The following is a 65,538-nucleotide window of genomic DNA, read 5'->3' on the forward strand; positions in this document are numbered from 1 at the left end:
GGGTTTCAGTGTGTGGGGAAGGTATTTCAGTGTGTGGGGATGTGTTTCAGTGTTTGGGTAAGGGGTTTCAGTGTGTGGGGAAGGGGTTTCAGTGTGAGGGTGTGGGGTTTCAGTGTGTGGGGATGGGTTTCAGTGTGTGCGGAAGGGGTTTCAGTGTGTGGGGAAGGGTTTGAGTGTGTGTGGAAGGGGTTTCAGTGTGTGGGGAAGGAGTTTCAGTGTGCAGGGAAGGGGTTTCAGTGTGTGGGGAAGTGTTTCAGTGTGTGGGGTAGGATTACAGTGAGTGGGGATGGTGTTTCAGTGAGTGGGGAATGGGTTTCAGTGTGTGGGGAAGGGTTTCAGTGTTTGCGGAAGTGGTTTCACTGTGTGGGGAAGGGTTTCAGTGTGTGGGGATGGTGTTTCAGTGTGTGCGGAAGGGGTTTCAGTGTGTGGGGAAGGTGTTTCAGTGTATGGGGAAGGTGTTTCAGTGTGTGGGGAAGGGGTTTCAGTGTGTGGAGAACGTGTTTCAGTGTGTGGGGAACGGTTTCAGTGTGTGGGGAAAGGGTGTCAGTGTGTGAGGAAGGTGTTTCAGTGTCTGATGAAGGTATTTCAGTGTGTGGGGAAGGGATTTCAGTGTGTGGTGAAGTTGTTTCAGTGTGTGCGGGAGGTGTTTCAGTGTGTGGGGAAGGGGTTTCAGTGTGTGGGGAAGATGTTTCAGTGTGTGGGGAAGGTGTTTCAGTGTGTGGGGATGGGTTTCAGTGTGTGGGGATGGATTTCAGTGTGCGGGGATGGGTGTCAGTGTGTGCGGAAGAGGTATCAGTATGTGGGGAAGGTGTTTCTGTGTGTGGGGTGGAGTTTCAGTGTGTGGGGAAGGGGGTTCATTGTGTGGTGAAGGGGTTTCAGTGTGTCGGGATGGGTTTCAGTGTGTGGGGATGGACTTCAATGTGTGCGGAAGGGGTTTCAGTGTGTGCAGAATGGGTTTCAGTGTGTGGGGAAGGTATTTCAGTGTGTGGGGATGTGTTTCAGTGTTTGGGTAAGGGGTTTCAGTGTGTGGGGATGTGTTTCAGTGTTTGGGTAAGGGGTTTCTGTGTGTGCGGAAGGGGTTTCAGTGTGTGGGGAAGGGTTTGAGTGTGTGTGGAAAGGGTTTCAGTGTGTGGGGAAGGAGTTTCAGTGTGTGTGGAAGGTGTTTCAGCATGTGCGGAAGGGGTTTCAGTATGTGGGGAAGCGGTTTCAGAGTGTGGGGAAGGGTTTCAGTGTGTGGGGAAGGGTTTCAGTGTGTGGGGAAGGTGTTTCAGTGTGTGGGGAAGGGGTTTCAGTGTGTGGTGAAGGGTTTCAGTGTGTGGGGAAGGGGTTTCAGTGTGTGGGGAAGGGGATTCAGTGTGCAGGGAAGGGGTTTCATTGTTTGGGGAAGTGTTTCAGTGTGTGGGGAAGGGTTACAGTGTGTGGGGACGGTGTTTCAGTGAGTGGGGAATGGGTTTCAGTGTGTGGGGAAGGGTTTCAGTGTTTGCGGAAGGGGTTTCACTGTGTGGGGAAGGGTTTCAGTGTGTGGGGAAGGTGTTTCAGTGTGTGCGGAAGGGGTTTCAGTGTGTGGGGAAGGGGTTTCAGTGTGTGGGGATGGACTTCAATGTGTGCGGAAGGGGTTTCAGTGTGTGGGCAAGGTGTTTCAGTGTGTGGGGATGGGTTTCAGTGTGTGGGGAAGGTGTTTGAGTGTGTGGGGAAGGTGTTTCAGTGTGTGGGGAAGGGGTTTCAGAGTTTGCGTAATTGTTTCAGTGTGTGGGGAAGGGGTTTCAGTGAGTGGGGAATGTGTTTCAGAGTGTGGGGAAGGGTTTCAGTGTGTGGGGAAGGGTTTTGAGTGTGTGGGGAAGGGGTTTCAGTGTGTGGGGAAGAGGTTTCACTGTGTGGGGATGTGTTTCAGTGTGTGAGGAAGGGGTTTCAGTGTGTGGGGAAGGGTTTCACTGTGTGCGGAAGTGGCTTCAGTGTGTGGGGAAGGGGTTTCAGTGTGTTGGGAAGGTGTTTCAGTGTGTGCAGAAGGGGTTTCAGTGTGTGGGGAAGAGGTTTCAGTGTGTGGGGAAGGTGTTTCAGTGTATGCGGAAGAGGTTTCAGTGTGTGCGATAAGGGGTTCAGTGTGTGGGGAAGGGGTTTCAGTGTGTGGGGAAGGTGTATCAGTGTGTGCGGAAGAGGTTTCAGTGTGTGGGGAAGGGGTTTCAGTGTGTGGGGAAGGTGTATCAGTGTGTGCGGAAGAGGTTTCAGTGTGTGCGATAAGGGTTTCAGTGTGTGGGGAAGGGGTTTCAGTGTGTGGGGAAGGTGTTACAGTGTGTGCGGAAGGGTTTTCAGTGTGTGGGGAAGGGGTTTGAGTGTGTGGGGAAGGGTTTCACTGCGTGCAGAATGGGTTTCAGTGTGTGGGGAAGGAGTTTCAGTGTGTGGGGAAGGTGTTTCATTGTGTGGGGAAGGGGTTTCAGTGTGTGGGGATTTGTTTCAGTGTGTGCGGAAGGGCTTTCAGTGTGGGGGATGAGTTTCAGTGTGTGGGGAAGGTGTTTCTGTGTGTGGGGAAGGTGTTTCGGTATGTGCGGAAGGGGTTTCAGTGTTGTGGGGAAGGGGTTTCAGTGTGTGGGGAAGGGGTTTCAGTGTGTGGGGAAGGTGTTTCGGTATGTGCGGAAGGGGTTTCAGTGTTGTGGGGAAGGGGTTTCAGTGTGTGGGGAAGGTGTTTCAGTGTGTGCGGAATGTGCTTCAGTGTCTTTGGAAGGTTTTCAGTGTGTGGGCAATGTGTTTCAGTGTGAGGGGAAGGGGTTTCAGTGTGAGGGGAAGGGTTTCAGTTTTTGGTGAAGGGTTTCAGTGTGTGGGGAAGGGGTATCAGTGTGTGAGGAAGGGGATTCAGTGTCTGGGGAAGGGTTTCAGTGTGTGGGGATGGGGTTTCAGTGTGTGGGGAAGGGGTTTCAGTGTGTGGGGATGTGCTTCAGTGAGTGGGGAAGGGGTTTCAGTGTGTGGGGAAGGTGTTTCAGTGTGGAGGGAAGGGGTTTCAGTGTGTGGGGAAGGTGTTTCTGTGTGTGGGGATGAGTTTCAATGTGTGGGGATGTGTTTCATTTTGTGTGGAAAGATTTCAGTGTGTGCGGAAGTTTGTTCAGTGTGTGGGGATGGGTTTCAGTGTTTGGGGATGGGTTTCTGTTTGTGGGGCTGGGTTTCTGTGTGTGCGGAAGGGGTTTCAGCGTGTGGGGAAGGTGTTTCAGTGTGTGGGGATGTGTTGCAGTGTGTGTGGAAGTGGTTTCAGTGAGTCGGGAAGGGGTTTCAGTGTGTGGGGAGGGGTTTCAGTGTGTGGGGATGGGTTACAATGTGTGCGGAATGTGTTTCAGTGTGTGGGGAAGGTATTTCAGTGTGTGGGGATGTGTTTCAGTGTTTGGGTAAGGGGTTTCAGTGTGTGGGGAAGGGGTTTCAGTGTGAGGGTGTGGGGTTTCAGTGTGTGGGGATGGGTTTCAGTGTGTGCGAAAGGGGTTTCAGTGTGTGGGGAAGGGTTTGAGTGTGTGTGGAAGGGGTTTCAGTGTGTGGGGAAGGAGTTCCAGTGTGCAGGGAAGGGGTTTCAGTGTGTGGGGAAGTGTTTCAGTGTGTGGGGTAGGATTACAGTGAGTGGGGACGGTGTTTCAATGAGTGGGGAATGGGTTTCAGTGTGTGGGGAAGGGTTTCAGTGTTTGCGGAAGTGGTTTCACTGTGTGGGGAAGGGTTTCAGTGTGTGGGGATGGTGTTTCAGTGTGTGCGGAAGGGGTTTCAGTTTGTGGGGAAGGTGTTTCAGTGTATGGGGAAGGTGTTTCAGTGTGTGGGGAAGGGGTTTCAGTGTGTGGAGAACGTGTTTCTGTGTGTGGGGAACGGTTTCAGTGTGTGGGGAAGGGGTATCAGTGTGTGAGGAAGGTGTTTCAGTGTCTGATGAAGGTATTTCAGTGTGTGGGGAAGGGATTTCAGTGTGTGGTGAAGGTGTTTCAGTGTGTGCGGGAGGTGTTTCAGTGTGTGGGGAAGGGGTTTCAGTGTGTGGGGAAGATGTTTCAGTGTGTGGGGAAGGTGTTTCAGTGTGTGGGGATGGGTTTCAGTGTGTGGGGATGGATTTCAGTGTGTGGGGATGGGTGTCAGTGTGTGCGGAAGAGGTATCAGTATGTGGGGAAGGTGTTTCTGTGTGTGGGGTGGAGTTTCAGTGTGTGGGGAAGGGGGTTCATTGTGTGGTGAAGGGGTTTCAGTGTGTCGGGATGGGTTTCAGTGTGTGGGGATGGACTTCAATGTGTGCAGAAGGGGTTTCAGTGTGTGCAGAATGGGTTTCAGTGTGTGGGGAAGGTATTTCAGTGTGTGGGGATGTGTTTCAGTGTTTGGGTAAGGGGTTTCAGTGTGTGGGGAAGGGGTTTCAGTGTGAGGGTGTGGGGTTTCAGTGTGTGGGGATGGGTTTCTGTGTGTACGGAAGGGGTTTAAGTGTGTGGGGAAGGGTTTGATGTGTGTGTGGAAGGGGTTTCAGTGTGTGGGGAAGGAGTTTCAGTGTGTGTGGAAGGTGTTTCAGCATGTGCGGAAGGGGTTTCAGTATGTGGGGAAGCGGTTTCAGAGTGTGGGGAAGGGTTTCAGTGTGTGGGGAAGGGTTTCAGTGTGTGGGGAAGGTGTTTCAGTGTGTGGGGAAGGGGTTTCAGTGTGTGGTGAAGGGTTTCAGTGTGTGGGGAAGGGGTTTCAGTGTGTGGGGAAGGGGTTTCAGTGTGCAGGGAAGGGGTTTCATTGTTTGGGGAAGTGTTTCAGTGTGTGGGGAAGGGTTACTGTGTGTGGGGACGGTGTTTCAGTGAGTGGGGAATGGGTTTCAGTGTGTGGGGAAGGGTTTCAGTGTTTGCGGAAGGGGTTTCACTGTGTGGGGAAGGGTTTCAGTGTGTGGGGATGGTGTTTCAGTGTGTGCGGAAGGGGTTTCAGTGTGTGGGGAAGGGGTTTCAGTGTGTGGGGATGGACTTCAATGTGTGCGGAAGGGGTTTCAGTGTGTGGGCAAGGTGTTTCAGTGTGTGGGGATGGGTTTCAGTGTGTGGGGAAGGTGTTTGAGTGTGTGGGGAAGGTGTTTCAGTGTGTGGGGAAGGGGTTTCAGAGTTTGTGTAATTGTTTCAGTGTGTGGGGAAGGGGTTTCAGTGAGTGGGGAATGTGTTTCAGAGTGTGGGGAAGGGTTTCAGTGTGTGGGGAAGGGTTTCGAGTGTGTGGGGAAGGGGTTTCAGTGTGTGGGGAAGAGGTTTCACTGTGTGGGGATGTGTTTCAGTGTGTGAGGAAGGGGTTTCAGTGTGTGGGGAAGGGTTTCACTGTGTGCGGAAGTGGCTTCAGTGTGTGGGGAAGGGGTTTCAGTGTGTTGGGAAGGTGTTTCAGTGTGTGCGGAAGGGGTTTCAGTGTGTGGGGAAGAGGTTTCAGTGTGTGGGGAAGGTGTTTCAGTGTGTGCGGAAGAGGTTTCAGTGTGTGCGATAAGGGGTTCAGTGTGTGGGGAAGGGGTTTCAGTGTGTGGAGAAGGTGTTTCAGCGTGTGCGGAAGGGGTTTCAGTGTGTGGGGAAGGGGTTTCAGTGTGTGGGGAAGGTGTATCAGTGTGTGCGGAAGAGGTTTCAGTGTGTGCGATAAGGGTTTCAGTGTGTGGGGAAGGGGTTTCAGTGTGTGGGGAAGGTGTTACAGTGTGTGCGGAAGGGTTTTCAGTGTGTGGGGAAGGGGTTTGAGTGTGTGGGGAAGGGTTTCACTGCGTGCAGAATGGGTTTCAGTGTGTGGGGAAGGAGTTTCAGTGTGTGGGGAAGGTGTTTCATTGTGTGGGGAAGGGGTTTCAGTGTGTGGGGATTTGTTTCAGTGTGTGCGGAAGGGCTTTCAGTGTGGGGGATGAGTTTCAGTGTGTGGGGAAGGTGTTTCTGTGTGTGGGGAAGGTGTTTCGGTATGTGCGGAAGTGGTTTCAGTGTTGTGGGGAAGGGGTTTCAGTGTGTGGGGAAGGGGTTTCAGTGTGTGGGGAAGGTGTTTCGGTATGTGCGGAAGGGGTTTCAGTGTTGTGGGGAAGGGGTTTCAGTGTGTGGGGAAGGTGTTTCAGTGTGTGCGGAATGTGCTTCAGTGTCTTTGGAAGGTTTTCAGTGTGTGGGCAATGTGTTTCAGTGTGAGGGGAAGGTGTTTCAGTGTGAGGGGAAGGGTTTCAGTTTTTGGTGAAGGGTTTCAGTGTGTGGGGAAGGGGTTTCAGTGTGTGAGGAAGGGGATTCAGTGTCTGGGGAAGGGTTTCAGTGTGTGGGGATGGGGTTTCAGTGTGTGGGGAAGGGGTTTCAGTGTGTGGGGATGTGCATCAGTGAGTGAGGAAGTGATTTCAGTGTGTGGGGTTGGGTTTCAGTGTGTGGGGATGGGTTACAAATTGTGCAGAAGGGGCTTCAGTGTGTGGGGAAGGTGTTTCAGTGTATGGGGATGTGTTTCAGAGTGTGCAGAAGGGGTTTCAGTGTGTGGGGAAGGGGTTTCAGTGTGTGGGTGTGGGGTTTCAGTGTGTGGGGATGGGTTTCAGTGTGTGCAGAAGGGGTTTCAGTGTGTGGGGAAGGTGTTTCAGTATGTGGGGAAGTGGTTTCAGTGTGTGGGGAAGGGGTTTCAGTGTGTAGGGAAGGGGTTTCAGTGTGTGGGGAAGGTGTTTCTGTGTGTGGGAATGAGTTTCAATGTGTGGGGATGTGTTTCATTTTGTGGGGAAAGATTTCAGTGTGTGGGGAAGGTATTTCAGTGTGTGGGGAAGGTGTTTCAGTGTGTGCGCAAGGAGTTTCAGTGTGTGCGGAAGGTGTTTCAGTGTGTTGGGAAAGGGTTTCTGTATGTGGGGATTGTGTTTCAGTGTTTGCGGAAGGGGTTTCAGTCTGTGGGGAAGGTGTTTCAGTGTGTTTGGATGTGTTTCAGTGTGTGGGGAAAGGGTTTCAGTGTGAGGGGATGATTTTCAGTGTGTGGGGAAGGGTTTCAGAGTGAGAGGAAGTGATTTCAGTGTGTGGGGTTGGGTTTCAGTGTGTGGGGATGGGTTACAAAGTGTGCAGAAGGGGTTTCAGTGAGTGGGGAAGGTGTTTCAGTGTATGGGGATGTGTTTCAGTGTGTGGGGAAGGGGCTTCAGTGTGTGGGGAAGGGGTTTCAGTGTGTGGGTGTGGGGTTTCAGTGTGTGGGGATGGGTTTCAGTGTGTGCAGAAGGGGTTTCAGTGTGTGGGGAAGGTGCTTCAGTATGTGGGGAAGGGGTTTCAGTGTGTGGGGAAGGGGTTTCAGTGTGTGGGGTTGGGTTTCAGTGTGTGGGGATGGGTTACAACGTGTGCAGAAGGGGTTTCAGTGTGTGGGGAAGGTGTTTCAGTGTGTGGGGATGTGTTTCAGTGTGTGGGGAAGGGGTTTCAGTGTGTGGGGAAGGGGTTTCAGTGTGTGGGTGTGGGGTTTCAGTGTGTGGGGATGGGTTTCAGTGTGTGGGGAAGGTGTTTCTGTGTGTGGGGATGAGTTTCAATGTGTGGGGATGTGTTTCATTTTGTGGGGAAAGATTTCAGTGTGTGGTGAAGTTGGTTCAGTGTGTGGGGACGGGTTTCTGTGTTTGGGGATGTGTTTCTGTGTGTGGGGCTGGGTTTCAGTGTGTGGGGATGGGTTTCAGTGCGTGGGTATGGGTTACAATGTGTGCGGAATGGGTTTCAGTGTGTGGGGAAGGTATTTCAGTGTGTGGGGATGGGTTTCAGTGTTTGGGTAAGGGGTTTCAGTGTGTGGGGAAGGGTTTCAGTGTGAGGGTGTGGGGTTTCAGTGTGTGGGGATGGGTTTCAGTGTGTTCGGAAGGGGTTTCAGTGTGTGGGGAAGGGTTTGAGTGTGTGTGGAAGGGGTTTCAGTGTGTGGGGAAGGAGTTTCAGTGTGCAGGGAAGGGGTTTCAGTGAGTGGGGAATGGCTTTCAGTGTGTGGGGAAGGGTTTCAGTGTTTGCGGAAGTGGTTTCACTGTGTGGGGAAGGGTTTCAGTGTGTGGGGATGGTGTTTCAGTGTGTGCGGAAGGGGTTTCAGTGTGTGGGGAAGGTGTTTCAGTGTATGGGGAAGGTGTTTCAGTGTGTGGGGAAGGGGTTTCAGTGTGTGGAGAACGTGTTTCAGTGTGTGGGGAACGGTTTCAGTGTGTGGGGAAGGGGTATCAGTGTGTGAGGAAGGTGTTTCAGTGTCCGATGAAGGTATTTCAGTGTGTGGGGAAGGGATTTCAATGTGTGGGGAAGGTGTTTCAGTGTGTGCGGGAGGTGTTTCAGTGTGTGGGGAAGGGTTTTCAGTGTGTGGGGAAGATGTTTCAGTGTGTGGGGATGGGTTTCAGTGTGTGGGGATGGATTTCAGTGTGTGGGGATTGGTGTCAGTGTGTGCGGAAGGGGTATCAGTATGTGGGGAAGGTGTTTCTGTGTGTGGGGTAGAGTTTCAGTGTGTGGGGAAGGGGGTTCATTGTGTGGGGAAGGTGTTTCAGTATGTGGGGAAGTGGTTTCAGTGTGTGGGGAAGGGGTTTCAGTCTGTGGGGAAGGTGTTTCAGTGTGTAGGGAAGGGGTTTCAGTGTGTGGGGAAGGTGTTTCTGTGTGTGGGAATGAGTTTCAATGTGTGGGGATGTGTTTAATTTTGTGGGGAAAGATTTCAGTGTGTGCGCAAGGAGTTTCAGTGTGTGCGGAAGGTGTTTCAGTGTGTTGGGAAAGGGTTTCTGTGTGTGGGGATTGTGTTTCAGTGTTTGCGGAAGGGGTTTCAGTCTGTGGGGAAGGTGTTTCAGTGTGTTTGGATGTGTTTCAGTGTGTGGGGAAGGGTTTCAGTGTGTGGGGAAGGGTTTCGAGTGTGTGGGGAAGGGGTTTCAGTGTGTGGGGAAGAGGTTTCACTGTGTGGGGATGTGTTTCAGTGTGTGAGGAAGGGGTTTCAGTGTGTGGGGAAGGGTTTCACTGTGTGCGGAAGTGGCTTCAGTGTGTGGGGAAGGGGTTTCAGTGTGTTGGGAAGGTGTTTCAGTGTGTGCGGAAGGGGTTTCAGTGTGTGGGGAAGAGGTTTCAGTGTGTGGGGAAGGTGTTTCAGTGTGTGCGGAAGAGGTTTCAGTGTGTGCGATAAGGGGTTCAGTGTGTGGGGAAGGGGTTTCAGTGTGTGGAGAAGGTGTTTCAGCGTGTGCGGAAGGGGTTTCAGTGTGTGGGGAAGGGGTTTCAGTGTGTGGGGAAGGTGTATCAGTGTGTGCGGAAGAGGTTTCAGTGTGTGCGATAAGGGTTTCAGTGTGTGGGGAAGGGGTTTCAGTGTGTGGGGAAGGTGTTACAGTGTGTGCGGAAGGGTTTTCAGTGTGTGGGGAAGGGGTTTGAGTGTGTGGGGAAGGGTTTCACTGCGTGCAGAATGGGTTTCAGTGTGTGGGGAAGGAGTTTCAGTGTGTGGGGAAGGTGTTTCATTGTGTGGGGAAGGGGTTTCAGTGTGTGGGGATTTGTTTCAGTGTGTGCGGAAGGGCTTTCAGTGTGGGGGATGAGTTTCAGTGTGTGGGGAAGGTGTTTCTGTGTGTGGGGAAGGTGTTTCGGTATGTGCGGAAGTGGTTTCAGTGTTGTGGGGAAGGGGTTTCAGTGTGTGGGGAAGGGGTTTCAGTGTGTGGGGAAGGTGTTTCGGTATGTGCGGAAGGGGTTTCAGTGTTGTGGGGAAGGGGTTTCAGTGTGTGGGGAAGGTGTTTCAGTGTGTGCGGAATGTGCTTCAGTGTCTTTGGAAGGTTTTCAGTGTGTGGGCAATGTGTTTCAGTGTGAGGGGAAGGTGTTTCAGTGTGAGGGGAAGGGTTTCAGTTTTTGGTGAAGGGTTTCAGTGTGTGGGGAAGGGGTTTCAGTGTGTGAGGAAGGGGATTCAGTGTCTGGGGAAGGGTTTCAGTGTGTGGGGATGGGGTTTCAGTGTGTGGGGAAGGGGTTTCAGTGTGTGGGGATGTGCATCAGTGAGTGAGGAAGTGATTTCAGTGTGTGGGGTTGGGTTTCAGTGTGTGGGGATGGGTTACAAATTGTGCAGAAGGGGTTTCAGTGTGTGGGGAAGGTGTTTCAGTGTATGGGGATGTGTTTCAGAGTGTGCAGAAGGGGTTTCAGTGTGTGGGGAAGGGGTTTCAGTGTGTGGGTGTGGGGTTTCAGTGTGTGGGGATGGGTTTCAGTGTGTGCAGAAGGGGTTTCAGTGTGTGGGGAAGGTGTTTCAGTATGTGGGGAAGTGGTTTCAGTGTGTGGGGAAGGGGTTTCAGTGTGTAGGGAAGGGGTTTCAGTGTGTGGGGAAGGTGTTTCTGTGTGTGGGAATGAGTTTCAATGTGTGGGGATGTGTTTCATTTTGTGGGGAAAGATTTCAGTGTGTGGGGAAGGTATTTCAGTGTGTGGGGAAGGTGTTTCAGTGTGTGCGCAAGGAGTTTCAGTGTGTGCGGAAGGTGTTTCAGTGTGTTGGGAAAGGGTTTCTGTATGTGGGGATTGTGTTTCAGTGTTTGCGGAAGGGGTTTCAGTCTGTGGGGAAGGTGTTTCAGTGTGTTTGGATGTGTTTCAGTGTGTGGGGAAAGGGTTTCAGTGTGAGGGGATGATTTTCAGTGTGTGGGGAAGGGTTTCAGAGTGAGAGGAAGTGATTTCAGTGTGTGGGGTTGGGTTTCAGTGTGTGGGGATGGGTTACAAAGTGTGCAGAAGGGGTTTCAGTGAGTGGGGAAGGTGTTTCAGTGTATGGGGATGTGTTTCAGTGTGTGGGGAAGGGGCTTCAGTGTGTGGGGAAGGGGTTTCAGTGTGTGGGTGTGGGGTTTCAGTGTGTGGGGATGGGTTTCAGTGTGTGCAGAAGGGGTTTCAGTGTGTGGGGAAGGTGCTTCAGTATGTGGGGAAGGGGTTTCAGTGTGTGGGGAAGGGGTTTCAGTGTGTGGGGTTGGGTTTCAGTGTGTGGGGATGGGTTACAACGTGTGCAGAAGGGGTTTCAGTGTGTGGGGAAGGTGTTTCAGTGTGTGGGGATGTGTTTCAGTGTGTGGGGAAGGGGTTTCAGTGTGTGGGGAAGGGGTTTCAGTGTGTGGGTGTGGGGTTTCAGTGTGTGGGGATGGGTTTCAGTGTGTGGGGAAGGTGTTTCTGTGTGTGGGGATGAGTTTCAATGTGTGGGGATGTGTTTCATTTTGTGGGGAAAGATTTCAGTGTGTGGTGAAGTTGGTTCAGTGTGTGGGGACGGGTTTCTGTGTTTGGGGATGTGTTTCTGTGTGTGGGGCTGGGTTTCAGTGTGTGGGGATGGGTTTCAGTGCGTGGGTATGGGTTACAATGTGTGCGGAATGGGTTTCAGTGTGTGGGGAAGGTATTTCAGTGTGTGGGGATGGGTTTCAGTGTTTGGGTAAGGGGTTTCAGTGTGTGGGGAAGGGTTTCAGTGTGAGGGTGTGGGGTTTCAGTGTGTGGGGATGGGTTTCAGTGTGTTCGGAAGGGGTTTCAGTGTGTGGGGAAGGGTTTGAGTGTGTGTGGAAGGGGTTTCAGTGTGTGGGGAAGGAGTTTCAGTGTGCAGGGAAGGGGTTTCAGTGAGTGGGGAATGGCTTTCAGTGTGTGGGGAAGGGTTTCAGTGTTTGCGGAAGTGGTTTCACTGTGTGGGGAAGGGTTTCAGTGTGTGGGGATGGTGTTTCAGTGTGTGCGGAAGGGGTTTCAGTGTGTGGGGAAGGTGTTTCAGTGTATGGGGAAGGTGTTTCAGTGTGTGGGGAAGGGGTTTCAGTGTGTGGAGAACGTGTTTCAGTGTGTGGGGAACGGTTTCAGTGTGTGGGGAAGGGGTATCAGTGTGTGAGGAAGGTGTTTCAGTGTCCGATGAAGGTATTTCAGTGTGTGGGGAAGGGATTTCAATGTGTGGGGAAGGTGTTTCAGTGTGTGCGGGAGGTGTTTCAGTGTGTGGGGAAGGGTTTTCAGTGTGTGGGGAAGATGTTTCAGTGTGTGGGGATGGGTTTCAGTGTGTGGGGATGGATTTCAGTGTGTGGGGATTGGTGTCAGTGTGTGCGGAAGGGGTATCAGTATGTGGGGAAGGTGTTTCTGTGTGTGGGGTAGAGTTTCAGTGTGTGGGGAAGGGGGTTCATTGTGTGGGGAAGGTGTTTCAGTATGTGGGGAAGTGGTTTCAGTGTGTGGGGAAGGGGTTTCAGTCTGTGGGGAAGGTGTTTCAGTGTGTAGGGAAGGGGTTTCAGTGTGTGGGGAAGGTGTTTCTGTGTGTGGGAATGAGTTTCAATGTGTGGGGATGTGTTTAATTTTGTGGGGAAAGATTTCAGTGTGTGCGCAAGGAGTTTCAGTGTGTGCGGAAGGTGTTTCAGTGTGTTGGGAAAGGGTTTCTGTGTGTGGGGATTGTGTTTCAGTGTTTGCGGAAGGGGTTTCAGTCTGTGGGGAAGGTGTTTCAGTGTGTTTGGATGTGTTTCAGTGTGTGGGGAAAGGGTTTCAGTGTGCGGGGATGATTTTCAGTGTGTGGGGAAGGGGTTTCAGTGTGTGGGGATGTGCTTCAGTGAGTGGGGAAGGGTTTTCAGTGTGTGGGGAAGGGTTTCAGAGTGAGAGGAAGTGATTTCAGTGTGTGGGGTTGGGTTTCAGTGTGTGGGGATGGGTTACAAAGTGTGCAGAAGGGGTTTCAGTGAGTGGGGAAGGTGTTTCAGTGTATGGGGATGTGTTTCAGAGTGTGCAGAAGGGGTTTCAGTGTGTGGGGAAGGGGTTTCAGTGTGTGGGTGTGGGGTTTCAGTTTGTGGGGATGGGTTTCAGTGTGTGCAGAAGGGGTTTCAGTGTGTGGGGAAGGTGTTTCAGTATGTGGGGAAGTGGTTTCAGTGTGTGGGGAAGGGGTTTCAGTGTGTGGGGAAGGAGTTTCAGTGTGTAGGGAAGGGGTTTCAGTGTGTGGGGAAGGTGTTTCTGTGTGTGGGAATGAGTTTCAATGTGTGGGGATGTGTTTCATTTTGTGGGGAAAGATTTCAGTGTGTGGGGAAGGTATTTCAGTGTGTGGGGAAGGTGTTTCAGTGTGTGCGCAAGGAGTTTCAGTGTGTGCGGAAGGTGTTTCAGTGTGTTGGGAAAGGGTTTCTGTGTGTGGGGATTGTGTTTCAGTGTTTGCGGAAGGGGTTTCAGTCTGTGGGGAAGGTGTTTCAGTGTGTTTGGATGTGTTTCAGTGTGTGGGGAAAGGGTTTCAGTGTGAAGGATGATTTTCAGTGTGTGGGGAAGGGGTTTCAGTGTGTGGGGATGTGCTTCAGTGAGTGGGGAAGGGTTTTCAGTGTGTGGGGAAGGGTTTCAGAGTGAGAGGAAGTGATTTCAGTGTGTGGGGTTGGGTTTCAGTGTGTGGGGATGGGTTACAAAGTGTGCAGAAGGGGTTTCAGTGAGTGGGGAAGGTGTTTCAGTGTATGGGGATGTGTTTCAGAGTGTGCAGAAGGGGTTTCAGTGTGTGGGGAAGGGGTTTAAGTGAGTGGGTGTGGGGTTTCAGTGTGTGGGGATGGGTTCCAGTGTGTGCAGAAGGGGTTTCAGTGTGTGGGGAAGGTGCTTCAGTATGTGGGGAAGGGGTTTCAGTGTGTGGGGAAGGGGTTTCAGTGTGTGGGGTTGGGTTTCAGTGTGTGGGGATGGGTTACAACGTGTGCAGAAGGGGTTTCAGTGTGTGGGGAAGGTGTTTCAGTGCATGGGGATGTGTTTCAGTGTGTGGGGAAGGGGTTTCAGTGTGTGGGGAAGGGGTTTCAGTGTGTGCGTGTGGGGTTTCAGTGTGTGGGGATGGGTTTCAGTGTGTGGGGAAGGTGTTTCTGTGTGTGGGGATGAGTTTCAATGTGTGGGGATGTGTTTCATTTTGTGGGGAAAGATTTCAGTGTGTGGTGAATTTGGTTCAGTGTGTGGGGACGGGTTTCAGTGTTTGGGGATGTGTTTCTGTGTGTGGGGCTGGGTTTCAGTGTGTGGGGATGGGTTTCAGTGCGTGGGTATGGGTTACAATGTGTGCGGAATGGGTTTCAGTGTGTGGGGAAGGTATTTCAGTGTGTGGGGATGGGTTTCAGTGTTTGGGTAAGGGGTTTCAGTGTGTGGGGAAGGGTTTCAGTGTGAGGGTGTGGGGTTTCAGTGTGTGGGGATGGGTTTCAGTGTGTTCGGAAGGGGTTTCAGTGTGTGGGGAAGGGTTTGAGTGTGTGTGGAAGGGGTTTCAGTGTGTGGGGAAGGAGTTTCAGTGTGCAGGGAAGGGGTTTCAGTGAGTGGGGAATGGCTTTCAGTGTGTGGGGAAGGGTTTCAGTGTTTGCGGAAGTGGTTTCACTGTGTGCGGAATTAGTTTCAGTGTGTGCGATAAGGGGTTCAGTGTGTGGGGAAGGGGTTTCAGTGTGTGGGGAAGGTGTTTCAGCGTGTGCGGAAGGGGTTTCAGTGTGTGGGGAAGGGGTTTCAGTGTGTGGGGAAGGTGTTTCAGTGTGTGCGGAAGAGGTTTCAGTGTGTGCGATAAGGGTTTCAGTGTGTGGGGAAGGGGTTTCAGTGTGTGGAAAAGGTGTTACAGTGTGTGCGGAAGGGTTTTCAGTGTGTGGGGAAGGGGTTTGAGTGTGTGGGGAAGGGTTTCACTGCGTGCAGAATGGGTTTCAGTGTGTGGGGAAGGAGTTTTAGTGTGTGGGGAAGGTGTTTCAGTTTGTGGGGAAGGGGTTTCAGTGTGTGGGGATTTGTTTCAGTGTGTGCAGAAGGGCTTTCAGTGTGTGGGGATGAGTTTCAGTGTGTGGGGAAGGTGTTTCTGTGTGTGGGGCAGGGCTTCAGTGTGTGCGGAAGGGGTTTCAGTGTGTGGGGAAGGTGTTTCGGTATGTGCGGAAGGGGTTTCAGTGTTGTGGGGAAGGGGTTTCAGTGTGTGGGGAAGGTGTTTCAGTGTGTGCGGAATGTGCTTCAGTGTCTTTGGAAGTTTTTCAGTGTGTGGGCAATGTGTTTCAGTGTGAGGGGAAGGGGTTTCAGTGTGAGGGGAAGGGTTTCAGTTTTTGGTGAAGGGTTTCAATGTGTGGGGAAGGGGTATCAGTGTGTGAGGAAGGGGATTCAGTGTCTGGGGAAAGGGTTTCACTGTGTGGGGAAGGGTTTTCAGTGTGTGGGGAAGGGTTTCAGAGTGAGAGGAAGTGATTTCAGTGTGTGGGGTTGGGTTTCAGTGTGTGGGGATGGGTTACAAATTGTGCAGAAGGGGTTTCAGTGTGTGGGGAAGGTGTTTCAGTGTATGGGGATGTGTTTCAGTGTGTGGGGAAGGGGTTTCAGTGTGTGGGGAAGGGGTTTCAGTGTGTGGGTGTGGGGTTTCATTGTGTGGGGATGGGTTTCAGTGTGTGCAGAAGGGGTTTCAGTGTGTGGGGAAGGGGTTTCAGTGTGTGGGGAAGGTGTTTCAGTGTGTAGGGAAGACGTTTCAGTGTGTGGGGAAGGTGTTTCTGTGTGTGGGAATGAGTTTCAATGTGTGGGGATGTGTTTCATTTTGTGGGGAAAGATTTCAGTGTGTGGGGAAGGGATTTCAGTGTGTGGGGAAGGTGTTTCAGTGTGTGCGCAAGGAGTTTCAGTGTGTGCGGAAGGTGTTTCAGTGTGTGGGGAAAGGGTTTCAGTGTGTGGGGATTGTGTTTCAGTGTTTGCGGAAGGGGTTTCAGTCTGCGGGGAAGGTGTTTCAGTGTGTGTGGATGTGTTTCGGTGTGTGGGGAAAGGGTTGCAGTGTGCTGGGATGATTTTCAGTGTGTGGGGAAGGGGTTTCAGTGTGTGGGGATGTGCTTCAGTGAGTGGGGAAGGGTTTCAGAGTGAGAGGAAGTGATTTCAGTGTGTGGGGTTGGGTTTCTGTGTGTGCGGAAGGGGTTTCAGTGTGTGGGGAAGGGTTTGAGTGTGTGTGGAAGGGGTTTCAGTGTGTGGGGAAGGAGTTTCAGTGTGTGTGGAAGGTGTTGCAGCATGTGCGGAAGGGGTTTCAGTATGTGGGGAAGCGGTTTCAGAGTGTGGGGAAGGGTTTCAGTGTGTGGGGAAGGGTTTTAGTGTGTGGGGAAGGTGTTTCAGTGTGTGCAGAAGGGGTTTCAGTGTGTGGTGAAGGGTTTCAGTGTGTGGGGAAGGGGTTTCAGTGTGTGGGGAAGGGGTTTCAGTGTGCTGGGAAGGGGTTTCAGTGTGTGGGGAAGTGTTTCAGTGTGTGGGGAAGGGTTACAGTGTGTGGGGACGGTGTTTCAGTGAGTGGGGAATGGGTTTCAGTGTGTGGGGAAGGGATTCAGTGTTTGCGGAAGGGGTTCCACTGTGTGGGGAAGGGTTTCAGTGTGTGGGGATGGTGTTTCAGTGTGTGCGGAAGGGGTTTCATTGTGTGGGGATGGGTTTCAGTGCGTGGGGATGGACTTCAATGTGTGCGGAAGGGGTTTCAGTGTGTGGGCAAGGTGCTTCAGTGTGTGGGGAAGGTGTTTAAGTGTGTGGGGAAGGTGATTCAGTGTGTGGGGAAGGGGTTTCAGAGTTTGGGTCATTGTTTCAGTGTGTGGGGAATGTGTTTCAGAGTGTGGGGAAGGGTTTCAGTGTGTGGGGAAGGGTTTTGAGTGTGTGGGAAAGGGGTTTCAGAGTGTGGGGAAGGGGTTTCAGTGTGTGGGGGTGTGTTTCAGTGTGTGAGGAAGGGGTTTCAGTGTGTGGGGAAGGGTTTCACTGTGTGCGGAAGTGGTTTCAGTGTGTGGGGAAGGGGTTTTAGTGTGTGGGGAAGGTGTTTCAGTGTGTGCGGAAGGGGTTTCAGTGAGTGGGGAAGAGGTTTCAGTGTGTGGGGAAGGTGTTTCAGTGTGTGCGGAAGAGGTTTCAGTATGTGCGATAAGGTGTTCAGTGTGTGGGGAAGGGGTTTCAGTGTGTGGGGAAGGTGTTTCAGTGTGTGCGGAAGAGGTTTCAGTGTGTGCGATAAGGGTTTCAGTGTGTGGGGAAGGGGTTTCAGTGTGTGGGGAAGGTGTTACAGTGTGTGTGGAAGGGTTTTCAGTGTGTGGGGAAGGGGTTTGAGTGTGTGGGGAAGGGTTTCACTGCGTGCAGAATGTGTTTCAGTGTGTGGGGAAGGAGTTTCAGTGTGTGGGGAAGGTGTTTCAGTGAGTGGGGAAGGGGTTTCAGTGTGTGGGGATTTATTTCAGTGTGTGCGGAAGGGCTTTCAGTGTGTGGGGATGAGTTTCAGTGTGTGGGGGTGTGTTTCAGTGTGTGAGGAAGGGGTTTCAGTGTGTGGGGAAGGGTTTCACTGTGTGCGGAAGTGGTTTCAGTGTGTGGGGAAGGGGTTTTAGTGTGTGGGGAAGGTGTTTCAGTGTGTGCGGAAGGGGTTTCAGTGAGTGGGGAAGAGGTTTCAGTGTGTGGGGAAGGTGTTTCAGTGTGTGCGGAAGAGGTTTCAGTATGTGCGATAAGGTGTTCAGTGTGTGGGGAAGGGGTTTCAGTGTGTGGGGAAGGTGTTTCAGTGTGTGCGGAAGAGGTTTCAGTGTGTGCGATAAGGGTTTCAGTGTGTGGGGAAGGGGTTTCAGTGTGTGGGGAAGGTGTTACAGTGTGTGTGGAAGGGTTTTCAGTGTGTGGGGAAGGGGTTTGAGTGTGTGGGGAAGGGTTTCACTGCGTGCAGAATGGGTTTCAGTGTGTGGGGAAGGAGTTTCAGTGTGTGGGGAAGGTGTTTCAGTGAGTGGGGAAGGGGTTTCAGTGTGTGGGGATTTATTTCAGTGTGTGCGGAAGGGCTTTCAGTGTGTGGGGATGAGTTTCAGTGTGTGGGGAAGGTGTTTCTGTGTGTGGGGCAGGGCTTCAGTGTGTGCGGAAGGGGTTTCAGTGTGTGGGGAAGGTGTTTCGGTATGTGCGGAAGGGGTTTCAGTGTTGTGGCGAAGGGGTTTCAGTGTGTGGGGAAGGTGTTTCAGTGTGTGCGGAAGGGGTTTCAGTCAGAGCGGAAGGCGTTTCAGTGTGTGGGGAAGGGGTTTCTTTGTGTGGGGAAGGGGTTTCAGTGTGTGGGGAATGTGTTTCAGTGTCTTTGGAAGGTTTTCAGTGTGTGGGCAATGTGTTTCAGTGTGTGGTGAATGGGTATCAGTGTTTGGGGAACGGTTTCAGTGTGTGGGGATGGGGTTTCAGTGTGTGGGGAAGGGGTTTCAGTGTGTGGGGAATTGTTTCAGTGTGTGGGGAAGGATTACAGTGTCTGGGGACGGGGTTTCAGTGTGTGGGGAAGGGGTTTCAGTGTGTGGGGAACTCTTTCAGTGTGTGCGGAAGTGGTTTCAGTGTGTCGGGAAGGGTTTCAGTGTGTGGGGAAGGTGTTTCAGTGTGTGGGGATGTGTTTCAGTATGTGGGGAAGGGTTTGACCGAGTGCGGAAGGGGTTTCAGTGTTTGGGGAAGGTGTTTCAGTGTGTGGGGAAGGTGTTTCAGTGTGTGGGGATGTGTTTCAGTGTGTGGGGAAGGCGTTTCAGTGGGTGGGGATGTGTTTCAGTGTGTGGGGAAGGGGTTTCAGTGTGTGGGGAAGGTGTTTCAGTGTGTGGGGAAGGGGTCTCAGTGTGTGGGGAAGAGTTTCACTGTGTTTGGATGGGGTTTCAGTGTGTGCGGAAGCGGTTTCAGTGTGTGGGGAAGGTGTTTCAGTATGTGTGGAAGGTGTTTCAGTGTGTGGGGAAGGAGTTTCAGTGTGTGGGGAAGGGGTTTCAGTTTGAGCGGAAGGTGTCTCAGTGTGTGGGGAAGGGATTTCAATGTGTTGGGAAGGTGTTTCATTGTGTGCGGAAGGTGTTTCAGTGTGTGGGGCAGGGGATTCTGTTTGTGGGGAAGGTGTTTCATTGTGTGGGGAAGGTGTTTCAGTGTGTGGTGGAGTTTCAGTGTGTGGGGAAGGGGGTTCCTTGTGTGCTGAAGGGGTTTCAGTGTGTGGGGATGGGTTTCAGTGTGTGGGGATGGACTTCAATGTTTGCGGAAGGGGTTTCAGTGTGTGGGCAAGGTGTTTCAGTGTGTGGGGATGGGTTTCAGTGTGTGGGGAAGGTGTTTAACTGTGTGGGGAAGGTGTTTCAGTGCGTGGGTATGGGTTACAATGTGTGTGGAATGGGTTTCAGTGTGTGGGGAAGGTATTTCAGTGTGTGGGGAATTGTTTCAGAGTGTGGGGAAGGATTACAGTGTCTGGGGACGGGGTTTCAGTGTGTGGGGAAGGGGTTTCAGTGTGTGGGGAACTCTTTCAGTGTGTGCGGAAGTGGTTTCAGTGTGTGGGGAAGGGTTTCAGTGTGTGGGGAAGATGTTTCAGTGTGTGGGGATGTGTTTCAGTATGTGGGGAAGGGTTTGACCGAGTGCGGAAGGGGTTTCAGTGTTTGGGGAAGGGGTTTCAGTGTGTGGGGAAGGTGTTTCAGTGTGTGGGGATGTGTTTCAGTGTGTGGGGAAGGCGTTTCAGTGGGTGGGGATGTGTTTCAGTGTCTGGGGAAGGGGTTTCAGTGTGTGGGGAAGGTGTTTCAGTGTGTGGGGAAGGGGTCTCAGTGTGTGGGGAAGAGTTTCACTGTGTTTGGAAGGGGTTTCAGTGTGTGCGGAAGCGGTTTCAGTGTGTGGGGAAGGTGTTTCAGTGTGTGTGGAAGGTGTTTCAGTGTGTGGGGAAGGAGTTTCAGTGTGTGGGGAAGGGGTTTCAGTTTGAGCGGAAGGTGTCTCAGTGTGTGGGGAAGGGATTTCAATGTGTTGGGAAGGTGTTTCATTGTGTGCGGAAGGTGTTTCAGTGTGTGGGGCAGGGGATTCTGTTTGTGGGGAAGGTGTTTCATTGTGTGGGGAAGGTGTTTCAGTGTGTGGTGGAGTTTCAGTGTGTGGGGAAGGGGGTTCCTTGTGTGCTGAAGGGGTTTCAGTGTGTGGGGATGGGTTTCAGTGTGTGGGGATGGACTTCAATGTTTGCGGAAGGGGTTTCAGTGTGTGGGCAAGGTGTTTCAGTGTGTGGGGATGGGTTTCAGTGTGTGGGGAAGGTGTTTAACTGTGTGGGGAAGGTGTTTCAGTGCGTGGGTATGGGTTACAATGTGTGTGGAATGGGTTTCAGTGTGTGGGGAAGGTATTTCAGTGTGTGGGGATGTGTTTCAGTGTTTGGGTACGGGGTTTCAGTGTGTGGGGAAGGGGTTTCAGTGTGAGGGTGTGGGGTTTCAGTGTGTGGGGATGGCTTTCAGTGTGTGCGGAAGGGGTTTCAGTGTGTGGGGAAGGGTTTGAGTGTGTGTGGAAGGGGTTTCAGTGTGTGGGGAAGGAGTTTCAGTGTGTGTGGAAGGTGTTTCAGCATGTGCGGAAGGGTTTCAGTATGTGGGGAAGCGGTTTCAGAGTGTAGGGAAGGGTTTCAGTTTGTGGGGAAGGGTTTCAGTGTGTGGGGAAGGTGTTTCAGTGTGTGGGGAAGGGGTTTCAGAGTGTGGTGAAGGGTTTCAGTGTGTGGGGAAGGGGTTTCAGTGTGTGGGGAAGGGGTTTCAGTGTGCAGGGAAGGGGTTTCAGTGTGTGGGGAAGTGTTTCAGTGTGTGGGGAAGGGTTACAGTGTGTGGGGACGGTGTTTCAGTGAGTGTGGAATGGGTTTCAGTGTGTGGGGAAGGGTTTCAGTGTTTGCGGAAGGGGTTTCACTGTGTGGGGTAGGGTTTCAGTGTGTGGGGATGGTGTTTCAGTGTGTGCGGAAGGGGTTTCAGTGTGTGCGGAAGGGGTTTCAGTCTGTGGGCAAGGTGTTTCAGTGTGTGGGGAAGGGGTTTCAGTGTGTGGGGAAGGTGTTTAAGTGTGTGGGGATGTTGTTTCAGTGTGTGGGGAAGGGGTTTCAGAGTTTGGGTAATTGTTTCAGTGTGTGGGGAATGTGTTTCAGAGTGTGGGGAAGGGTTTCAGTGTGTGGGGAAGGGTTTTGAGTGTGTGGGAAAGGGGTTTCAGAGTGTGGGGAAGGGGTTTCAGTGTCTGGGGGTGTGTTTCAGTGTGTGAGGAAGGGGTTTCAGTGTGTGGGGAAGTGTTTCACTGTGTGCGGCAGTGGTTTCAGTGTGTGGGGAAGGGGTTTCAGTGTGTGGGGAAGGTGTTTCAGTGTGTGCGGAAGGGGTTTCAGTGAGTGGGGAAGAGGTTTCAGTGTGTGGGGAAGGTGTTTCAGTGTGTGCGGAAGAGGTTTCAGTGTTTGCGATAAGGTGTTCAGTGTGTGGGGAAGGGGTTTCAGTGTGTGGGGAAGGTGTTTCAGTGTGTGCGGAAGGGGTTTCAGTGTGTGGGGAAGGGGTTTCAGTGTGTGGGGAAGGTGTTTCAGTGTGTGCGGAAGAGGTTTCAGTGTGTGCGATAAGGGTCTCAGTGTGTGGGGAAGGGGTTTCAGTGTGTGGGGAAGGTGTTACAGTGTGTGCGGAAGGGTTTTCTGTGTGTGGGGAAGGGGTTTGAGTGTGTGGGGAAGGGTTTCACTGCGTGCAGAATGGGTTTCAGTGTGTGGGGAAGGAGTTTCAGTGTGTGGGGAAGGTGTTTCAGTGTGTGGGGAAGGGGTTTCAGTGTGTGGGGATTTATTTCAGTGTGTGCGGAAGGGCTTTCAGTGTGTGGGGATGAGTTTCAGTGTGTGGGGAAGGTGTTTCTGTGTGTGGGGCAGGGCTTCAGTGTGTGCGGAAGGGGTTTCAGTGTGTGGGGAAGGTGTTTCGGTATGTGCGGAAGGGGTTTCAGTGTTGTGGGGGAGGGGTTTCAATGTGTGGGGAAGGTGTTTCAGTGTGTGCGGAAGGGGTTTCAGTCAGAGCGGAAGGCGTTTCAGTGTGTGGGGAAGGGGTTTCTTTGTGTGGGGAAGGGGTTTCAGTGTGTGGGGAATGTGTTTCAGTGTCTTTGGAAGGTTTTCAGTGTGTGGGCAATGTGTTTCAGTGTGTGGTGAATGGGTATCAGTGTTTGGGGAACGGTTTCAGTGTGTGGGGAAGGGGTTTCAGTGTGTGGGAAAGGGGTTTCAGTGTGAGGGCAAGGGTTTCAGTTTTTGGTGAAGGTTTTCAGTGTGTGGGGAAGGGGTATCAGTGTGTGAGGAAGGTGATTCAGTGCCTGGGGCAGGGTTTCAGTGTGTGGGGATGGGGTTTCAGTGTGTGGGGAAGGGGTTTCAGTGTGTGGGGAATTGTTTCAGTGTGTGGGGAAGGATTACAGTGTCTGGGGACGGGGTTTCAGTGTGTGGGGAAGGGGTTTCAGTGTGTGGGGAACTCTTTCAGTGTGTGCGGAAGTGGTTTCAGTGTGTGGGGAAGGGTTTCAGTGTGTGGGGAAGGTGTTTCAGTGTGTGGGGATGTGTTTCAGTATGTGGGGAAGGGTTTGTCCGAGTGCGGAAGGGGTTTCAGTGTTTGGGGAAGGGGGTTCAGTGTGTGGGGAAGGTGTTTCAGTGTGTGGGGATGTGTTTCAGTGTGTGGGGAAGGCGTTTCAGTGTGTGGGGATGTGTTTCAGTGTGTGGGGAAGGGGTTTCAGTGTGTGGGGAAGGTGTTTCAGTGTGTGGGGAAGGGGTTTCAGTGTGTGGGGAAGAGTTTCACTGTGTTTGGAAGTGGTTTCAGTGTGTGCGGAAGCGGTTTCAGTGTGTGGGGAAGGTGTTTCAGTGTGTGTGGAAGGTGTTTCAGTGTGTGGGGAAGGAGTTTCAGTGTGTGGGGAAGGGGTTTCAGTTTGAGCGGAAGGTGTCTCAGTGTGTGGGGAAGGGGTTTCAATGTGTTGGGAAGGTGTTTCATTGTGTGCGGAAGGTGTTTCAGTGTGTGGGGCAGGGGATTCTGTGTGTGGGGAAGGTGTTTCATTGTGTGGGGAAGGTGTTTCAGTGTGTGGTGGAGTTTCAGTGTGTGGGGAAGGGGGTTCCTTGTGTGCTGAAGGGGTTTCAGTGTGTGGGGATGGGTTTCAGTGTGTGGGGATGGACTTCAATGTTTGCAGAAGGGGTTTCAGTGTGTGGGCAAGGTGTTTCAGTGTGTGGGGATGGGTTTCAGTGTGTGGGGAAGGTGTTTAACTGTGTGGGGAAGGTGTTTCAGTGCGTGGGTATGGGTTACAATGTGTGTGGAATGGGTTTCAGTGTGTGGGGAAGGTATTTCAGTGTGTGGGGATTTGTTTCAGTGTTTGGGTAAGGGGTTTCAGAGTGTGGGGAAGGGGTTTCAGTGTGAGGGTGTGGGGTTTCAGTGTGTGGGGATGGGTTTCAGTGTGTGCGGAAGGGGTTTCAGGGTGTGGGGAAGGGTTTGAGTGTGTGTGGAAGAGGTTTCAGTGTGTGGGGAAGGTGTTTCAGCATGTGCGGAAGGGGTTTCAGTATGTGGGGAAGCGGTTTCAGAGTGTGGGGAAGGGTTTCAGTGTGTGGGGAAGGGGTTCAGTGTGTGGGGAAGGTGTTTCAGTGTGTGGGGAAGGGGTTTCAGAGTGTGGTGAAGGGTTTCAGTGTGTGGGGAAGGGGTTTCAGTGTGTGGGGAAGGGGTTTCAGTGTGCAGGGAAGGGGTTTCACTGTGTGGGGAAGTGTTTCAGTGTGTGGGGAAGGGTTACAGTGTGTGGGGACGGTGTTTCAGTGAGTGGGGAATGGGTTTCAGTGTGTGGGGAAGGGTTTCAGTGTTTGCGGAAGGGGTTTCACTGTGTGGGGAAGGGTTTCAGTGTGTGGGGATGGTGTTTCAGTGTGTGCGGAAGGGGTTTCAGTGTGTGCGGAAGGGGTTTCAGTCTGTGGGCAAGGTGTTTCAGTGTGTGGGGATGGGTTTCAGTGTGTGGGGAAGGTGTTTAAGTGTGTGGGGATGGTGTTTCAGTGTGTGGGGAAGGGGTTTCAGAGTTTGGGTAATTGTTTCAGTGTGTGGGGAATGTGTTTCAGAGTGTGGGGAAGGGTTTCAGTGTGTGGGGAAGGGTTTTGAGTGTGTGGGAAAGGGGTTTCAGAGTGTGGGGAAGGGGTTTCAGTGTGTGGGGATGTGTTTCAGTGTGTGTGGAAGGGGTTTCAGTGTGTGGGGAAGGGTTTCACTGTGTGCGGAAGTTGTTTCAGTGTGTGGGGAAGGGGTTTCAGTGTGTGGGGAAGGTGTTTCAGTGTGTGCGGAAGGGGTTTCAGTGTGTGGGGAAGAGGTTTCAGTGTGTGGGGAAGGTGTTTCAATGTGTGCGGAAGAGGTTTCAGTGTGTGCGATAAGGTGTTCAGTGTGTGGGGAAAGGGTTTCAGTGTGTGGGGAAGCTGTTTCAGTGTGTGCGGAAGGAGTTTCAGTGTGTGGGGAAGGGGTTTCAGTGTGTGTGGAAGGTGTTTCATTGTGTGCGGAAGAGGTTTCAGTGTGTGCGATAAGGGTTTCAGTGTGTGGGGAAGGGGTTTCAGTGTGTGGGGAAGTTGTTACAGTGTGTGCGGAAGGGCTTTCAGTGTGTGGGGAAGGGGTTTGAGTGTGTGGGGAAGGGTTTCACTGCGTGCAGAATGGGTTTCAGTGTGTGGGGAAGGAGTTTCAGTGTGTTGGGAAGGTGTGTCAGTGAGTGGGGAAGGGGTTTCAGTGTGTGGGGATTTGTTTCAGTGTGTGCGGAAGGGCTTTCAGTGTGTGGGGATGAGTTTCAGTGTGTGGGGAAGGTGTTTCTGTGTGTGGGGCAGGGCTTCAGTGTGTGCAGAAGGGGTTTCAGTGTTGTGGGGAAGGGGTTTCAGTGTGTGGGGAAGGTGTTTCAGTGTGTGCGGAAGGGGTTTCAGTCAGAGCGGAAGGCGTTTCAGTGTGTGCGGAAGGGGTTTCTTTGTGTGGGGAAGGGGTTTCAGTGTGTGGGGAAGGTGTTTCAGTGTGTGTGGAAGGTTTTCAGTGTGTGGGCAATGTGTTTCAGTGTGTGGTGAATGGGTATCAGTGTTTGGGGAACGGTTTCAGTGTGTGGGGAAGGGGTTTCAGTGTGTGGGAAAGGGGTTTCAGTGTGAGGGCAAGGGTTTCAGTTTTTGGTGAAGGGTTTCAGTGTGTGGGGAAGGGGTATCAGTGTGTGAGGAAGGTGATTCAGTGCCTGGGGAAGGGTTTCAGTGTGTGGGGATGGGGTTTCAGTGTGTGGGGAAGGGGTTTCAGTGTGTGGGGAATTGTTTCAGTGTGTGGGGAAGGATTACAGTGTCTGGGGACGGGGTTTCAGTGTGTGGCGAAGGGGTTTCAGTGTGTGGGGAACTCTTTCAGTGTGTGCGGAAGTGGTTTCAGTGTGTGGGGAAGGGTTTTGAGTGTGTGGGAAAGGGGTTTCAGAGTGTGGGGAAGGGGTTTCAGTGTGTGGGGATGTGTTTCAGTGTGTGTGGAAGGGGTTTCAGTGTGTGGGGAAGGGTTTCACTGTGTGCGGAAGTTGTTTCAGTGTGTGGGGAAGGGGTTTCAGTGTGTGGGGAATGTGTTTCAGTGTGTGCGGAAGGGGTTTCAGTGTGTGGGGAAGAGGTTTCAGTGTGTGGGGAAGGTGTTTCAATGAGTGCGGAAGAGGTTTCAGTGTGTGCGATAAGGTGTTCAGTGTGTGGGTAAAGGGTTTCAGTGTGTGGGGAAGGTGTTTCAGTGTGTGCGGAAGGAGTTTCAGTGTGTGGGGAAGGGGTTTCAGTGTGTGGGGAAGGTGTTTCATTGTGTGCGGAAGAGGTTTCAGTGTGTGCGATAAGGGTTTCAGTGTGTGGGGAAGGGGTTTCAGTGTGTGGGGAAGTTGTTACAGTGTGTGCGGAAGGGCTTTCAGTGTGTGGGGAAGGGGTTTGAGTGTGTGGGGAAGGGTTTCACTGCGTGCAGAATGGGTTTCAGTGTGTGGGGAAGGAGTTTCAGTGTGTTGGGAAGGTGTTTCAGTGAGTGGGGAAGGGGTTTCAGTGTGTGGGGATTTGTTTCAGTGTGTGCGGAAGGGCTTTCAGTGTGTGGGGATGAGTTTCAGTGTGTGGGGAAGGTGTTTCTGTGTGTGGGGCAGGGCTTCAGTGTGTGCAGAAGGGGTTTCAGTGTTGTGGGGAAGGGGTTTCAGTGTGTGGGGAAGGTGTTTCAGTGTGTGCGGAAGGGGTTTCAGTCAGAGCGGAAGGCGTTTCAGTGTGTGGGGAAGGGGTTTCTTTGTGTGGGGAAGGGGTTTCAGTGTGTGGGGAAGGTGTTTCAGTGTGTGTGGAAGGTTTTCAGTGTGTGGGCAATGTGTTTCAGTGTGTGGTGAATGGGTATCAGTGTTTGGGGAACGGTTTCAGTGTGTGGGGAAGGGGTTTCAGTGTGTGGGAAAGGGGTTTCAGTGTGAGGGCAAGGGTTTCAGTTTTTGGTGAAGGGTTTCAGTGTGTGGGGAAGGGGTATCAGTGTGTGAGGAAGGTGATTCAGTGCCTGGGGAAGGGTTTCAGTGTGTGGGGATGGGGTATCAGTGTGTGGGGAAGGGGTTTCAGTGTGTGGGGAATTGTTTCAGTGTGTGGGGAAGGATTACAGTGTCTGGGGACGGGGTTTCAGTGTGTGGCGAAGGGGTTTCAGTGTGTGGGGAACTCTTTCAGTGTGTGCGGAAGTGGTTTCAGTGTGTGGGGAAGGGTTTCAGTGTGTGGGGAAGGTGTTTCAGTGTGTGGGGATGTGTTTCAGTGTGTGGGGAAGGGTTTGACCGAGTGCGGAAGGGGTTTCAGTGTTTGGGGAAGGGGTTTCAGTGTGTGGGGAAGGGGTTTCAGTGTGTGGGGATGTGTTTCAGTGTGTGAGGAAGGGGTTTCAGTGTGTGGGGAAGGGTTTCACTGTGTGCGGAAGTTGTTTCAGTGTGTGGGGAAGTGGTTTCAGTGTGTGGGGAAGGTGTTTCAGTGTGTGTGGAAGGGGTTTCAGTGTGTGGGGAAGAGGTTTCAGTGTGTGGGGAAGGTGTTTCAATGTGTGCGGAAGAGGTTTCAGTGTGTGCGATAAGGTGTTCAGTGTGTGGGGAAAGGGTTTCAGTGTGTGGGGAAGGTGTTTCAGTGTGTGCGGAAGGAGTTTCAGTGTGTGGGGAAGGGGTTTCAGTGTGTGGGGGTGTGTTTCAGTGTGTGAGGAAGGGGTTTCAGTGTGTGGGGAAGTGTTTCACTGTGTGCGGAAGTGGTTTCAGTGTGTGGGGAAGGGGTTTCAGTGTGTGGGGAAGGTGTTTCAGTGTGTGCGGAAGGGGTTTCAGTGAGTGGGGAAGAGGTTTCAGTGTGTGGGGAAGGTGTTTCAGTGTGTGCGGAAGAGGTTTCAGTGTTTGCGATAAGGTGTTCAGTGTGTGGGGAAGGGGTTTCAGTGTGTGGGGAAGGTGTTTCAGTGTGTGCAGAAGGGGTTTCAGTGTGTGGGGAAGGGGTTTCAGTGTGTGGGGAAGGTGTTTCAGTGTGTGCGGAAGAGGTTTCAGTGTGTGCGATAAGGGTTTCAGTGTGTGGGGAAGGGGTTTCAGTGTGTGGGGAAGGTGTTACAGTGTGTGCGGAAGGGTTTGCAGTGTGTGGGGAAGGGGTTTGAGTGTGTGGGGAAGGGTTTCACTGCGTGCAGAATGGGTTTCAGTGTGTGGGGAAGGAGTTTCAGTGTGTGGGGAAGGTGTTTCAGTGTGTGGGGAAGGGGTTTCAGTTTGTGGGGATTTATTTCAGTGTGTGCGGAAGGGCTTTCAGTGTGTGGGGATGAGTTTCAGTGTGTGGGGAAGGTGTTTCTGTGTGTGGGGCAGGGCTTCAGTGTGTGCGGAAGGGGTTTCAGTGTGTGGGGAAGGTGTTTCGGTATGTGCGGAAGGGGTTTCAGTGTTGTGGGGGAGGGGTTTCAATGTGTGGGGAAGGTGTTTCAGTGTGTGCGGAAGGGGTTTCAGTCAGAGCGGAAGGCGTTTCAGTGTGTGGGGAAGGGGTTTATTTGTGTGGGGAAGGGGTTTCAGTGTGTGGGGAATGTGTTTCAGTGTCTTTGGAAGGTTTTCAGTGTGTGGGCAATGTGTTTCAGTGTGTGGTGAATGGGTATCAGTGTTTGGGGAACGGTTTCAGTGTGTGGGGAAGGGGTTTCAGTGTGTGGGAAAGGGGTTTCAGTGTGAGGGCAAGGGTTTCAGTTTTTGGTGAAGGTTTTCAGTGTGTGGGGAAGGGGTATCAGTGTGTGAGGAAGGTGATTCAGTGCCTGGGGAAGGGTTTCAGTGTGTGGGGATGGGGTTTCAGTGTGTGGGGAAGGGGTTTCAGTGTGTGGGGAATTGTTTCAGTGTGTGGGGAAGGATTACAGTGTCTGGGGACGGGGTTTCAGTGTGTGGGGAAGGGGTTTCAGTGTGTGGGGAACTCTTTCAGTGTGTGCGGAAGTGGTTTCAGTGTGTGGGGAAGGGTTTCAGTGTGTGGGGAAGGTGTTTCAGTGTGAAGGGATGTGTTTCAGTATGTGGGGAAGGGTTTGACCGAGTGCGGAAGGGGTTTCAGTGTTTGGGGAAGGGGTTTCAGTGTGTGGGGAAGGTGTTTCAGTGTGTGGGGATGTGTTTCAGTGTGTGGGGAAGGCGTTTCAGTGTGTGGGGATGTGTTTCAGTGTGTGGGGAAGGGGTTTCAGTGTGTGGGGAAGGTGTTTCAGTGTGTGGGGAAGGTGTTTCAGTGTGTGGGGAAGAGTTTCACTGTGTTTGGAAGGGGTTTCAGTGTGTGCGGAAGCGGTTTCAGTGTGTGGGGAAGGTGTTTCAGTGTGTGTGGAAGGTGTTTCAGTGTGTGGGGAAGGAGTTTCAGTGTGTGGGTAAGGGGTTTCAGTTTGAGCGGAAGGTGTCTCAGTGTGTGGGGAAGGGGTTTCAATGTGTTGGGAAGGTGTTTCATTGTGTGCGGAATGTGTTTCAGTGTGTGGGGCAGGGGATTCTGTGTGTGGGGAAGGTGTTTCATTGTGTGGGGAAGGTGTTTCAGTGTGTGGTGGAGTTTCAGTGTGTGGGGAAGGGGGTTCCTTGTGTGCTGAAGGGGTTTCAGTGTGTGGGGATGGGTTTCAGTGTGTGGGGATGGACTTCAATGTTTGCGGAAGGGGTTTCAGTATGTGGGCGAGGTGTTTCAGTGTGTGGGGATGGGTTTCAGTGTGTGGGGAAGGTGTTTAACTGTGTGGGGAAGGTGTTTCAGTGCGTGGGTATGGGTTACAATGTGTGTGGAATGGGTTTCAGTGTGTGGGGAAGGTATTTCAGTGTGTGGGGATGTGTTTCAGTGTTTGGGTAAGGGGTTTCAGTGTGTGGGGAAGGGGTTTCAGTGTGAGGGTGTGGGGTTTCAGTGTGTGGGGATGGGTTTCAGTGTGTGCGGAAGGGGTTTCAGTGTGTGGGGAAGGGTTTGAGTGTGTGTGGAAGGGGTTTCAGTGTGTGGGGAAGGTGTTTCAGCATGTGCGGAAGGGGTTTCAGTATGTGGGGAAGCGGTTTCAGAGTGTGGGGAAGGGTTTCAGTGTGTGGGGAAGGGGTTCAGTGTGTGGGGAAGGTGTTTCAGTGTGTGGGGAAGGGGTTTCAGAGTGTGGTGAAGGGTTTCAGTGTGTGGGGAAGGGGTTTCAGTGTGTGGGGAAGGGGTTTCAGTGTGCAGGGAAGGGGTTTCACTGTGTGGGGAAGTGTTTCAGTGTGTGGGGAAGGGTTACAGTGTGTGGGGACGGTGTTTCAGTGAGTGGGGAATGGGTTTCAGTGTGTGGGGAAGGGTTTCAGTGTTTGCGGAAGGGGTTTCACTGTGTGGGGAAGGGATTCAGTGTGTGGGGATGGTGTTTCAGTGTGTGCGGAAGGGGTTTCAGTGTGTGCGGAAGGGGTTTCAGTCTGTGGGCAAGGTGTTTCAGTGTGTGGGGATGGGTTTCAGTGTGTGGGGAAGGTGTTTAAGTGTGTGGGGATGGTGTTTCAGTGTGTGGGGAAGGGGTTTCAGAGTTTGGGTAATTGTTTCAGTGTGTGGGGAATGTGTTTCAGAGTGTGGGGAAGGGTTTCAGTGTGTGGGGAAGGGTTTTGAGTGTGTGGGAAAGGGGTTTCAGAGTGTGGGGAAGGGGTTTCAGTGTGTGGGGATGTGTTTCAGTGTGTGTGGAAGGGGTTTCAGTGTGTGGGGAAGGGTTTCACTGTGTGCGGAAGTTGTTTCAGTGTGTGGGGAAGGGGTTTCAGTATGTGGGGAAGGTGTTTCAGTGTGTGCGGAAGGGGTTTCAGTGTGTGGGGAAGAGGTTTCAGTGTGTGGGGAAGGTGTTTCAATGTGTGCGGAAGAGGTTTCAGTGTGTGCGATAAGGTGTTCAGTGTGTGGGGAAAGGGTTTCAGTGTGTGGGGAAGGTGTTTCAGTGTGTGCAGAAGGAGTTTCAGTGTGTGGGGAAGGGGTTTCAGTGTGTGGGGAAGGTGTTTCATTGTGTGCGGAAGAGGTTTCAGTGTGTGCGATAAGGGTTTCAGTGTGTGGGGAAGGGGTTTCAGTGTGTGGGGAAGTTGTTACAGTGTGTGCGGAAGGGCTTTCAGTGTGTGGGGAAGGGGTTTGAGTGTGTGGGGAAGGGTTTCACTGCGTGCAGAATGGGTTTCAGTGTGTGGGGAAGGAGTTTCAGTGTGTTGGGAAGGTGTTTCAGTGAGTGGGGAAGGGGTTTCAGTGTGTGGGGATTTGTTTCAGTGTGTGCGGAAGGGCTTTCAGTGTGTGGGGATGAGTTTCAGTGTGTGGGGAAGGTGTTTCTGTGTGTGGGGCAGGGCTTCAGTGTGTGCAGAAGGGGTTTCAGTGTTGTGGGGAAGGGGTTTCAGTGTGTGGGGAAGGTGTTTCAGTGTGTGCGGAAGGGGTTTCAGTCAGAGCGGAAGGCGTTTCAGTGTGTGGGGAAGGGGTTTCTTTGTGTGGGGAAGGGGTTTCAGTGTGTGGGGAAGGTGTTTCAGTGTGTGTGGAAGGTTTCCAGTGTGTGGGCAATGTGTTTCAGTGTGTGGTGAATGGGTATCAGTGTTTGGGGAACGGTTTCAGTGTGTGGGGAAGGGGTTTCAGTGTGTGGGAAAGGGGTTTCAGTGTGAGGGCAAGGGTTTCAGTTTTTGGTGAAGGGTTTCAGTGTGTGGGGAAGGGGTATCAGTGTGTGAGGAAGGTGATTCAGTGCCTGGGGAAGGGTTTCAGTGTGTGGGGATGGGGTTTCAGTGTGTGGGGAAGGGGTTTCAGTGTGTGGGGAATTGTTTCAGTGTGTGGGGAAGGATTACAGTGTCTGGGGACGGGGTTTCAGTGTGTGGCGAAGGGGTTTCAGTGTGTGGGGAACTCTTTCAGTGTGTGCGGAAGTGGTTTCAGTGTGTGGGGAAGGGTTTCAGTGTGTGGGGAAGGTGTTTCAGTGTGTGGGGATGTGTTTCAGTGTGTGGGGAAGGGTTTGACCGAGTGCGGAATGGGTTTCAGTGTTTGGGGAAGGGGTTTCAGTGTGTGGGGAAGGGGTTTCAGTGTGTGGGGATGTGTTTCAGTGTGTGAGGAAGGGGTTTCAGTGTGTGGGGAAGGGTTTCACTGTGTGCGGAAGTTGTTTCAGTGTGTGGGGAAGTGGTTTCAGTGTGTGGGGAAGGTGTTTCAGTGTGTGTGGAAGGGGTTTCAGTGTGTGGGGAAGAGGTTTCAGTGTGTGGGGAAGGTGTTTCAATGTGTGCGGAAGAGGTTTCAGTGTGTGCGATAAGGTGTTCAGTGTGTGGGGAAAGGGTTTCAGTGTGTGGGGAAGGTGTTTCAGTGTGTGCGGAAGGAGTTTCAGTGTGTGGGGAAGGGGTTTCAGTGTGTGGGGAAGGTGTTTCATTGTGTGCGGAAGAGGTTTCAGTGTGTGCGATAAGGGTTTCAGTGTGTGGGGAAGGGGTTTCAGTGTGTGGGGAAGTTGTTACAGTGTGTGCAGAAGGGCTTTCAGTGTGTGGGGAAGGGGTTTGAGTGTGTGGGGAAGGGTTTCACTGCGTGCAGAATGGGTTTCAGTGTGTGGGGAAGGTGTTTCAGTGTGTTGGGAAGGTGTTTCAGTGAGTGGGGAAGGGTTTTCAGTGTGTGGGGATTTGTTTCAGTGTGTGCGGAAGGGCCTTCAGTGTGTGGGGATGAGTTTCAGTGTGTGGGGAAGGTGTTTCTGTGTGTGGGGCAGGGCTTCAGTGTGTGCAGAAGGGGTTTCAGTGTTGTGGGGAAGGGGTTTCAGTGTGTGGGGAAGGTGTTTCAGTGTGTGCGGAAGGGGTTTCAGTCAGAGCGGAAGGCGTTTCAGTGTGTGGGGAAGGTGTTTCTTTGTGTGGGGAAGGGGTTTCAGTGTGTGGGGAAGGTGTTTCAGTGTGTGTGGAAGGTTTTCAGTGTGTGGGCAATGTGTTTCAGTGTGTGGTGAATGGGTATCAGTGTTTGGGGAACGGCTTCAGTGTGTGGGGAAGGGGTTTCAGTGTGTGGGAAAGGGGTTTCAGTGTGAGGGCAAGGGTTTCAGTTTTTGGTGAAGGGTTTCAGTGTGTGGGGAAGGGGTATCAGTGTGTGAGGAAGGTGATTCAGTGCCTGTGGAAGGGTTTCAGTGTGTGGGGATGGGGTTTCAGTGTGTGGGGAAGGGGTTTCAGTGTGTGGGGAATTGTTTCAGTGTGTGGGGAAGGATTACAGTGTCTGGGGACGGGGTTTCAGTGTGTGGGGAAGGGGTTTCAGTGTGTGGGGAACTCTTTCAGTGTGTGCGGAAGTGGTTTCAGTGTGTGGGGAAGGGTTTCAGTGTGTGGGGAAGGTGTTTCAGTGTGTGGGGATGTGTTTCAGTATGTGGGGAAGGGTTTGACCGAGTGCGGAAGGGGTTTCAGTGTTTGGGGAAGGCGTTTCAGTGTGTGGGGAAGGTGTTTCAGTGTGTGGGGATGTGTTTCAGTGTGTGGGGAAGGCGTTTCAGTGTGTGGGGATGTGTTTCAGTGTGTAGGGAAGGGGTTTCAGTGTGTGGGGAAGGTGTTTCAGTGTGTGGGGAAGGGGTTTCAGTGTGTGGGGAAGAGTTTCACTGTGTTTGGAAGGGGTTTCAGTGTGTGCGGAAGCGGTTTCAGTGTGTGGGGAAGGTGTTTCAGTGTGTGTGGAAGGTGTTTCAGTGTGTGGGGAAGGAGTTTCAGTGTGTGGGTAAGGGGTTTCAGTTTGAGCGGAAGGTGTCTCAGTGTGTGGGGAAGGGGTTTCAATGTGTTGGGAAGATGTTTCATTGTGTGCGGAATGTGTTTCAGTGTGTGGGGCAGGGGATTCTGTGTGTGGGGAAGGTGTTTCATTGTGTGGGGAAGGTGTTTCAGTGTGTGGTGGAGTTTCAGTGTGTGGGGAAGGGGGTTCCTTGTGTGCTGAAGGGGTTTCAGTGTGTGGGGATGGGTTTCAGTGTGTGGGGATGGATTTCAATGTTTGTGGAAGGGGTTTCAGTGTGTGGGCAAGGTGTTTCAGTGTGTGGGGATGGGTTTCAGTGTGTGGGGAAGGTGTTTAACTGTGTGGGGAAGGTGTTTCAGTGCGTGGGTATGGGTTACAATGTGTGTGGAATGGGTTTCAGGGTGTGGGGAAGGTATTTCAGTGTGTGGGGATGTGTTTCAGTGTTTGGGTAAGGGGTTTCAGTGTGTGGGGAAGGGGTTTCAGTGTGAGGGTGTGGGGTTTCAGTGTGTGGGGATGGGTTTCAGTGTGTGCGGAAGGGGTTTCAGTGTGTGGGGAAGGGTTTGAGTGTGTGTGGAAGGGGTTTCAGTGTGTGGGGAAGTAGTTTCAGTGTGTGTGGAAGGTGTTTCAGCATGTGCGGAAGGGGTTTCAGTATGTGGGGAAGCGGTTTCAGAGTGTGGGGAAGGGTTTCAGTGTGTGGGGAAGGGTTTCAAAATGTGGGGAAGGTGTTTCAGTGTGTGCGGAAGGGCCTTCAGTGTGTGGGGATGAGTTTCAGTGTGTGGGGAAGGTGTTTCTGTGTGTGGGGCAGGGCTTCAGTGTGTGCAGAAGGGGTTTCAGTGTTGTGGGGAAGGGGTTTCAGTGTGTGGGGAAGGTGTTTCAGTGTGTGCGGAAGGGGTTTCAGTCAGAGCGGAAGGCGTTTCAGTGTGTGGGGAAGGTGTTTCTTTGTGTGGGGAAGGGGTTTCAGTGTGTGGGGAAGGTGTTTCAGTGTGTGTGGAAGGTTTTCAGTGTGTGGGCAATGTGTTTCAGTGTGTAGTGAATGGGTATCAGTGTTTGGGGAACGGCTTCAGTGTGTGGGGAAGGGGTTTCAGTGTGTGGGAAAGGGGTTTCAGTGTGAGGGCAAGGGTTTCAGTTTTTGGTGAAGGGTTTCAGTGTGTGGGGAAGGGGTATCAGTGTGTGAGGAAGGTGATTCAGTGCCTGTGGAAGGGTTTCAGTGTGTGGGGATGGGATTTCAGTGTGTGGGGAAGGGGTTTCAGTGTGTGGGGAATTGTTTCAGTGTGTGGGGAAGGATTACAGTGTCTGGGGACGGGGTTTCAGTGTGTGGGGAAGGGGTTTCAGTGTGTGGGGAACTCTTTCAGTGTGTGCGGAAGTGGTTTCAGTGTGTGGGGAAGGTGTTTCAGTGTGTGGGGATGTGTTTCAGTATGTGGGGAAGGGTTTGACCGAGTGCGGAAGGGGTTTCAGTGTTTGGGGAAGGCGTTTCAGTGTGTGGGGAAGGTGTTTCAGTGTGTGGGGATGTGTTTCAGTGTGTGGGGAAGGCGTTTCAGTGTGTGGGGATGTGTTTCAGTGTGTAGGGAAGGGGTTTCAGTGTGTGGGGAAGGTGTTTCAGTGTGTGGGGAAGGGGTTTCAGTGTGTGGGGAAGAGTTTCACTGTGTTTGGAAGGGGTTTCAGTGTGTGCGGAAGCGGTTTCAGTGTGTGGGGAAGGTGTTTCAGTGTGTGTGGAAGGTGTTTCAGTGTGTGGGGAAGGAGTTTCAGTGTGTGGGTAAGGGGTTTCAGTTTGAGCGGAAGGTGTCTCAGTGTGTGGGGAAGGGGTTTCAATGTGTTGGGAAGGTGTTTCATTGTGTGCGGAATGTGTTTCAGTGTGTGGGGCAGGGGATTCTGTGTGTGGGGAAGGTGTTTCATTGTGTGGGGAAGGTGTTTCAGTGTGTGGTGGAGTTTCAGTGTGTGGGGAAGGGGGTTCCTTGTGTGCTGAAGTGGTTTCAGTGTGTGGGGATGGGTTTCAGTGTGTGGGGATGGATTTCAATGTTTGTGGAAGGGGTTTCAGTGTGTGGGCAAGGTGTTTCAGTGTGTGGGGATGGGTTTCAGTGTGTGGGGAAGGTGTTTAACTGTGTGGGGAAGGTGTTTCAGTGCGTGGGTATGGGTTACAATGTGTGTGGAATGGGTTTCAGTGTGTGGGGAAGGTATTTCAGTGTGTGGGGAAGGGGTTTCAGTGTGAGGGTGTGGGGTTTCAGTCTGTGGGGATGGGTTTCAGTGTGTGCGGAAGGGGTTTCAGTGTGTGGGGAAGGGTTTGAGTGTGTGTGGAAGGGGTTTCAGTGTGTGGGGAAGTAGTTTCAGTGTGTGTGGAAGGTGTTTCAGCATGTGCGGAAGGGGTTTCAGTATGTGGGGAAGCGGTTTCAGAGTGTGGGGAAGGGTTTCAGTGTGTGGGGAAGGGTTTCAAAATGTGGGGAAGGTGTTTCAGTGTGTGGGGAAGGGGTTTCAGTGTGTGGTGAAGGGTTTCAGTGTGTGGGGAAGGGGTTTCAGTGTGTGGGGAAGGGGTTTCAGTGTGCAGGGAAGGGGTTTCAGTGTGTGGGGAAGTGTTTCAGTGTGTGGGGAAGGGTTACAGTATGTGGGGACGGTGTTTCAGTGAGTGGGGAATGGGTTTCAGTGTGTGGGGAAGGGTTTCAGTGTTTGCGGAAGGGGTTTCACTGTGTGGGGAAGGGTTTCAGTGTGTGGGGATGGTGTTTCAGTGTGTGCGGAAGGGGTTTCAGTGTGTGGGGATGGGTTTCAGTGTGTGGGGATGGACTTCAATGTGTGCGGAAGGGGTTTCAGTGTGTGGGCAATGTGTTTCAGTGTGTGGGGATGGGTTTCAGTGTGTGGGGAAGGTGTTTAAGTGTGTGGGGAAGGTGTTTCAGTGTGTGGGGAAGGGGTTTCAGAGTTTGGGTTATTGTTTCAGTGTGTCGGGAAGGGGTTTCAGTGAGTGGGGAATGTGTTTCAGTGTGTGGGGAAGGGTTTCAGTGTGTGGGGAATGGTTTTGAGTGTGTGGGGAAGGTGTTTCAGCGTGTGGGGAAGGGGTTTCAGTGTGTGGGGATGTGTTTCAGTGTGTGAGGAAGGGGTTTCAGTGTGTGGGGAAGGGTTTCACTGTATGCGGAAGTGGTTTCAGTGTGTGGGGAAGGGGTTTCAGTGTGTGGGGAAGGGGTTTCAGTGTGTGCGGAAGGGGTTTCAGTGTGTGGGGAAGATGTTTCAGTGTGTGGGGAAGGTGTTTCAGTGTGTGCGGAAGAGGTTTCAGTGTGTGCGATAAGGGGTTCAGTGTCTGGGGAAGGGGTTTCAGTGTGTGGGGAAGGTGTTTCAGTGTGTGCGGAAGGGGTTTCAGTCTGTGGGGAAGGTGTTTCAGTGTGTGTGGATGTGTTTCAGTGTGTGGGGAAAGGGTTTCAGTGTGCGGGGATGATTTTCAGTGTGTGGGGAAGGGGTTTCAGTGTGTGGGGATGTGCTTCAGTGAGTGGGGAAGGGTTTTCAGTGTGTGGGGAAGGGTTTCAGAGTGAGAGGAAGTGATTTCAGTGTGTGGGGTTGGGTTTCAGTGTGTGGGGATGGGTTACAAAGTGTGCAGAAGGGGTTTCAGTGTGTGGGGAAGGTGTTTCAGTGTATGGGGATGTGTTTCAGTGTGTGGGGAAGGGGTTCCAGTGTGTGGGGAAGGGGTTTCAGTGTGTGGGTGTGTGGTTTCAGTGTGTGGGGATGGGTTTCAGTGTGTGCAGAAGGGGTTTCAGTGTGTGGGGAAGGTGTTTCAGTATGTGGGGAAGGGGTTTCAGTGTGTGGGGAAGGGGTTTCAGTGTGTAGGGAAGGGGTTTCAGTGTGTGGGGAAGGTGTTTCTGTGTGTGGGGATGAGTTTCAATGTGTGGGGATGTGTTTCATTTTGTGGGGAAAGATTTCAGTGTGTGGGGAAGTTGGTTCTGTGTGTGGGGATGGGTTTCAGTGTGTGGGGATGGGTTTCTGTGTGTGGGGCTGGGTTTCTGTGTGTGCGGAAGGGGTTTGAGTGTGTGGGGAAGGTGTTTCAGTGTGTGGGGATGTGTTTCAGTGTGTGTGGAAGTGGATACAGTGTGTTGGAAAGGGGCTTCAGTGTGTGGGGAGGGGTTTCAGTGTGTGGGGATTGGTTTCAGTGCGTGGGCATGGGTTACAATGTGTGCGGAATGGGTTTCAGAGTGTGGTTAAGGTATTTCAGTGTGTGGGGATGTGTTTCAGTGTTTGGGTAAGGGGTTTCAGTGTGTGGGGAAGGGGTTTCAGTGTGAGGGTGTGGGGTTTCAGTGAGTGGGGATGGGTTTCAGTGTGTGCGGAAGGGGTTTCAGTGTGTGGGGAAGGGTTTGAGTGTGTGTGGAAGGGGTTTCAGTGTGTGGGGAAGGAGTTTCAGTGGGTAGGGAAGGGGTTTCAGTGTGTGGGGAAGTGTTTCAGTGTGTGGGGAAGGGTTACTGTGTGTGGGGACGGTGTTTCAGTGAGTGGGGAATGGGTTTCAGTGTGTGCGGAAGGGTTTCAGTGTTTGCGGAAGGGGTTTCACTGTGTGGGGAAGGGTTTCAGTGTGTGGGGATGGTGTTTCAGTGTGTGCGGAAGGGGTTTCAGTGTGTGGGGAAGGTGTTTCAGTGTATGGGGAAGGTGTTTCAGTGTGTGGGGAAGGGGTTTCAGTGTGTGGAGAACGTGTTTCATTTTGTGGGGAAAAGTTTCAGTGTGTGGGGAAGGGGTATCAGTGTGTGAGGAAGGTGTTTCAGTGTCTGATGAAGGTATTTCAGTGTGTGGGGAAGGGATTTCAGTGTGTGGGGAAGGTGTTTCAGTGTGTGCAGGAGGTGTTTCAGTGTGTGCGGAAGGGGTTTCAGTGTGTGGGGAAGATGTTTCAGTGTGTGGGGAAGGTGTTTCAGTGTGTGGGGAAGGGGTTTCAGTGTGTGGGGATGGGTTTCAGTGTGTGGGGATGGATTTCAGTGTGTGGGGATGGGTGTCAGTGTGTGAGGAAGGGGTATCAGTATGTGGGGAAGGTGTTTCTGTGTGTGGGGTGGAGTCTCAGTGTGTGGGGAAGGGGGTTCATTGTGTGGTGAAGGGGTTTCAGTGTGTGGGGATGGGTTTCAGTGTGTGGGCATGGACTTCAATGTGTAGGGAAGGGGTTTCAGTGTGTGGGCAAGGTGTTTCAGTGTGTGGGGATGGGTTTCAGTGTGTGGGGAAGGTGTTTAAGTGTGTGGGGAAGGTGTTTCAGTGCGTGGGTATGGGTTACAATGTGTGCGGAATGGGTTTCAGTGTGTGGGGAAGGTATTTCAGTGTGTGGGGATGTGTTTCAGTGTTTGGGTAAGGGGTTTCAGTGTGTGGGGAAGGGGTTTCAGTGTGAGGGTGTGGGGTTTCAGTGTGTGGGGATGGGTTTCAGTGTGTGCGGAAGGGGTTTCAGTGTGTGGGGAAGGGTTTGAGTGTGTGTGGAAGGGGTTTCAGTGTGTGGGGAAGGAGTTTCAGTGTGTGTGGAAGGTGTTTCAGCATGTGCGGAAGGGGTTTCAGTATGTGGGGAAGCGGTTTCAGAGTGTGGGGAAGGGTTTCAGTGTGTGGGGAAGGGTTTCAGTGTGTGGGGAAGGGGTTTCAGTGTGTGGGGAAGGGGTTTCAGTGTGTGGTGAAGGGTTTCAGTGTGTGGGGAAGGGGTTTCAGTGTGTGGGGAAGGGGTTTCAGTGTGCAGGGAACGGGTTTCAGTGTGTGGGGAAGTGTTTCAGTGTGTGGGGAAGGGTTACAGTGTGTGGGGACGGTGTTTCAGTGAGTGGGGAATGGGTTTCAGTGTGTGGGGAAGGGATTCAGTGTTTGCGGAATGGGTTTCACTGTGTGGGGAAGGGTTTCAGTGTGTGGAGATGGTGTTTCAGTGTGTGCGGAAGGGGTTTCAGTGTGTGGGGATGGGTTTCAGTGTGTGTGGATGGACTTCAATGTGTGCGGAAGGGGTTTCAGTGTGTGGGCAAGGTGTTTCAGTGTGTGGGGATGGGTTTCAGTGTGTGGGGAAGGTGTTTAAGTGTGTGGGGAAGGTGTTTCAGTGTGTGCGGAAGGGGTTTCAGAGTTTGGGTAATTGTTTCAGTGTGTGGGGAAGGGGTTTCAGTGAGTGGGGAATGTGTTTCAGAGTGTGGGGAAGGGTTTCAGTGTGTGGGGAAGGGGTTTCAGTGTGTGGGGAAGGGGTTTCAGTGTGTGGGGATGTGTTTCAGTGTGTGAGGAAGGGGTTTCAGTGTGTGGGGAAGGGTTTCACTGTGTGCGGAAGTGGTTTCAGTGTGTGGGGAAGGGGTTTCAGTGTGTGGGGAAGGTGTTTCAGTGTGTGCGGAAGGGGTTTCAGTGTGTAGGGAAGAGGTTTCAGTGTGTGGGGAAGGTGTTTCAGTGTGTGCGGAAGAGGTTTCAGTGTGTGCGATAAGGGGTTCAGTGTGTGGGGAAGGGGTTTCAGTGTGTGGGGAAGGAGTTTCAGTTTGTGCGGAAGGGGTTTCAGTGTGTGGGGAAGGGGTTTCAGTGTGTGGGGAAGGTGTTTCAGTGTGTGCGGAAGAGTTTTCAGTGTGTGGGGAAGGTGTTACAGTGTGTGCGGAAGGGTTTTCAGTGTGTGGGGAAGGGGTTTGCGTGTGTGGGGAAGGGTTTCACTGCGTGCAGAATGGGTTTCAGTGTGTGGGGAAGGAGTTTCAGTGTGTGGGGAAGGTGTTTCAGTGTGTGGGGAAGTGGTTTCAGTGTTTGGGGATTTGTTTCAGTGTGTGCGGGAGGGCTTTCAGTGTGTGGGGATGAGTTTCGGTGTGTGGGGAAGGTGTTTCTGTGTGTGGGGCAGGGCTTCAGTGTGTGCGGAAGGGGTTTCAGTGTGTGGGGAATGTGTTTTGGTATGTGCGGAAGGGGTTTCAGTGTTGTGGGGAAGGGGTTTCAGTCTGTGGGGAAGGTGTTTCAGTTTGTGCGGAAGGGGTTTCAGTCAGAGCGGAAGGCGTTTCAGTGTGTGGGGAAGTGGTTTATTTGTGTGGGGAAGGGGTTTCAGTGTGTGGGGAATGTGTTTCAGTGTCTTTGGAAGGTTTTCAGTGTGTGGGCAATGTGTTTCAGTGTGTGGTGAATGGGTATCAGTGTTTGGGGAACGGTTTCAGTGTGTGGGGAAGGGGTTTCAGTGTGTGGGAAAGGGGTTTCAGTGTGAGGGGAAGGGTTTCAGTTTTTGGTGAAGGGTTTCAGTGTGTGGGGAAGGGGTATCAGTGTGTGAGGAAGGGGATTCAGTGTCTGGGGAAGGGTTTCAGTGTGTGGGGATAGGGTTTCAGTGTGTGTTTGGAAGGGGTTTCAGTGTGTGGGGAAGTGTTTCAGTGTGTGGGGAAGGATTACAGTGTCTGGGGACGGGGTTTCAGTGTGTGGGGAAGGGGTTTCAGTGTGTGGGGAACTCTTTCAGTGTGTGTGGAAGTGGTTTCAGTGTGTGGGGAAGTGTTTCAGTGTGTGGGGAAGGTGTTTCAGTGTGTGGGGATGTGTTTCAGTATGTGGGGAAGGGTTTGACTGAGTGCGGAAGGGGTTTCAGTGTTTGGGGAAGGGGTTTCAGTGTGTGGGGAATGTGTTTCAGTGTGTGGGGATGGGTTTCAGTGTGTGGGGAAGGTGTTTAAGTGTGTGGGGAAGGTGTTTCAGTGCGTGGGTATGGGTTACAATGTGTGCGGAATGGGTTTCAGTGTGTGGGGAAGGTATTTCAGTGTGTGGGGATGTGTTTCAGTGTTTGGGTAAGGGGTTTCAGTGTGTGGGGAAGGGGTTTCAGTGTGAGGGTGTGGGGTTTCAGTGTGTGGGGATGGGTTTCAGTGTGTGCGGAAGGGGTTTCAGTGAGTGGGGAAGGGTTTGAGTGTGTGTGGAAGGGGTTTCAGTGCGTGGGGAAGGAGTTTCAGTGTGTGTGGAAGGTGTTTCAGCATGTGCGGAAGGGGTTTCAGTATGGGGGGAAGCGGTTTCAGAGTGTCGGGAAGGGTTTCAGTGTGTGGGGCAGGGTTTCAGTGTGTGGGGAAGGTGTTTCAGTGTGTGGGGAAGGGGTTTCAGTGTGTGGTGAAGGGTTTCAGTGTGTGGGGAAGGGGTTTCAGTGTGTGGGGAAGGGGTTTCAGTGTGCAGGGAACGGGTTTCAGTGTGTGGGGAAGTGTTTCAGTGTGTGGGGAAGGGTTACAGTGTGTGGGGACGGTGTTTCAGTGAGTGGGGAATGGGTTTCAGTGTGTGGGGAAGGGATTCAGTGTTTGCGGAATGGGTTTCACTGTGTGGGGAAGGGTTTCAGTGTGTGGGGATGGTGTTTCAGTGTGTGCGGAAGGGGTTTCAGTGTGTGGGGATGGGTTTCAGTGTGTGGGGATGGACTTCAATGTGTGCAGAAGGGGTTTCAGTGTGTGGGCAAGGTGTTTCAGTGTGTGGGGATGGGTTTCAGTGTGTGGGGAAGGTGTTTAAGTGTGTGGGGAAGGTGTTTCAGTGTGTGGGGAAGGGGTTTCAGAGTTTGAGTAATTGTTTCAGTGTGTGGGGAAGGGGTTTCAGTGAGTGGGGAATGTGTTTCAGAGTGTGGGGAAGGGTTTCAGTGTGTGGGGAAGGGTTTCAGTGTGTGGGGAAGGGGTTTCAGTGTGTGGGGAAGGGGTTTCAGTTTGTGGGGATGTGTTTCAGTGTGTGAGGAAGGGGTATCAGTGTGTGGGGAAGGGTTTCACTGTGTGCGGAAGTGGTTTCAGTGTGTGGGGAAGGGGTTTCAGTGTGTGGGGAAGGTGTTTCAGTGTGTGCGGAAGGGGTTTCAGTGTGTGGGGAAGAGGTTTCAGTGTGTGGGGAAGGTGTTTCAGTGTGTGCGGAAGAGGTTTCAGTGTGTGCGATAAGGTGTTCAGTGTGTGGGGAAGGGGTTTCAGTGTGTGGGGAAGGAGTTTCAGTTTGTGCAGAAGGGGTTTCAGTGTGTGGGGAAGGGGTTTCAGTGTGTGCGGAAGGTGTTTCAGTGTGTGGGGAAAGGGTTTCAGTGTGTGGGGATTGTGTTTTAGTGTTTGCGGAAGGGGTTTCAGTCTGTGGGGAAGGTGTTTCAGTGTGTGTGGATGTGGTTCAGTGTGTGGGGAAAGGGTTTCAGTGTGCGGGGATGATTTTCAGTGTGTGGGGAAGGGGTTTCAGTGTGTGGGGATGTGCTTCAGTGAGTGGGGAAGGGTTTTCAGTGTGTGGGGAAGGGTTTCAGAGTGAGAGGAAGTGATTTCAGTGTGTGGGGTTGGGTTTCAGTGTGTGGGGATGGGTTACAAAGTGTGCAGAAGGGGTTTCAGTGTGTGGGGAAGGTGTTTTCAGTATGTGGGGAAGGGGTTTCAGTGTGTGGGGAAGGGGTTTCAGTGTGTGGGGAAGGTGTTTCAGTGTGTAGGGAAGGGGTTTCAGTGTGTGGGGAAGGTGTTTCTGTGTGTGGGGATGAGTTTCAATGTGTGGGGATGTGTTTCATTTTGTGGGGAAAGATTTCAGTGTGTGGGGAAGTTGGTTCAGTGTGTGTGGATGGGTTTCAGTGTGTGGGGATGGGTTTCTGTGTGTGGGGCTGGGTTTCTGTGTGTGCGGAAGGGGTTTTAGTGTGTGGGGAAGGTGTTTCAGTGTGTGGGGATGTGTTTCAGTGTGTGTGGAAGTGGATACAGTGTGTTGGGAAGGGGCTTCAGTGTGTGGGGAGGGGTTTCAGTGTGTGGGGATTGGTTTCAGTGCGTGGGCATGGGTTACAATGTGTGCGGAATGGGTTTCAGAGTGTGGTTAAGGTATTTCAGTGTGTGGGGATGTGTTTCAGTGTTTGGGTAAGGGGTTTCAGTGTGTGGGGAAGGGGTTTCAGTGTGAGGGTGTGGGGTTTCAGTGAGTGGGGATTGGTTTCAGTGTGTGCGGAAGGGGTTTCAGTGTGTGGGGAAGGGTTTGAGTGTGTGTGGAAGGGGTTTCAGTGTGTGGGGAAGGAGTTTCAGTGGGCAGGGAAGGGGTTTCAGTGTGTGGGGAAGTGTTTCAGTGTGTGGGGAAGGGTTACAGTGTGTGGGGACGGTGTTTCAGTGAGTGGGAAATGGGTTTCAGTGTGTGCGGAAGGGTTTCAGTGTTTGCGGAAGGGGTTTCACTGTGTGGGGAAGGGTTTCAGTGTGTGGGGATGGTGTTTCAGTGTGTGCGGAAGGGTTTTCAGTGTGTGGGGAAGGGGTTTGCGTGTGTGGGGAAGGGTTTCACTGCGTGCAGAATGGGTTTCAGTGTGTGGGGAAGGAGTTTCAGTGTGTGGGGAAGGTGTTTCAGTGTGTGGGGAAGGGGTTTCAGTGTTTGGGGATTTGTTTCAGTGTGTGCGGGAGGGCTTTCAGTGTGTGGGGATGAGTTTCAGTGTGTGGGGAAGGTGTTTCTGTGTGTGGGGCAGGGCTTCAGTGTGTGCGGAAGGGGTTTCAGTGTGTGGGGAAGGTGTTTTGGTATGTGCGGAAGGGGTTTCAGTGTTGTGGGGTAGGGGTTTCAGTCTGTGGGGAAGGTGGTTCAGTTTGTGCGGAAGGGGTTTCAGTCAGAGCGGAAGGCGTTTCAGTGTGTGGGGAAGTGGTTTATTTGTGTGGGGAAGGGGTTTCAGTGTGTGGGGAATGTGTTTCAGTGTCTTTGGAAGGTTTTCAGTGTGTGGGCAATGTGTTTCAGTGTGTGGTGAATGGGTATCAGTGTTTGGGGAACGGTTTCAGTGTGTGGGGAAGGGGTTTCAGTGTGTGGGAAAGGGGTTTCAGTGTGAGGGGAAGGGTTTCAGTTTTTGGTGAAGGGTTTCAGTGTGTGGGGAAGGGGTATCAGTGTGTGAGGAAGGGGATTCAGTGTCTGGGGAAGGGTTTCAGTGTGTGGGGATGGGGTTTCAGTGTGTGGGGAAGGGGTTTCAGTGTGTGGGGAAGTGTTTCAGTGTGTGGGGAAGGATTACAGTGTCTGGGGACGGGGTTTCAGTGTGTGGGGAAGGGGTTTCAGTGTGTGGGGAACTCTTTCAGTGTGTGTGGAAGTGGTTTCAGTGTGTGGGGAAGGGTTTCAGTGTGTGGGGAAGGTGTTTCAGTGTGTGGGGATGTGTTTCAGTATGTGGGGAAGGGTTTGACTGAGTGCGGAAGGGGTTTCAGTGTTTGGGGAAGGGGTTTCAGTGTGTGGGGAATGTGTTTCAGTGTGTGGGGATGGGTTTCAGTGTGTGGGGAAGGTGTTTAAGTGTGTGGGGAAGGTGTTTCAGTGCGTGGGTATGGGTTACAATGTGAGCGGAATGGGTTTCAGTGTGTGGGGAAGGTATTTCAGTGTGTGGGGATGTGTTTCAGTGTTTGGGTAAGGGGTTTCAGTGTGTGGGGAAGGGGTTTCAGTGTGAGGGTGTGGGGTTTCAGTGTGTGGGGATGGGTTTCAGTGTGTGCGGAAGGGGTTTCAGTGTGTGGGGAAGGGTTTGAGTGTGTGTGGAAGGGGTTTCAGTGTGTGGGGAAGGAGTTTCAGTGTGTGTGGAAGGTGTTTCAGCATGTGCGGAAGGGGTTTCAGTATGTGGGGAAGCGGTTTCAGAGTGTGGGGAAGGGTTTCAGTGTGTGGGGCAGGGTTTCAGTGTGTGGGGAAGGTGTTTCAGTGTGTGGGGAAGGGGTTTCAGTGTGTGGTGAAGGGTTTCAGTGTGTGGGGAAGGGGTTTCAGTGTGTGGGGAAGGGGTTTCAGTGTGCAGGGAACGGGTTTCAGTGTGTGGGGAAGTGTTTCAGTGTGTGGGGAAGGGTTACAGTGTGTGGGGACGGTGTTTCAGTGAGTGGGGAATGGGTTTCAGTGTGTGGGGAAGGGATTCAGTGTTTGCGGAATGGGTTTCACTGTGTGGGGAAGGGTTTCAGTGTGTGGGGATGGTGTTTCAGTGTGTGCGGAAGGGGTTTCAGTGTGTGGGGATGGGTTTCAGTGTGTGGGGATGGACTTCAATGTGTGCAGAAGGGGTTTCAGTGTGTGGGCAAGGTGTTTCAGTGTGTGGGGATGGGTTTCAGTGTGTGGGGAAGGTGTTTAAGTGTGTGGGGAAGGTGTTTCAGTGTGTGGGGAAGGGGTTTCAGAGTTTGAGTAATTGTTTCAGTGTGTGGGGAAGGGGTTTCAGTGAGTGGGGAATGTGTTTCAGAGTGTGGGGAAGGGTTTCAGTGTGTGGGGAAGGGTTTCAGTGTGTGGGGAAGGGGTTTCAGTGTGTGGGGAAGGGGTTTCAGTGTGTGGGGATGTGTTTCAGTGTGTGAGGAAGGGGTTTCAGTGTGTGGGGAAGGTTTTCACTGTGTGCGGAAGTGGTTTCAGTGTGTGGGGAAGGGGTTTCAGTGTGTGGGGAAGGTGTTTCAGTGTGTGCGGAAGGGGTTTCAGTGTGTGGGGAAGAGGTTTCAGTGTGTGGGGAAGGTGTTTCAGTGTGTGTGGATGTGTTTCAGTGTGTGGGGAAAGGGTTTCAGTGTGCGGGGATGATTTTCAGTGTGTGGGGAAGGGGTTTCAGTGTGTGGGGATGTGCTTCAGTGAGTGGGGAAGGGTTTTCAGTGTGTGGGGAAGGGTTTCAGAGTGAGAGGAAGTGATTTCAGTGTGTGGGGTTGGGTTTCAGTGTGTGGGGATGGGTTACAAAGTGTGCAGAAGGGGTTTCAGTGTGTGGGGAAGGTGTTTCAGTGTATGGGGATGTGTTTCAGTGTGTGGGGAAGGGGTTCCAGTGTGTGGGGAAGGGGTTTCAGTGTGTGGGTGTGTGGTTTCAGTGTGTGGGGATGGGTTTCAGTGTGTGCAGAAGGGGTTTCAGTGTGTGGGGAAGGTGTTTCAGTATGTGGGGAAGGGGTTTCAGTGTGTGGGGAAGGGGTTTCAGTGTGTGGGGAAGGTGTTTCAGTGTGTAGGGAAGGGGTTTCAGTGTGTGGGGAAGGTGTTTCTGTGTGTGGGGATGAGTTTCAATGTGTGGGGATGTGTTTCATTTTGTGGGGAAAGATTTCAGTGTGTGGGGAAGTTGGTTCAGTGTGTGGGGATGGGTTTCAGTGTGTGGGGATGGGTTTCTGTGTGTGGGGCTGGGTTTCTCTGTGTGCGGAAGGGGTTTTAGTGTGTGGGGAAGGTGTTTCAGTGTGTGGGGATGTGTTTCAGTGTGTGTGGAAGTGGATATAGTGTGTTGGGAAGGGGCTTCAGTGTGTGGGGAGGGGTTTCAGTGTGTGGGGATTGGTTTCAGTGCGTGGGCATGGGTTACAATGTGTGCGGAATGGGTTTCAGAGTGTGGTTAAGGTATTTCAGTGTGTGGGGATGTGTTTCAGTGTTTGGGTAAGGGGTTTCAGTGTGTGGGGAAGGGGTTTCAGTGTGAGGGTGTGGGGTTTCAGTGAGTGGGGATGGGTTTCAGTGTGTGCGTAAGGGGTTTCAGTGTGTGGGGAAGGGTTTGAGTGTGTGTGGAAGGGGTTTCAGTGTGTGGGGAAGGAGTTTCAGTGGGCAGGGAAGGGGTTTCAGTGTGTGGGGAAGTGTTTCAGTGTGTGGGGAAGGGTTACAGTGTGTGGGGACGGTGTTTCAGTGAGTGGGGAATGGGTTTCAGTGTGTGCGGAAGGGTTTCAGTGTTTGCGGAAGGGGTTTCACTGTGTGGGGAAGGGTTTCAGTGTGTGGGGATGGTGTTTCAGTGTGTGCGGAAGGGGTTTCAGTGTGTGGGGAAGGTGTTTCAGTATATGGGGAAGGTGTTTCAGTGTGTGGGGAAGGGGTTTCAGTGTGTGGAGAACGTGTTTCAGTGTGTGGGGAAAAGTTTCAGTGTGTGGGGAAGGGGTATCAGTGTGTGAGGAAGGTGTTTCAGTGTCTGATGAAGGTATTTCAGTGTGTGGGGAAGGGATTTCAGTGTGTGGGGAAGGTGTTTCAGTGTGTGCAGGAGGTGTTTCAGTGTGTGCGGAAGGGGTTTCAGTGTGTGGGGAAGATGTTTCAGTGTGTGGGGAAGGTGTTTCAGTGTGTGGGGAAGGGGTTTCAGTGTGTGGGGATGGGTTTCAGGGTGTGGGGATGGATTTCAGTGTGTGGGGATGGGTGTCAGTGTGTGAGGAAGGGGTATCAGTATGTGGGGAAGGTGTTTCTGTGTGTGGGGTGGAGTTTCAGTGTGTGGGGAAGGGGGTTCATTGTGTGGTGAAGGGGTTTCAGTGTGTGGGGATGGGTTTCAGTGTGTGGGCATGGACTTCAATGTGTAGGGAAGGGGTTTCAGTGTGTGGGCAAGGTGTTTCAGTGTGTGGGGATGGGTTTCAGTGTGTGGGGAAGGTGTTTAAGTGTGTGGGGAAGGTGTTTCAGTGCGTGGGTATGGGTTACAATGTGTGTGGAATGGGTTTCAGTGTGTGGGGAAGGTATTTCAGTGTGTGGGGATGTGTTTCAGTGTTTGGGTAAGGGGTTTCAGTGTGTGGGGAAGGGGTTTCAGTGTGAGGGTGTGGGGTTTCAGTGTGTGGGGATGGGTTTCAGTGTGTGCGGAAGGGGTTTCAGTGTGTGGGGAAGGGTTTGAGTGTGTGTGGAAGGGGTTTCAGTGTGTGGGGAAGGAGTTTCAGTGTGTGTGGAAGGTGTTTCAGCATGTGCGGAAGGGGTTTCAGTATGTGGGGAAGCGGTTTCAGAGTGTGGGGAAGGGTTTCAGTGTGTGGGGAAGGGTTTCAGTGTGTGGGGAAGGTGTTTCAGTGTGTGGGGAAGGGGTTTCAGTGTGTGGTGAAGGGTTTCAGTGTGTGGGGAAGGGGTTTCAGTGTGTGGGGAAGGGGTTTCAGTGTGCAGGGAACGGGTTTCAGTGTGTGGGGAAGTGTTTCAGTGTGTGGGGAAGGGTTACAGTGTGTGGGGACGGTGTTTCAGTGAGTGGGGAATGGGTTTCAGTGTGTGGGGAAGGGATTCAGTGTTTGCGGAATGGGTTTCACTGTGTGGGGAAGGGTTTCAGTGTGTGGGGATGGTGTTTCAGTGTGTGCGGAAGGGGTTTCAGTGTGTGGGGATGGGTTTCAGTGTGTGTGGATGGACTTCAATGTGTGCGGAAGGGGTTTCAGTGTGTGGGCAAGGTGTTTCAGTGTGTGGGGATGGGTTTCAGTGTGTGGGGAAGGTGTTTAAGTGTGTGGGGAAGGTGTTTCAGTGTGTGGGGAAGGGGTTTCAGAGTTTGGGTAATTGTTTCAGTGTGTGGGGAAGGGGTTTCAGTGAGTGGGGAATGTGTTTCAGAGTGTGGGGAAGGGTTTCAGTGTGTGGGGAAGGGGTTTCAGTGTGTGGGGAAGGGGTTTCAGTGTGTGGGGAAGGGGTTTCAGTGTGTGGGGATGTGTTTCAGTGTGTGAGGAAGGGGTTTCAGTGTGTGGGGAAGGGTTTCACTGTGTGCGGAAGTGGTTTCAGTGTGTGGGGAAGGGGTTTCAGTGTGTGGGGAAGGTGTTTCAGTGTGTGCGGAAGGGGTTTCAGTGTGTAGGGAAGAGGTTTCAGTGTGTGGGGAAGGTGTTTCAGTGTGTGCGGAAGAGGTTTCAGTGTGTGCGATAAGGGGTTCAGTGTGTGGGGAAGGGGTTTCAGTGTGTGGGGAAGGAGTTTCAGTTTGTGCGGAAGTGGTTTCAGTGTGTGGGGAAGGGGTTTCAGTGTGTGGGGAAGGTGTTTCAGTGTGTGCGGAAGAGGTTTCAGTGTTTGCGATAAGGGTTTCAGTGTGTGGGGAAGGGGTTTCAGTGTGTGGGGAAGGTGTTACAGTGTGTGCGGAAGGGTTTTCAGTGTGTGGGGAAGGGGTTTGCGTGTGTGGGGAAGGGTTTCACTGCGTGCAGAATGGGTTTCAGTGTGTGGGGAAGGAGTTTCAGTGTGTGGGGAAGGTGTTTCAGTGTGTGGGGAAGGGGTTTCAGTGTTTGGGGATTTGTTTCAGTGTGTGCGGGAGGGCTTTCAGTGTGTGGGGATGAGTTTCAGTGTGTGGGGAAGGTGTTTCTGTGTGTGGGGCAGGGCTTCAGTGTGTGCGGAAGGGGTTTCAGTGTGTGGGGAAGGTGTTTCGGTATGTGCGGAAGGGGTTTCAGTGTTGTGGGGAAGGGGTTTCAGTCTGTGGGGAAGGTGTTTCAGTGTGTGCGGAAGGGGTTTCAGTCAGAGCGGAAGGCGTTTCAGTGTGTGGGGAAGTGGTTTATTTGTGTGGGGAAGGGGTTTCAGTGTGTGGGGAACTCTTTCAGTGTGTGTGGAAGTGGTTTCAGTGTGTGGGGAAGGTGTTTCAGTGTGTGGGGATGTGTTTCAGTATGTGGGGAAGGGTTTGACTGAGTGCGGAAGGGGTTTCAGTGTTTGGGGAAGGGGTTTCAGTGTGTGGGGAATGTGTTTCAGTGTGTGGGGATGGGTTTCAGTGTGTGGGGAAGGTGTTTAAGTGTGTGGGGAAGGTGTTTCAGTGCGTGGGTATGGGTTACAATGTGTGTGGAATGGGTTTCAGTGTGTGGGGAAGGTATTTCAGTGTGTGGGGATGTGTTTCAGTGTTTGGGTAAGGGGTTTCAGTGTGTGGGGAAGGGGTTTCAGTGTGAGGGTGTGGGGTTTCAGTGTGTGGGGATGGGTTTCAGTGTGTGCGGAAGGGGTTTCAGTGTGTGGGGAAGGGTTTGAGTGTGTGTGGAAGGGGTTTCAGTGTGTGGGGAAGGAGTTTCAGTGTGTGTGGAAGGTGTATCAGCATGTGTGGAAGGGGTTTCAGTATGTGGGGAAGCGGTTTCAGAGTGTGGGGAAGGGTTTCAGTGTGTGGGGAAGGGTTTCAGTGTGTGGGGAAGGTGTTTCAGTGTGTGGGGAAGGGGTTTCAGTGTGTGGTGAAGGGTTTCAGTGTGTGGGGAAGGGGTTTCAGTGTGTGGGGAAGGGGTTTCAGTGTGCAGGGAACGGGTTTCAGTGTGTGGGGAAGTGTTTCAGTGTGTGGGGAAGGGTTACAGTGTGTGGGGACGGTGTTTCAGTGAGTGGGGAATGGGTTTCAGTGTGTGGGGAAGGGATTCAGTGTTTGCGGAATGGGTTTCACTGTGTGGGGAAGGGTTTCAGTGTGTGGGGATGGTGTTTCAGTGTGTGCGGAAGGGGTTTCAGTGTGTGGGGATGGGTTTCAGTGTGTGGGGATGGACTTCAATGTGTGCAGAAGGGGTTTCAGTGTGTGGGCAAGGTGTTTCAGTGTGTGGGGATGGGTTTCAGTGTGTGGGGAAGGTGTTTAAGTGTGTGGGGAAGGTGTTTCAGTGTGTGGGGAAGGGGTTTCAGAGTTTGGCTAATTTTTTCAGTGTGTGGGGAAGGGGTTTCAGTGAGTGGGGAATGTGTTTCAGAGTGTGGGGAAGGGTTTCAGTGTGTGGGGAAGGGGTTTCAGTGTGTGGGGAAGGGGTTTCAGTGTGTGGGGAAGGGGTTTCAGTGTGTGGGGATGTGTTTCAGTGTGTGAGGAAGGGGTTTCAGTGTGTGGGGAAGGAGTTTCAGTTTGTGCAGAAGGGGTTTCAGTGTGTGGGGAAGGGGTTTCAGTGTGTGGGGAAGGTGTTTCAGTGTGTGCGGAAGCGGTTTCAGTGTTTGCGATAAGGGTTTCAGTGTGTGGGGAAGGGGTTTCAGTGTGTGGGGAAGGTGTTACAGTGTGTGCGGAAGGGTTTTCAGTGTGTGGGGAAGGGGTTTGCGTGTGTGGGGAAGTGTTTCACTGCGTGCAGAATGGGTTTCAGTGTGTGGGGAAGGAGTTTCAGTGTGTGGGGAAGGTGTTTCAGTGTGTGGGGAAGGGGTTTCAGTGTTTGGGGATTTGTTTCAGTGTGTGCGGGAGGGCTTTCAGTGTGTGGGGATGAGTTTCAGTGTGTGGGGAAGGTGTTTCTGTGTGTGGGGCAGGGCTTCAGTGTGTGCGGAAGGGGTTTCAGTGTGTGGGGAAGGTGTTTCGGTATGTGCGGAAGGGGTTTCAGTGTTGTGGGGAAGGGGTTTCAGTCTGTGGGGAAGGTGTTTCAGTGTGTGCGGAAGGGGTTTCAGTCAGAGCGGAAGGCGTTTCAGTGTGTGGGGAAGTGGTTTATTTGTGTGGGGAAGGGGTTTCAGTGTGTGGGGAATGTGTTTCAGTGTCTTTGGAAGGTTTTCAGTGTGTGGGCAATGTGTTTCAGTGTGTGGTGAATGGGTATCAGTGTTTGGGGAACGGTTTCAGTGTGTGGGGAAGGGGTTTCAGTGTGTGGGAAAGGGGTTTCAGTGTGAGGGGAAGGGTTTCAGTTTTTGGTGAAGGGTTTCAGTGTGTGGGGAAGGGGTATCAGTGTGTGAGGAAGGGGATTCAGTGTCTGGGGAAGGGTTTCAGTGTGTGGGGATGGGGTTTCAGTGTGTGGGGAAGGGGTTTCAGTGTGTGGGGAAGTGTTTCAGTGTGTGGGGAAGGATTACAGTGTCTGGGGACGGGGTTTCAGTGTGTGGGGAAGGGGTTTCAGTGTGTGGGGAACTCTTTCAGTGTGTGTGGAAGTGGTTTCAGTGTGTGGGGAAGGGTTTCAGTGTGTGGGGAAGGTGTTTCAGTGTGTGGGGATGTGTTTCAGTATGTGGGGAAGGGTTTGACTGAGTGCGGAAGGGGTTTCAGTGTTTGGGGAAGGGGTTTCAGTGTGTGGGGAATGTGTTTCAGTGTGTGGGGATGGGTTTCAGTGTGTGGGGAAGGTGTTTAAGTGTGTGGGGAAGGTGTTTCAGTGCGTGGGTATGGGTTACAATGTGTGTGGAATGGGTTTCAGTGTGTGGGGAAGGTATTTCAGTGTGTGGGGATGTGTTTCAGTGTTTGGGTAAGGGGTTTCAGTGTGTGGGGAAGGGGTTTCAGTGTGAGGGTGTGGGGTTTCAGTGTGTGGGGATGGGTTTCAGTGTGTGCGGAAGGGGTTTCAGTGTGTGGGGAAGGGTTTGAGTGTGTGTGGAAGGGGTTTCAGTGTGTGGGGAAGGAGTTTCAGTGTGTGTGGAAGGTGTTTCAGCATGTGCGGAAGGGGTTTCAGTATGTGGGGAAGCGGTTTCAGAGTGTGGGGAAGGGTTTCAGTGTGTGGGGAATGGTTTCAGTGTGTGGGGAAGGTGTTTCAGTGTGTGGGGAAGGGGTTTCAGTGTGTGGTGAAGGGTTTCAGTGTGTGGGGAAGGGGTTTCAGTGTGTGGGGAAGGGGTTTCAGTGTGCAGGGAACGGGTTTCAGTGTGTGGGGAAGTGTTTCAGTGTGTGGGGAAGGGTTACAGTGTGTGGGGACGGTGTTTCAGTGAGTGGGGAATGGGTTTCAGTGTGTGGGGAAGGGATTCAGTGTTTGCGGAATGGGTTTCACTGTGTGGGGAAGGGTTTCAGTGTGTGGGGATGGTGTTTCAGTGTGTGCGGAAGGGGTTTCAGTGTGTGGGGATGGGTTTCAGTGTGTGGGGATGGACTTCAATGTGTGCAGAAGGGGTTTCAGTGTGTGGGCAAGGTGTTTCAGTGTGTGGGGATGGGTTTCAGTGTGTGGGGAAGGTGTTTAAGTGTGTGGGTAAGGGGTTTCAGTGAGTGGGGAATGTGTTTCAGAGTGTGGGGAAGGGTTTCAGTGTGTGGGGAAGGGGTTTCAGTGTGTGGGGAAGGGGTTTCAGTGTGTGGGGATGTGTTTCAGTGTGTGAGGAAGGGGTTTCAGTGTGTGGGGAAGGGTTTCACTGTGTGCGGAAGTGGTTTCAGTGTGTGGGGAAGGGGTTTCAGTGTGTGGGGAAGGTGTTTCAGTGTGTGCGGAAGGGGTTTCAGTGTGTGGGGAAGAGGTTTCAGTGTGTGGGGAAGGTGTTTCAGTGTGTGCGGAAGAGGTTTCAGTGTGTGCGATAAGGGGTTCAGTGTGTGGGGAAGGGGTTTCAGTGTGTGGGGAAGGAGTTTCAGTTTGTGCAGAAGGGGTTTCAGTGTGTGGGGAAGGGGTTTCAGTGTGTGGGGAAGGTGTTTCAGTGTGTGCGGAAGCAGTTTCAGTGTTTGCGATAAGGGTTTCAGTGTGTGGGGAAGGGGTTTCAGTGTGTGGGGAAGGTGTTACAGTGTGTGCGGAAGTGTTTTCAGTGTGTGGGGAAGGGGTTTGCGTGTGTGGGGAAGTGTTTCACTGCGTGCAGAATGGGTTTCAGTGTGTGGGGAAGGAGTTTCAGTGTGTGGGGAAGGTGTTTCAGTGTGTGGGGAAGGGGTTTCAGTGTTTGGGGATTTGTTTCAGTGTGTGCGGGAGGTCTTTCAGTGTGTGGGGATGAGTTTCAGTGTGTGGGGAAGGTGTTTCTGTGTGTGGGGCAGGGCTTCAGTGTGTGCGGAAGGGGTTTCAGTGTGTGTGGAAGGTGTTTCGGTATGTGCGGAAGGGGTTTCAGTGTTGTGGGGAAGGGGTTTCAGTGTGTGGGGAAGGTGTTTCAGTGTGTGCGGAAGGGGTTTCAGTCAGAGTGGAAGGCGTTTCAGTGTGTGGGGAAGTGGCTAATTTGTGTGGGGAAGGGGTTTCAGTGTGTGGAAAATGTGTTTCAGTGTCTTTGGAAGGTTTTCAGTGTGTGGGCAATGTGTTTCAGTGTGTGGTGAATGGGTATCAGTGTTTGGGGAACGGTTTCAGTGTGTGGGGAAGGGGTTTCAGTGTGTGGGAAAGGGGTTTCAGTGTGAGGGGAAGGGTTTCAGTTTTTGGTGAAGGGTTTCAGTGTGTGGGGAAGGGGTATCAGTGTGTGAGGAAGGGGATTCAGTGTCTGGGGAAGGGTTTCAGTGTGTGGGGATGGGGTTTCAGTGTGTGGGGAAGGGGTTTCAGTGTGTGGGGAAGTGTTTCAGTGTGTGGGGAATGTTTACAGTGTCTGGGGACGGGGTTTCAGTGTGTGGGGAAGGGGTTTCAGTGTGTGGGGAACTCTTTCAGTGTGTGCGGAAGTGGTTTCAGTGTGTGGGGAAGGGTTTCAGTGTGTGGGGAAGGTGTTTCAGTGTGTGGGGATGTGTTTCAGTATGTGGGGAAGGGTTTGACTGAGTGCGGAAGGGGTTTCAGTGTTTGGGGAAGGGGTTTCAGTGTGTGGGGAATGTGTTTCAGTGTGTGGGGTTGTGTTTCAGTTTGTGGGGAAGGCGTTTCAGTGTGTGGGGATGTGTTTCAGTGTGTGGGGAAGGGGTTTCAGTGTGTGGGGAAGGTGTTTCAGTGTGTGGGGAAGGGGTTTCAGTGTGTGGGGAAGAGTTTCACTGTGTTTGGAAGGGGTTTCAGTGTGTGCGGAAGGTGTTTCAGTGTGTGGGGAAGGTGTTTCAGTGTGTGTGGAAGGTGTTTCAGTGTGTGGGGAAGGAGTTTCAGTGTGTGGGGAAGGGGTTTCAATGTGTGGGGAAGGTGTTTCATTGTGTGGGGAAGGTGTTTCAGTGTATGGGGAAGGTGTTTCAGTGAGTGGGGATGGGGTTTCAGTGTGTGGTGAACGTGTTTCTGTGTGTGGGGAACGGTTTCAGTGTGTGGGGAAGGGGTATCAGTGTGTGAGGAAGGTGTTTCAGTGTCTGGAGAAGGTATTTCAGTGTGTGGGGAAGGGATTTCAGTGTGTGGGTAAGTTGTTTCAGTGTGTGCGGGAGGTGTTTCAGTGTGTGGGGAAAGGGTTTCAGTGTGTGGGGAAGATGTTGCAGTGTGTGGGTATGGGTTTCAATGTGTGGGGATGGGTTTCAGTGTGTGGGGATGGGTGTCAGTTTGTGCGGAAGTGGTATCAGTATGTGGGGAATGTGTTTCTGTGTGTGGGGTGGTGTTTCAGTGTGTGGGGAAGGGGTTTCAGTGTGTGGGGAAGGGGTTTCAGTGTGTGGGGATGGGTTTCAGTGTGTGGGGATGGACTTCTGTGCGTGAAAAAGTGTTTCAGTTTGTGGGCAAGGTGTTTCAGTGTGTGGGGAAGGGTTTCAATGTGTGGGGAAGGAGGTTAAGTGTGTGGGGAAGGTGTTTCAGTGTGTGGGGAAGGGGTTTCAGAGTTTGGGTAATTGTTTCAGTGTGTGGGGAAGGGGTTTCAGTGAGTGGGGAAGGTGTTTCAGAGTGTGGGGAAGGGTTTCAGTGTGTGGGGAAGGGTTTTGAGTTTGTGGGGAAGGGGTTTCAGTGTGTGGGGAAGGGGTTTCAGTGTGTGGGATGTGTTTCAGTGTGTGAGAAAGGGGTTTCAGTGTGAGGGGAAGGGTTTCACTGTGTGCGGAAGTGGTTTCAGTGTGTGGGGAAGGGGTTTCAGTGTGTGGGGAAGGTGTTTCAGTGTGTGCGGAAGGGGTTTCAGTGTGAGGGGAAGGGGTTTCAGTGTGTGGGGTAGGTGTTTCAGTGTGTGCGGAAGAGGTTTCAGTGCGTGCAATAAGGGTTTCAGTGTGTGGGGAAGGGGTTTCAGTGTGTGGGGAACGTGTTACAGTGCGTGCGGAAGGGTTTTCAGTGTGTGGGGACGGGGTTTCAGTGTGTGGGGAAGGGGTTTCAGTGTGTGGGGAACTGTTTCAGTGTGTGCGGAAGTGGTTTCAGTGTGTGGGAAGGGTTTCAGTGTGTGGGGAAGGTGTTTCAGTGTGTGGGGATGTGTTTCAGTGTGTGGGGAAGGGGTTTGACTGAGTGCGGAAGGGGTTTCAGTTTTTGGGGAAGGGGTTTCAGTATGTGGGGAAGGTGTTTCAGTGTTTGCGGAAGGGGTTTCACTGTGTGGGGAAGGGTTTCAGTGTGTGGGGATGGTGTTTCAGTGTGTGCGGAAGGGGTTTCAGTGTGTGGGGAAGGTGTTTCAGTGTATGGGGAAGGTGTTTCAGTGTGTGGGGAAGGGGTTTCAGTGTGTGGAGAACGTGTTTCAGTGTGTGGGGAAAAGTTTCAGTGTGTGGGGAAGGGGTATCAGTGTGTGAGGAAGGTGTTTCAGTGTCTGATGAAGGTATTTCAGTGTGTGGGGAAGGGATTTCAGTGTGTGGGGAAGGTGTTTCAGTGTGTGCAGGAGGTGTTTCAGTGTGTGCGGAAGGGGTTTCAGTGTGTGGGGAAGATGTTTCAGTGTGTGGGGAAGGTGTTTCAGTGTGTGGGGAAGGGGTTTCAGTGTGTGGGGATGGGTTTCAGTGTGTGGGGATGGATTTCAGTGTGTGGGGATGGGTGTCAGTGTGTGAGGAAGGGGTATCAGTATGTGGGGAAGGTGTTTCTGTGTGTGGGGTGGAGTTTCAGTGTGTGGGGAAGGGGGTTCATTGTGTGGTGAAGGGGTTTCAGTGTGTGGGGATGGGTTTCAGTGTGTGGGCATGGACTTCAATGTGTAGGGAAGGGGTTTCAGTGTGTGGGCAAGGTGTTTCAGTGTGTGGGGATGGGTTTCAGTGTGTGGGGAAGGTGTTTAAGTGTGTGGGGAAGGTGTTTCAGTGCGTGGGTATGGGTTACAATGTGTGCGGAATGGGTTTCAGTGTGTGGGGAAGGTATTTCAGTGTGTGGGGATGTGTTTCAGTGTTTGGGTAAGGGGTTTCAGTGTGTGGGGAAGGGGTTTCAGTGTGAGGGTGTGGGGTTTCAGTGTGTGGGGATGGGTTTCAGTGTGTGCGGAAGGGGTTTCAGTGTGTGGGGATGGGTTTGAGTGTGTGTGGAAGGGGTTTCAGTGTGTGGGGAAGGAGTTTCAGTGTGTGTGGAAGCTGTTTCAGCATGTGCGGAAGGGGTTTCAGTATGTGGGGAAGCGGTTTCAGAGTGTGGGGAAGGGTTTCAGTGTGTGGGGAAGGGTTTCAGTGTGTGGGGAAGGTGTTTCAGTGTGTGGGGAAGGGGTTTCAGTGTGTGGTGAAGGGTTTCAGTGTGTGGGGAAGGGGTTTCAGTGTGTGGGGAAGGGGTTTCAGTGTGCAGGGAACGGGTTTCAGTGTGTGGGGAAGTGTTTCAGTGTGTGGGGAAGGGTTACAGTGTGTGGGGACGGTGTTTCAGTGAGTGGGGAATGGGTTTCAGTGTGTGGGGAAGGGATTCAGTGTTTGCGGAATGGGTTTCACTGTGTGGGGAAGGGTTTCAGTGTGTGGGGATGGTGTTTCAGTGTGTGCGGAAGGGGTTTCAGTGTGTGGGGATGGGTTTCAGTGTGTGTGGATGGACTTCAATGTGTGCGGAAGGGGTTTCAGTGTGTGGGCAAGGTGTTTCAGTGTGTGGGGATGGGTTTCAGTGTGTGGGGAAGGTGTTTAAGTGTGTGGGGAAGGTGTTTCAGTGTGTGGGGAAGGGGTTTCAGAGTTTGGGTAATTGTTTCAGTGTGTGGGGAAGGGGTTTCAGTGAGTGGGGAATGTGTTTCAGAGTGTGGGGAAGGGTTTCAGTGTGTGGGGAAGGGGTTTCAGTGTGTGGGGAAGGGGTTTCAGTGTGTGGGGAAGGGGTTTCAGTGTGTGGGGATGTGTTTCAGTGTGTGAGGAAGGGGTTTCAGTGTGTGGGGAAGGGTTTCACTGTGTGCGGAAGTGGTTTCAGTGTGTGGGGAAGGGGTTTCAGTGTGTGGGGAAGTTGTTTCAGTGTGTGCGGAAGGGGTTTCAGTGTGTAGGGAAGAGGTTTCAGTGTGTGGGGAAGGTGTTTCAGTGTGTGCGGAAGAGGTTTCAGTGTGTGCGATAAGGGGTTCAGTGTGTGGGGAAGGGGTTTCAGTGTGTGGGGAAGGAGTTTCAGTTTGTGCGGAAGGGGTTTCAGTGTGTGGGGAAGGGGTTTCAGTGTGTGGGGAAGGTGTTTCAGTGTGTGCGGAAGAGGTTTCAGTGTTTGCGATAAGGGTTTCAGTGTGTGGGGAAGGGGTTTCAGTGTGTGGGGAAGGTTTTACAGTGTGTGCGGAAGGGTTTTCAGTGTGTGGGGAAGGGGTTTGCGTGTGTGGGGAAGGGTTTCACTGCGTGCAGAATGGGTTTCAGTGTGTGGGGAAGGAGTTTCAGTGTGTGGGGAAGGTGTTTCAGTGTGTGGGGAAGGGGTTTCAGTGTTTGGGGATTTGTTTCAGTGTGTGCGGGAGGGCTTTCAGTGTGTGGGGATGAGTTTCAGTGTGTGGGGAAGGTGTTTCTGTGTGTGGGGCAGGGCTTCAGTGTGTGCGGAAGGCGTTTCAGTGTGTGGGGAAGGTGTTTCGGTATGTGCGGAAGGGGTTTCAGTGTTGTGGGGAAGGGGTTTCAGTCTGTGGGGAAGGTGTTTCAGTGTGTGCGGAAGGGGTTTCAGTCAGAGCGGAAGGCGTTTCAGTGTGTGGGGAAGTGGTTTATTTGTGTGGGGAAGGGGTTTCAGTGTGTGGGGAATGTGTTTCAGTGTCTTTGGAAGGTTTTCAGTGTGTGGGCAATGTGTTTCAGTGTGTGGTGAATGGGTATCAGTGTTTGGGGAACGGTTTCAGTGTGTGGGGAAGGGGTTTCAGTGTGTGGGAAAGGGGTTTCAGTGTGAGGGGAAGGGTTTCAGTTTTTGGTGAAGGGTTTCAGTGTGTGGGGAAGGGGTATCAGTGTGTGAGGAAGGGGATTCAGTGTCTGGGGAAGGGTTTCAGTGTGTGGGGATGGGGTTTCAGTGTGTGGGGAAGGGGTTTCAGTGTGTGGGGAAGTGTTTCAGTGTGTGGGGAAGGATTACAGTGTCTGGGGACGGGGTTTCAGTGTGTGGGGAAGGGGTTTCAGTGTGTGGGGAACTCTTTCAGTGTGTGTGGAAGTGGTTTCAGTGTGTGGGGAAGGGTTTCAGTGTGTGGGGAAGGTGTTTCAGTGTGTGGGGATGTGTTTCAGTATGTGGGGAAGGGTTTGACTGAGTGCGGAAGGGGTTTCAGTGTTTGGGGAAGGGGTTTCAGTGTGTGGGGAATGTGTTTCAGTGTGTGGGGATGGGTTTCAGTGTGTGGGGAAGGTGTTTAAGTGTGTGGGGAAGGTGTTTCAGTGCGTGGGTATGGGTTACAATGTGTGTGGAATGGGTTTCAGTGTGTGGGGAAGGTATTTCAGTGTGTGGGGATGTGTTTCAGTGTTTGGGTAAGGGGTTTCAGTGTGTGGGGAAGGGGTTTCAGTGTGAGGGTGTGGGGTTTCAGTGTGTGGGGATGGGTTTCAGTGTGTGCGGAAGGGGTTTCAGTGTGTGGGGAAGGGTTTGAGTGTGTGTGGAAGGGGTTTCAGTGTGTGGGGAAGGAGTTTCAGTGTGTGTGGAAGGTGTTTCAGCATGTGCGGAAGGGGTTTCAGTATGTGGGGAAGCGGTTTCAGAGTGTGGGGAAGGGTTTCAGTGTGTGGGGAAGGGTTTCAGTGTGTGGGGAAGGTGTTTCAGTGTGTGGGGAAGGGGTTTCAGTGTGTGGTGAAGGGTTTCAGTGTGTGGGGAAGGGGTTTCAGTGTGTGGGGAAGGGGTTTCAGTGTGCAGGGAACGGGTTTCAGTGTGTGGGGAAGTGTTTCAGTGTGTGGGGAAGGGTTACAGTGTGTGGGGACGGTGTTTCAGTGAGTGGGGAATGGGTTTCAGTGTGTGGGGAAGGGATTCAGTGTTTGCGGAATGGGTTTCAGTGTGTGGGGAAGGGTTTCAGTGTGTGGGGATGGTGTTTCAGTGTGTGGGGAAGGGGTTTCAGTGTGTGGGGATGGGTTTCAGTGTGTGGGGATGGACTTCAATGTGTGCAGAAGGGGTTTCAGTGTGTGGGCAAGGTGTTTCAGTGTGTGGGGATGGGTTTCAGTGTGTGGGGAAGGTGTTTAAGTGTGTGGGGAAGGTGTTTCAGTGTGTGGGGAAGGGGTTTCAGAGTTTGGCTAATTTTTTCAGTGTGTGGGGAAGGGGTTTCAGTGAGTGGGGAATGTGTTTCAGAGTGTGGGGAAGGGTTTCAGTGTGTGGGGAAGGGGTTTCAGTGTGTGGGGAAGGGGTTTCAGTGTGTGGGGATGTGTTTCAGTGTGTGAGGAAGGGGTTTCAGTTTGTGGGGAAGGGTTTCACTGTGTGCGGAAGTGGTTTCAGTGTGTGGGGAAGGGGTTTCAGTGTGTGGGGAAGGTGTTTCAGTGTGTGCGGAAGGGGTTTCAGTGTGTGGGGAAGAGGTTTCAGTGTGTGGGGAAGGTGTTTCAGTGTGTGCGGAAGAGGTTTCAGTGTGTGCGATAAGGGGTTCAGTGTGTGGGGAAGGGGTTTCAGTGTGTGGGGAAGGAGTTTCAGTTTGTGCAGAAGGGGTTTCAGTATGTGGGGAAGGGGTTTCAGTGTGTGGGGAAGGTGTTTCAGTGTGTGCGGAAGCGGTTTCAGTGTTTGCGATAAGGGTTTCAGTGTGTGGGGAAGGGGTTTCAGTGTGTGGGGAAGGTGTTACAGTGTGTGCGGAAGGGTTTTCAGTGTGTGGGGAAGGGGTTTGCGTGTGTGGGGAAGTGTTTCACTGCGTGCAGAATGGGTTTCAGTGTGTGGGGAAGGAGTTTCAGTGTGTGGGGAAGGTGTTTCAGTGTGTGGGGAAGGGGTTTCAGTGTTTGGGGATTTGTTTCAGTGTGTGCGGGAGGGCTTTCAGTGTGTGGGGATGAGTTTCAGTGTGTGGGGAAGGTGTTTCTGTGTGTGGGGCAGGGCTTCAGTGTGTGCGGAAGGGGTTTCAGTGTGTGGGGAAGGTGTTTCGGTATGTGCGGAAGGGGTTTCAGTGTTGTGGGGAAGGGGTTTCAGTGTGTGGGGAAGGTGTTTCAGTGTGTGCGGAAGGGGTTTCAGTCAGAGCGGAAGGCGTTTCAGTGTGTGGGGAAGTGGTTTATTTGTGTGGGGAAGGGGTTTCAGTGTGTGGGAAATGTGTTTCAGTGTCTTTGGAAGGTTTTCAGTGTGTGGGCAATGTGTTTCAGTGTGTGGTGAATGGGTATCAGTGTTTGGGGAACGGTTTCAGTGTGTGGGGAAGGGGTTTCAGTGTGTGGGAAAGGGGTTTCAGTGTGAGGGGAAGGGTTTCAGTTTTTGGTGAAGGGTTTCAGTGTGTGGGGAAGGGGTATCAGTGTGTGAGGAAGGGGATTCAGTGTCGGGGGAAGGGTTTCAGTGTGTGGGGATGGGGTTTCAGTGTGTGGGGAAGGGGTTTCAGTGTGTGGGGAAGTGTTTCAGTGTGTGGGGAATGTTTACAGTGTCTGGGGACGGGGTTTCAGTGTGTGGGGAAGGGGTTTCAGTGTGTGGGGAACTCTTTCAGTGTGTGCGGAAGTGGTTTCAGTGTGTGGGGAAGGGTTTCAGTGTGTGGGGAAGGTGTTTCAGTGTGTGGGGATGTGTTTCAGTATGTGGGGAAGGGTTTGACTGAGTGCGGAAGGGGTTTCAGTGTTTGGGGAAGGGGTTTCAGTGTGTGGGGAATGTGTTTCAGTGTGTGGGGATGTGTTTCAGTGTGTGGGGAAGGCGTTTCAGTGTGTGGGGATGTGTTTCAGTGTGTGGGGAAGGGGTTTCAGTGTGTGGGGAAGGTGTTTCAGTGTGTGGGGAAGGGGTTTCAGTGTGTGGGGAAGAGTTTCACTGTGTTTGGAAGGGGTTTCAGTGTGTGCGGAAGGTGTTTCAGTGTGTGTGGAAGGTGTTTCAGTGTGTGGGGAAGGAGTTTCAGTGTGTGGGGAAGGGGTTTCAATGTGTTGGGAAGGTGTTTCATTGTGTGCGGAAGGTGTTTCAGTGTGTGGGGCAGGGGATTCTGTGTGTGGGGAAGGTGTTTCATTGTGTGGGGAAGGTGTTTCAGTGTATGGTGAAGGTGTTTCAGTGAGTGGGGATGGGGTTTCAGTGTGTGGTGAACGTGTTTCTGTGTGTGGGGAACGGTTTCAGTGTGTGGAGAAGGGGTATCAGTGTGTGAGGAAGGTGTTTCAGTGTCTGGAGAAGGTATTTCAGTGTGTGGGGAAGGGATTTCAGTGTGTGGGGAAGTTGTTTCAGTGTGTGCGGGAGGTGTTTCAGTGTGTGGGGAAAGGGTTTCAGTGTGTGGGGAAGATGTTGCAGTGTGTGGGTATGGGTTTCAATGTGTGGGGATGGGTTTCAGTGTGTGGGGATGGGTGTCAGTTTGTGCGGAAGTGGTATCAGTATGTGGGGAATGTGTTTCTGTGTGTGGGGTGGTGTTTCAGTGTGTGGGGAAGGGGTTTCAGTGTGTGGGGAAGGGGTTTCAGTGTGTGGGGATGGGTTTCAGTGTGTGGGGATGAACTTCTGTGCGTGAAAAAGTGTTTCAGTTTGTGGGCAAGGTGTTTCAGTGTGTGGGGAAGGGTTTCAATGTGTGGGGAAGGAGGTTAAGTGTGTGGGGAAGGTGTTTCAGTGTGTGGGGAAGGGGTTTCAGAGTTTGGGTAATTGTTTCAGTGTGTGGGGAAGGGGTTTCAGTGAGTGGGGAAGGTGTTTCAGAGTGTGGGGAAGGGTTTCAGTGTGTGGGGAAGGGTTTTGAGTTTGTGGGGAAGGGGTTTCAGTGTGTGGGGAAGGGGTTTCAGTGTGTGGGATGTGTTTCAGTGTGTGAGAAAGGGGTTTCAGTGTGAGGGGAAGGGTTTCACTGTGTGCGGAAGTGGTTTCAGTGTGTGGGGAAGGGGTTTCAGTGTGTGGGGAAGGTGTTTCAGTGTGTGCGGAAGGGGTTTCAGTGTGAGGGGAAGGGGTTTCAGTGTGTGGGGAAGGTGTTTCAGTGTGTGCGGAAGAGGTTTCAGTGCGTGCAATAAGGGTTTCAGTGTGTGGGGAAGGGGTTTCAGTGTGTGGGGAACGTGTTACAGTGCGTGCGGAAGGGTTTTCAGTGTGTGGGGACGGGGTTTCAGTGTGTGGGGAAGGGGTTTCAGTGTGTGGGGAACTGTTTCAGTGTGTGCGGAAGTGGTTTCAGTGTGTGGGGAAGGGTTTCTGTGTGTGGGGAAGGTGTTTCAGTGTGTGGGGATGTGTTTCAGTGTGTGGGGAAGGGGTTTGACTGAGTGCGGAAGGGGTTTCAGTTTTTGGGGAAGGGGTTTCAGTATGTGGGGAAGGTGTTTCAGTGTGTGGGGATGTGTTTCAGTGTGTGGGGAAGGCGTTTCAGTGTGTGGGGATGTGTTTCAGTGTGTGGGGAAGGTGTTTCAGTGTGTGGGGAAGGGGTTTAGGAGTTTGGGTAATTGTTTCAGTGTGTGGGGAAGGGGTTTCAGTGAGTGGGGAAGGTGTTTCAGAGTGTGGGGAAGGGTTTCAGTGTGTGGGGAATGGTTTTGAGTGTGTGGGGAAGGGGTTTCAGTGTGTGGGGAAGGGGTTTCAGTGTGTGGGGATGTGTTTCAGTGTGTGAGGAAGGGGTTTCAGTGTGTGGGGAAGGGTTTCACTGTGTGCGGATGGGGTTTCAGTGTGTGGGGAAGGGGTTTCAGTGTGTGGGGAAGGTGTTTCAGTGTGTGCAGAAGGGGTTTCAGTGTGTGGGGAAGGGGTTTCAGTGTGTGGGGAAGGTGTTTCTGCGTGTGCGGAATAGGTTTATGTGTGTGCGATAAGGGGCTCAGTGTGTGGGGAAGGGGTTTCAGTGTGTGGGGAAGGTGTTTCAGTGTGTGCGGAAGGGGTTTCAGTGTCTGGGGATGGGGTTTCAGTGTGTGGGGAAGGTGTTTCAGTGTGTGCAGAAGAGGTTTCAGTGTGTGCGATAAGGGTTTCAGTGTGTGGGGAAGGGGTTTCAGTGTGTGGGGAAGGTGTTACAGTGTGTGCGGAAGGGTTTTCAGTGTGTGGGGAAGGGGTTTGAGTGTGTGGGGAGGGGTTTCACTGCGTGCAGAATGGGTTTCAGTGTGTGGGGAAGGAGTTTCAGTGTGTGGGGAAGGTGTTTCAGTGTGTGGAGAAGGGGTTTCAGTGTGTGGGGATTTGTTTCAGTGTGTGCGGAAGGGCTTTCAGTGTGTGGGGATGAGTTTCAGTGTGTGGGAAGGTGTTTCTGTGTGTGGGGCAGGGCTTCAGTGTGTGCGGAAGGGGTTTCAGTGTGTGGGGAAGGTGTTTCGTTATGTGCGGAAGGGGTTTCAGTGTTGTGGGGAAGGTGTTTCAGTGTGTGGGGAAGGTGTTTCAGTGTGTGCGAAAGGGGTTTCAGTCAGAGCGGAAGGTGTTTCAGTGTGTGGGGAAGGGGTTTCTTTGTGTGGGGAAGGTGTTTCGGTATGTGCGGAAGGGGTTTCAGTGTGTTTGGAAGGTTTTCAGTGTGTGGGCAAAGTGTTTCAGTGTGTGGTGAATGGGTATCAGTGTGTGGGGAAGGGTTTTCAGTGTGTGAGGAAGGGGTTTCATTGTGTGTGGAAGGGTTTCACTGTGTGCGGAAGGGGATTCAGTGTGTGGGGAAGGGGTTTCAGTGTGTGAGGAAGGTGTTTCAGTGTGTGGGGAAGGGGTTTCAGTGTGTGGGGAAGGTGTTTCAGTGTGTGCGGAAGGGGTTTCAGTGTGTGGGGAAGAGGTTTCAGTGTGTGGGGAAGGTGTTTCAGTGTGTGCGGAAGAGGTTTCAGTGTGTGCGATAAGGGGTTCAGTGTGTGGGGAAGGGGTTTCAGTGTGCGGGGAAGGTGTTTCAGTTTGTGCGGAAGGGGTTTCAGTGTGTGGGGAAGGGGTTTCAGTGTGTGGGGAAGGTGTTTCTGTGTGTGCGGAAGAGGTTTCAGTGTTTGCGATAAGGGTTTCAGTGTGTGGGGAAGGGGTTTCAGTGTGTGGGGAAGGTGTTACACTGTGTGCGGAAGGGTTTTCAGTGTGTGGGGAATGGGTTTGAGTGTGTGGGGAAGGGTTTCACTGCGTGCAGAATGGGTTTCAGTGTGTGGGGAAGGAGTTTCAGTGTGTGGGGAAGGCGTTTCAGTGTGTGGGGAAGGGGTTTCAGTGTTTGGGGATTTGTTTCAGTGTGTGCGGAAGGGCTTTCAGTGTGTGGGGAAGGTGTTTCAGTGTGTGCGGAAGAGGTTTCAGTGTGTGCGATAAGGGGTTTCAGTGTGTGGGGAAGGGGTTTCAGTGTGTGGGGAAGGTGTTTCAGTTTGTGCGGAAGGGGTTTCAGTGTGTGGGGAAGGGGTTTCAGTGTGTGGGGAAGGTGTTTCAGTGTGTGCGGAAGAGGTTTCAGTGTTTGCGATAAGGGTTTCAGTGTGTGCGGAAGGGGTTTCAGTGTGTTTGTAAGGTTTTCAGTGTGTGGGCAATGTGTTTCAGTGTGTGTTGAATGGGTATCAGTGTGTGGGGAAGGGTTTTCAGTGTGTGAGGAAGGGGTTTCATTCTGTGTGGAAGTGTTTCACTGTGTGCGGAATGGGTTTCAGTGTGTGGGGAAGGGGTTTCAGTGTGTGAGGAAGGTGTTTCAGTGTGTGGGGAAGGGGTTTCAGTGTGTGGGGAAGGTGTTTCAGTTTGTGTGGAAGGGGTTTCAGTGTGTGGGGAAGACGTTTCAGTGTGTGGGGAAGGTGTTTCAGTGTGTGCGGAAGAGGTTTCAGTGTGTGCGATAAGGGGTTCAGTGTGTGGGGAAGGGGTTTCAGTGTGTGCGGAAGGGGTTTCAGTGTGTGGGGAAGAGGTTTCAGTGTGTGGGGAAGGTGTTTCAGTGTGTGCGGAAGAGGTTTCAGTGTGTGCGATAAGGGGTTCAGTGTGTGGGGAAGGGGTTTCAGTGTGTGGGGAAGGTGTTTCAGTTTGTGCGGAAGGGGTTTCAGTGTGTGGGGAAGGGGTTTCAGTGTGTGGGGAAGGTGTTTCTGTGTGTGCGGAAGAGGTTTCAGTGTTTGCGATAAGGGTTTCAGTGTGTGGGGAAGGGGTTTCAGTGTGTGGGGAAGGTGTTACAGTGTGTGCGGAAGGGTTTTCAGTGTGTGGGGAATGGGTTTGAGTGTGTGGGGAAGGGTTTCACTGCGTGCAGATTGGGTTTCAGTGTGTGGGGAAGGAGTTTCAGTGTGTGGGGAAGGTGTTTCAGTGTGTGGGGAAGGGGTTTCAGTGTTTGGGGATTTGTTTCAGTGTGTGCGGAAGGGCTTTCAGTGTGTGGGGAAGGTGTTTCAGTGTGTGCGGAAGAGGTTTCAGTGTGTGCGATAAGGGGTTTCAGTGTGTGGGGAAGGTGTTTCAGTTTGTGCAGAAGGGGTTTCAGTGTGTGGGGAAGGGGTTTCAGTGTGTGGGGAAGGTGTTTCAGTGTGTGCGGAAGAGGTTTCAGTGTTGGCGATAAGGGTTTCATTGTGTGCGGAAGGGGTTTCAGTGTGTGATCAAGGGGTTTCATTCTGTGTGGAAGGGTTTCACTGTGTGCGGAATGGGTTTCAGTGTGTGGGGAAGGGGTTTCAGTGTGTGAGGAAGGTGTTTCAGTGTGTGGGGAAGGGGTTTCAGTGTGTGGGGAAGGTGTTTCAGTGTGTGTGGAAGGGGTTTCAGTGTGTGGGGAAGAGGTTTCAGTGTGTGGGGAAGGTGTTTCAGTGTGTGCGGAAGAGGTTTCAGTGTGTGCGATAAGGGGTTCAGTGTGTGGGGAAGGGGTTTCAGTGTGTGGGGAAGGTGTTTCAGTTTGTGCGGAAGGGGTTTCAGTGTGTGGGGAAGGGGGTTCAGTGTGTGGGGAAGGTGTTTCAGTGTGTGGGGAAGAGGTTTCAGTGTTTGCGATAAGGGTTTCAGTGTGTGGGGAAGGGGTTTCAGTGTGTGGGGAAGGTGTTACAGTGTGTGCGGAAGGGTTTTCAGTGTGTGGGGAAGGGGTTTGAGTGTGTGGGGAAGGGTTTCACTGCGTGCAGAATGTGTTTCAGTGTGTGGGGAAGGAGTTTCAGTGTGTGGGGAAGGTGTTTCAGTGTGTGGGGAAGGGGTTTCAGTGTTTGGGGAT

This window comes from Heterodontus francisci, chromosome 18 (genome assembly GCF_036365525.1).
Source record: "Heterodontus francisci isolate sHetFra1 chromosome 18, sHetFra1.hap1, whole genome shotgun sequence".
Classification (NCBI taxonomy): Eukaryota; Metazoa; Chordata; class Chondrichthyes; order Heterodontiformes; family Heterodontidae; genus Heterodontus; species Heterodontus francisci.